Source organism: Jaculus jaculus, chromosome X (assembly GCF_020740685.1).
Source record: "Jaculus jaculus isolate mJacJac1 chromosome X, mJacJac1.mat.Y.cur, whole genome shotgun sequence".
NCBI classification, from domain to species: Eukaryota; Metazoa; Chordata; class Mammalia; order Rodentia; family Dipodidae; genus Jaculus; species Jaculus jaculus.
In genome coordinates, this window is record NC_059125.1 from 72,075,192 (window position 1) to 72,147,280 (window position 72,089).

Below are 72,089 nucleotides of genomic sequence, written 5' to 3' on the forward strand. Positions count from 1 at the left end.
AAGTCAAAGGCCCTATATATCTGAAAGCATCAAAGGCTACAATATTCATCCCACAAATGCAGCTTACTTAAAATGGTAAAGCCAACCAAGAATATGTAACCCATAATCTTCCAGACACGTGCGCCCCCCCCTTTTTTTAATAATTTTATTTATTTATTTGAGAGTGACAGACACAGAGAGAAAGACAGATAAGAGGGAGAGAGAGAATGGGCGCGCCAGGGCTTCCAGCCTCTGCAAACGATCTCCAGACACGTGCGCCCCCTTGTGCATCTGGCTAACGTGGGACCTAGGGAACCGAGCCTGGAACCGGGGTCCTTAGGCTTCACAGGCAAGCGCTTAACCGCTAAGCCATCTCTCCAGCCCAATCTTCCCTGACACGGAAAGAGAGAGTCGCTCTTCCAATGTAGGTCTATGTACTTTTTTTTTTTTTGTCAGTCGTCCTTGTTAACTTTTGGGGTGGCTTCTAATCTCACCAATGCTGAATGCCCACCTTGATACCTCTGTGTTGTGCTGTGTGAATGTGTTTTGATCAGCAGTGCTGGATGCCCTGCCATTTGGGGCTCAATGCTGGAGGTTTGAGGTTCTGATATTTGGGGGATGGAGAGTGCAGAAAACCTATATTGCTCACACAGTCCCATCTGTATCCCTTTCAGTAGTCTCTTGGTTGATCTCAGTGATATTTCCTTCAGAATTTTTGACTTTCCAAGGAGGCTGATGATGTTAGAAAATCCCCTTCTTTGATTTCTGCTGCTGCCGTCACTTGGTGCACCTGGTGGGCAGTGCCGCGCACATGCGTGGATCCTTGGGTCAGCTTTCAGAATATTGACCATGTTGTTTTGTTACTTGAATGGAAAGTACATCTATTCATTTATTATTGTATTATTCAAACTACTCCTATATAGTCTATTTCTCTCTCTCTACACACACACACACACACACACACACACACACACACACACACACACACATTTGGGGTATGTAATCATCCAGGAACCAGACTCATCCAATTTTGTCTTTGCCACTATCCTCAATACCTGATATTTCCCTTTTTCATAGTAATAAAAATGCTTGTTTCCCAGATAACATGACTACACATTATAGAATTTCAAGAAGAAGGAGAGTCAGGGCAAAAGACATCTTTCAAATAAGAAAAATAATTCTGTTTACAAAAGCATAAATAAACATTTGAAGATGAAGGTGAGGAAATATGTATAAAATAGTACAAAAAGATAGGGAAATTTGAAATAAAAATTGGATGACTAGTTCATGAAATTCAATTCAAAAATTCTTACAAATAAGAATTTCAGAAAGATAATATATAAAAAATGGATGACCAGATCAATAGATTAATTTGAGATAACTAATTTGTTCTCAAAGAAATTACTTGCTAGTTCACAAGGAATAATTAGGAGTGGAACACAATGCTTTGAATATGATTTAGTAAAATCCCCTAAGGCCCCATTATATTGAAGACTTGGCCTGCAAGGTAGCTCTGTTGGGAAATAGAGCCAAATCAGAAGTGCTTAGGTCACTGGAGGCATGAGGTAGTACAAGTGTGACCTTTTGAGCTCCTGTAGTAGGAATACTATAAAAGTAGGATGACCGCACCCATCTTACTTATATGTGTGCTTTGGTTTGATGTATGCCTACTCAGTGCAACATGCACTCATGACATTGTCATCTACCATTTGCTATGAAATTCTCACCAAAGCTGAATCAACGAAGGTACTATACCCTTTAACTTCCAAACCTGTTAGCTAAATATATATTTTTCTATGGAATTAGTTGCTTCAGGTATTTTATTCAAGTAATGCAAAGCTGAGACAGGATGTTATATAGTCCAAGCTTGCTCACAGCTTGCTATGTAGCCAGAGTTAACCTTGAACCTTAGATCTTCTTGTATCCACCTCCCAGGTTCTGGCATAATAGTATGCACCATGATGCCAAGTGGCTTAATAATTTTAAATAATTTTTTTTAATATCATGTTATTAATTTAAGGGAAAATGTATTTTTTTCACTTTGCAGGAATGTCCATGACATGTAACATTCATGATATTCACCATGAAATAACAGTAATATTATAGTCATTGTGACTATAAGAAAAACCACCCTCATAATTTCCTAAACATATTCTGGGAGCTGCATTGCACATCTTCCCTCCACCCTCAATGATGCAATTCTGGTTAACTTTCTGGGGCTGTTCTGCCACCTGAAAATGTTAGGTTTTGTTAACAAGAGGAAGGGAGGATGGATATATCCAAAAGTGAATCACAATGTTGGCCATCAGTTGATTATTGAGTATAAAGCTCTGTCTTTATATCATCTGAATTTTCTTTGCTTTGTATCAGGTGAATCAAATATATCATAAAAATCACATTTTTTGATGTGTGACTTTGATGCTGCACAGAAAAAACATCTAATCATTCAAACTTTTAACTAGATTCATTGCATATTGTTGCCTCTTGGATGAGTAATACATATTATGTAAATACACATTCCATTTGGTATCTCCCAGGTGGGGAACAATATAAGCCTATATACACATGAATTTTGGTTATATGTAAATCTGATTTTCTGTAAAATAAGAGGAACGAAAAACCAGATCTAGGCCTAATGAGGCTGATGCTAATTTAATTTACTAAACCTGTGTGTTTATTTATTCATTGCTTTCACTTTCCCCCAGGAATATCTCTGAGCTCAAGATCCCTTCCTTATTTAATCTGTGAAGGTTGCAAATTGTCCTAGCGTATTTTGAAAAATAAAGACTTTATTCTTTAAGCCCTCATTTACCTGATAAGATTATGTACCTAATGTTGCAAAGTGAATGCAAGCATAGGAATATTTTCATTTTTCACAAGTAAGATTTTTTTCTGTATGCAATGTTTGCAAATGAAACTTCTTTAACAAGACCCAATAACCAGATTTCATATAATCCTTTGCTTAGGTGAATACCTCATTGCATGTTTAAAAGAAACCTTAAGATTATAGAATATTCTAAAAACATTTTCTTTGAGAGCGGGGAAGAGAGAGAGGAAGAAGCAGAGAGAGAGAGAGAGAGAGAGGGGGGGGGAATGAGAACAGGCATGCGAGGACTTCCAGCCACAGCAAACTCCAGACGCATGTGCCACCTTGTGCATTTGCCTTATATGGGTCCTGAATAATTGAGTTGTGTCATTAGGATTTGCAGACAAGCACCTTAACTGCTATGCCATTCCTCTAGCCCAAATTTATAGAATATTAACCTACACTATACCTTAAAGGTAACCTATTGCATTCCCCTCATTTCCATGTGAAGAAACTGAAGTCTAGAAGGGTTATTTGAGTAGCTTTAAGGTACTAAGCCACAACAGGAATCTTAACTTTATGTTTCTGGGGATGTACTTTAATAATATCATGTGACTACAAAAATTACTATGTAAAGTTACAATTTCTATGGAAGGCATGGTGTCAGCTAGCCAAGATTTTAACCTTTTTAAATTTTGTCATACAATTATTTTTTTTTATTATTGACAACTTCCATAATTATAGACAATAAACCATGATAATTCCCTCCTCCCCCTCACTTTCCCCTTCACAACTCCACTCTCCTTGTATACCCTCCCTCTCTCAATCAGTCTCTCTTTTATTTTGATGTCATCATCTTTTCCTCCTATTATACTGGTTTTGTGTAGGTAGTACCAGGCTCTGTGAGATCATGGATATCCAGGCCACTTTGTGTCTGCAAGAGTGCGTTGTAAGGAGTCCAACCCTTCCTTTGATTCTTGCATTCTTTCCATCACTCTTCCACAATGGACCCTGACCCTCAGAAGCTGTGATAAAGGTGTTCCAGTGCTGAACATGCCTCTGTCACCTCTTAGCACTATGGTGCCTTTTTAGTCATCCCATTGGTCACCACCATCTGAAAAGAGAAGTTTCTCTGTCCAAAGGTGAGAGTAGCATTAATATATGGGTGTGAACTTTAAGAAAAGTGTTCACCGGGCAATTTGGTGAGCATAATATATGCATTTAGCCACACACCAGCAGGCATTACACCCTAAGAGCTCATGACTTCCCCCATCGTAGGCTTTCAGTATCAGACATGTACACCCTGCTGTGGAGCAGGCTGCCAATCCACTCCATGTGATTTCCCCCATAACAGATATGCCACTATTTCACCCATTGGCTCATTTGGCTCAACTTAAGGCTTACAGTATCCACTTTTGTTTACCTCCTCTGATGACTTCTCTCTCTCCCATGGAGATGTATGCAGCATAGCTTCTTCCAGTTTTCTGTCAGTTGGTATAAATAGAGGAGGTTTTCACCTTAGCTCTAGCAAGATTTCTCAGTGAACTTGCAGCCCAAGAACACTGTCATACAATTTTTTTTCCAAGGTAGAGTCTCACTCTGGTCCAGGCTGACCTGGAATTCACTATGTAGAGTCAGGGTAGCCTCAAACTCATGGCGATCCTCCTACTTCTGCCTCCCAAGTGCTGGGATTAAAGGTGTGTGCCACCACGCCTGGAAGTCACACAATTTAAAAAAAGATATTTTATTTTTATTTATTTATTTGACTGAGAAAGGGGGTGGTGGAGAGAGAGAGCGGATGGGCAGGCCAGGGTCCTCAGCCACTGAAAACAAACTCCAGACGCATGTGCCCCTTTGTGCATCTGGCTAACGTGAGCCCTGGGGAACTGAGCCTGGTCCTTTAGCTTTGGAGGCAAAAGCCATAACTGCTAAGCCATCCCTCCAACCCTGTCACACAAATTTTGAAGTACTTAAAATTATTTATTTGAAAGAGAGAGAGAGACTATGCAAAAGATTCTTGTGCAAAAAAGCTCCAAATGCATGAGCTACTTTGTCCATCTGGCCTTATGTGGTTACTAAGGAATCAAACCAGAGTTGTCAGGCTTTACAAGCAAGAATCTTAACCATAGTCATTAGGCTTTACAGACAAATGCCTTAACCACTGATCCATCTCTTCTAGTGGTCAATTATTAATATACAGAAAGTCATACAACTTCACAGGTAGTAAAGTTAATTAAAATGAAAGTCAAAAAGTACGTGATTTTTCTTGTGACAAACTAACAGAAATGTCAAGAAACTGACAACACACATTTTCCATATTAAAAAATTCCCTCAATTTTACAAAAGAAATACGATCATCTTATACAATTGTTTAAGAGTTCAAGGATGTGGAAAATCTCTTGGGTTATGTAGATGGCTCGGGGTTTAAAGACTTACTTACAAAGCCTTCTGACCTGGGCTATTTTCCCCCAGTACCCACTTAAATCCAGGTGACCAAAGTGGTACATGTATTTGGAGTCTAATACAGTGACAAGAGGTCCTGGTGTTACCATTTTTTCTTCTCCCACATACACAGATAAATATTTTTTTAAGTGTGGAAAATCTCACATCCTCATACAATATCATTTACACTTATACTTCCTTAAATCTTTCTTTTCTTTGGAAGTAATTGGATCATACTTATAATAATTAAAAAATTTCTTATATCATTGGATTTACCCATCCCATTGTAGAGACTATACCCTATAGAAATAACCTCTCCAATATGTAAGAAGATAAACAGAAGGATGGTTGGTGGAGTTCTGTTTCTAATATGAATGTTTAAGGAGTAAATGAAAACACTAAGATGGGGATAGAGAGAGGGCTTAGCTGTTAAGGTACTGGTCTGCAAAGCCAAAACACCCAAGTTCAATTCCCCGGGACCCACATAAAACCAGATGCATAGGTGGCACATGCATCTGGACTTTGTTTACAGCAGCTAGAAGTCCTGGCATGCCCATTCTCTCTATATATATGCATTTCTCTTTCTTTTAAATAAATAAATAACAAAATATTTTTTAAAACATTGCAGTGTTAATTAGCAAGGGAAAATAAATAAAACTACATTTCTATAGCACATTATATAATACTGTGAATTTAAAATACTGTTTTCATCAATTTATTTATTTATTTATTTTAATTTTGGGGGGTTTTTTGAGGTAGGTTAAACTTGAATTCACTCTGTATTCTCTGGGTGACCTCAAACTCATGGTAATCCTCCTACCTTGGTCTCCCAAGTGCTGGGATTTGTGCCACCATACCTAGCTTTATTTATTTCGTTTTATTTTGTTTTCTCTCTCTCTCTCTCTCTCTCTCTCTCTCTCTCTCTGTCTCTCTCTCTCTCTCTCTTTTTCTGAGGTAGGGACTTGCTCTAGCCAAGGCTGACCTGGAATTCACTATGTAGTTTCAGGGTGGCCTTGAACTCATGGCAATCCTCCTACCTCTGTCTCCCAAGTGCTGGGATTAAAGGTGTGAACCACGATGCATGGCTTACTTTCTTTTATTTTTGTTTAACTTTCTTTTTAATTTAATTTATTTATTCATTAGAGAGAGAGAAAGAAGCTCACACACACACACACACATGCACACGCACAGAGAATTAGCATGCCTGGGTCTCCAGCCACTGCAAAAATTTCCACACGCATGGGCTACCTTGTGCATCTGGCTTTACATGGGTCTTGACGAATAGAACCGGTCATTAGGCTTTGCAGGCAAGCACCTTAACTGCCGAGCCATCTCTCCAGCCCTATTGATTTAACTTTAATAGCACACAAGGAATTAGGTTTCATTGCAGAATTTTTCAATTTTTGTTTTTTACTTTCCATTCCTCTTTTTACCCTTTTTCACCTATCTCCTGGTGCCCCCCCTCCATCATAGCTTCTTTTGTATTTTCCTTCTACATGTTTTCTTTATCCCCCCTTTACTCACCAAATGTCGTTCTCCTCTCATGATCTCAAGTGTTTGGGGCTTGTCCTCAAATGCATTTGATCTATACTCATTATCACATGTTTTATGTACATATGTACAAGCATAGAATCCACATATGAGAGAAAATATATAGTATTTTTCTATTTCTGGGCCTGGGTTTCCTCACTTAGTCTAACTTTTTCCAGTTCTATCCATGTTGCTGAAATTTTCCTGACTCATTTAACTTTACAGCTGAGTCAAATTATAATGTACATGCTTTTGTAAAATATATATAATATATATAAACAGTTTTATTATCCAGTCATCAGTTAATGGATATTTAGGTTGATTACATTCTTTAATTATTTGACTAGAGCAACAATGAGCATGGGTGTACATGTGTTTATGTGATAGGTTATAAAGCCCTTTTGGTGAGGCATAATTTACTGTTTATATGAACTGAGAAATATGACAGTTGTCTACAACTTACTATTAGGTAAGTTGAATGAATTATAGAATAATTAAATAAAATCATCAATTTTTGTAAAACTAAGGGATAATTCTGTGAATATGCTAAAAAAATTCTTTTTTTTTTGTTGTTGTTTGTTTTTGGTTTTGGTTTTGGTTTTCCAAGGTCGGCTTTCGCTATAGTCCAGGCTGACCTGGAATTCACTATGAAGTCTCAAATTCACAGTCCACCTACCTCTGCCTTCCTAATGCTGGAATTAATGGTGTGCACCACAATGCCCAGCTAGAGAAATTCTTTCTTTCTTTATTTATTATTTTATTTTTAATTTATTTTTTATTAGTTTTCTATCCAGCAAGTACAGGCAGTTTGGTACCATTATTAGGCTCATCCATGACCTACCCCCTCCCCATTGGCCCCTCCTTGTTGAAGTATATGGGTCATGCCTTGTGGTGTTAGCCCACAGTTATTGGTAGGATAAATGTCTCTGCATATCCTGACCCACATGTGGCTCTGACATTCTTTCTGCCCCCTCTTCCACAAAATTTCCCTTAGCCATGTTGGGTTTATTTTTGGTCTGCTTCAGTGATGAGGTGTTGGGGGCCTCTGAGGCTCTGGCTCTCTGATTTGGTAGGTGTTGATTTTTCTCTGTGTTGGTCTCCTTCCCCCTTGTGCTGGTATCTGGTTCATCAGGAAAACAGTACCTTGCTTGTTTCGCTAATTTTCCTTAGTTTCAGCTGGGGCCCTTTTGAGGTATGATGGGGTGGCTCACTCCTTAGGATCTGCATCTATCTGACAAAGAGAAGCAGATTCTCCCACAGAGAGTAAGTTAGTTCCAGGACAAATGAAATAATCCTTACTTTTTAAATAGAGACTTTAATAGGTGTAGGCCCTCTTGTAGCCCATGATTGATGGTAGCTTGATATTGGAGAGACGGTTTATGTTTGGATATGATTCTGACTTGTTTCCCAGCTCCAGCTATGGGTCCTGTACCACTGAGGGGATCAGTTAGCCAAATCAAGAGCAGTTGGTTCCCCACCATGGCTGTGTGCCACTATTGCACTTGCCAGCTAGAGAAATTCTTAATCCCATAAAACATAATTGTGTTACATCTGCAGATCAAAATATATTGTAATAATGAAACATTATTAGATTTTTTTTAATTGTACACACTGATACAAATTATGATGAGTTGATTGTGTTATCTAACTGGAAGCAAAAAAAAGAAGAAAGAAAGAAAGAAAAGAAGGAAAGATTATATAAATTTTAGAAACTTATAATACATAATTCCACATGTTAAAAGGTATTAAGAGCCACCCAATCCATTTCCTTAGATTATTGTACATTCCTCTTGTGTACACCACTGTTCCTCAGGATTAATTGCATGATAACAGAAAATTATACAAAGACTTTATTTTTTTCCACAAATCATGAAAATGTTGGTGAATCATTCTGTAAATCCTTTTCAGACATTTTTGTGAGAAAATGACAGTCAGACTTTGCATGTATCCACATGTCAGAAATATGGCTGCTATCTGTATTTCAAAAAATGTCTGATTTTGTGTGATGGAAAACTGTTTATGTGATAATGTGCCCTTCTCCATAATTCAGAACACTACCACACATCTGAGGACAAGAAATTTTAGCTATAGCCATTGTGAGACTTTTCAGGAAATAAAGATCACAAAATCTTGACCATTGATCACTTAATCACTTGTTAATATACCAACTAGATCTGGAGTAAGTGAATTTGCAATTTTAAGATGTGGGCTGGAGAGATGGCTTAGCAGTTAAGCGTTTGCCTGTGAAACCTAAGGACCCCGGTTCGAGGCTCGGTTCCCCAGGTCTCACGTTAGCCAGATGCACAAGGGGGCACACGCATCTGGAGTTCGTTTGCAGTGGCTGGAAGCCCTGGCTCGCCCATTCTCTCTCTCTCCCTCTATCTGTCTTTCTCTCTGTGTCTGTCACTTTCAAATAAATAAATAAAAAATGAACAAAAAATATTAAAAGATGCAGTATCATCATAAATAATACTTGGTATGTAAACTTACTGACATTTATAAGCTGTAGAAAAGTATTAATATAACATATTAGATCACCATATGTCTAGAGAAGACTTCAGAACTTACCTATTGTGATACTTCTGTTTTTAAAAACATATTTTTATTTTTATTTATTTATTAGAGAGAGAGAGAGAGAAAAGAGGCAGATAGAGAGAATGGGTGCATCAGGGCCTCTAGCCACTGCAAATGAACTTTAGATGCATATGCTACCTTGTGTATCTGGCTTACATGTGTCCTGGAGTATTGAATCTGGGTCCTTAGACTTTGCAGGCAAGCACCTTAACCACTAAGCTTCTCTCCAGCCCTGACACTTCTGTTTTGTACTTAAGCAATCTCAGACTTAGTTAAGGACAGAAACTGGTTGTGCCCAGAAGTAGCACAAGAGCATGGAATTTGTCATAATATGTTTTTTTTTTGGGGGGGGGTTGATGTAGGTCTTCATTCTAGCCCAGGCTGACCTGGAATTCACTATGCAGTCTCAGGGTAGCCTCAAACTCATAGACTTATTTCGTCGATGATTTGGGGAAAATAACTTTAAATTATGGTTTAAATTTTTACTTGATTATTGAATAACTGTTAGGGGTTTTTCCTCACATGCATTTTTATCCTTTGGAATGTGGTGACATTATCTTGTGCTTGGCTCTTTAAAAAAGTATTATTGTCAGGTGTGGCGGTGCACACCTTTAATTCCAGCACTCAGGAGACCGAGGTAGAAGGATCGCTGTGAGTTTGAGGCCAGCCTAGGACTACATAGTGAATTCCAGATCAGCCTGTGAAAAAGTGTGTGTGTGTGTGTGTGTGTGTGTGCGCATGCCAGGGCCTGTTGCAATTGCCAGTGAAAGCCACATGCTAGCACCACTTTTTGTGTCTAGCTTTCCTGGGCATCTTGGAAATTAAACCCAGGACATCAGGCTTTGTAAAGAAAATCCTTTAACTACTGAGCCATCTTCCCAAACTTCTTTTACTAAAAAGATCACTTTGCTGGGCATGGTGGTATATGCCATTAATCCCATCACTAGAGAGGCTGGAGTAGGAAGATTGCTGTGAGTTCGAGGACACCCTCAGTTCCATATCAGCCTGGGCTACATCAAGACCCTACCTTGACAAACTAAAATAATAAAATCACTTTATTGAAGTAGGATTTACATGCAAAAAGTTGGACATACTTAATTTATACAATAGGGTGAATTTGGATCTAAGATATACTTCTGAAACCATCACTACCATATCATGCTCATCATCTCCAAAACTTTTCAGCTGCCCTCTCTATTCATTATGATTACTGTTAGTTTATTGTGATAAGAATTCTTACCATAAGATTTATTTTCTTGGAGTTATGTTGGAGAGATGTCTTGGCAGTTGGGAGTGATTGTTTGCAAAGCCTGATAACATAGGTATGATTCCCAGTACTCACATAAAGCCAGATGCACAAAGTGACACATGTGTTTGGAGTTCATTTCCAGTGGCAAGAGGCTCTGGTGTTCCCATAATACTCTTTTTCTGTCTCCCTCTTTCACTCTCTTTTGAATAAATAAATAAATAATATACACATATACACATATGATTCATTTAAAAAGATATACTTTCTTAGTAAGCCTTTAAGTATGTAATATATGTATTTCATTCTAAGCAATATGCTGTAGAGTTGATGACACAACCATTATTTAAGCTGTCCCAGTGGGACTTGTTTCTTATAAGGGAAGAACATCAAATCAAAATTATAATAAATTTCTAAAGAGAAAATTTTATATGTGTTTGTCTTCCATAGTTGGCAAACTTTAAGGATGATGTGATTTTTCACTTTCTTGTAAATCATGCAAATTATTTTAGATACCAGATTTGAAATCTATTTGCATTTTAATTTAGTGCATTTACATCTCCTAAGGGCACATATTTCTATAGTGCCAGTTCGCATTTTGTTTTGCTTCTATTTAATTCAAGGTAAAATCTGTTGATTTTATGCAATTTACAGATTCTATACTATGTGAAAAATGAAATAAAACATGCCATTAACATCATTTGTATTTGCTAATCTGTTCTATGAAATTTAACTTCTTTTTTTTTTCTTGATATAGGGTATCTCTCTAGGCCTGGTTGACCTGGAATTTACTATGTCATTTCAGTCTGGCCTTGAAATCACAGCAATCATCCTACCTCTGCCTCTTGAGTGCTGGGATTAAAGGCTTGTGCCACCATGCCCAGATGGAATTTAGTTTCAATCCTCATCTGTATTATATATTTTTCTTCAATATATTTTTGGGTCAGGTCTGTCAGATGAAAATAATGTCAGAGAACTGAAATGGTGATGGTTAAGATACATAAACAAAAGTGATATATTAATAATTGAAGTTATCTTGATCTTAAAACTTAAACATTGTAAGGTTTTCACTCAGTACGTGCAATGGAGATAATTTCTTATGTTATTGACTTTTACATAGTAATTTATCTTCCAAATAATGTGAGTGTAAATTTAAAAAAGTTCCAATGCCAGATGTGGTATACCTCCAAGTGAGTTGTTGGTTAGAGAGAACCCTGATGACCCAAACAATACAATAATAATAATTATTATTATTATCATCATTATTATTATCATGTACTAAATACTAATCTGTGAATAAATTGAACTTAGTTCAGTCCTCAGTGTCAAATCAGTGAAGGAAATTAAACAGATAAATAAATGCCTGACCTTTATGATAGTGTTTAGCCACATTTTTTGCCATGTCTCTTTCAGGTGTCACTGTGACCTTGACAGTTTAGTTTCTTTTGTAGCTCAATTACTAATAGCCAAGTCCCTGTCATTTCTTTTCTTTTCTTTTCTTTTCTTTTTTTTAGAGAGAGAGAGAGAGACAGACAGACAGACAGACACACACACACACACACACACACACACACACACACACACACACACACAGGCAGACAGAGAATTGGCACATCAGTTCCTCAGCCATAGCAATGTAACTCCAGATGCTTGTGCTACCTAGTGGGCATGCCTGACCTTGTGCTTGCCTCACCTTTTGTGCCTCTGGCTTATGTGGAATCTCAAGAGTTGAACGTGGGTCCTTCGGCTTCGCAGGCAAGTGCCTTAATTACTAAGCCATCTGTCCACCCCTCAGTCATTCTTTTTTATTTTCTTTCTTTTTTTTTTGTTGTTTTTGTTTTTTCAAGGTAAGGTCTCACTCTAGCTCAGGCTGACTTGGAATTCACTATGTAATCCCAGGATGGAATCGAACTCATGGCAACCCTTCTACCTCTGCCTCCTGAGTACTGGGACTAAAGGTGTGCACCAGTACTCCCGGCACCTCTGTCATTTCTTAATGAGCATCTTTGATGACAACCTGACTGCTGAATGTCTTCCATTGCTTACAAGGGTAGCCTATTTAGTTACAATAGGCTTCTATAGGCCATGATGTAATATTGCTTCTTACTATAGTTTTATTAGATATTGTTACAAAGCAACTGTCTTGAGAGGGAGTTACAAATAACTTTAGCAGATTCAGAATTATGGCAAATGTCATGCAATTTTCAGGACAAAATTCTCAGAACTGTCATTCCAGGAAGAGTTACAATATGCAACAAAACTTCATTAACATACACATGAGTGAAACAGATAACATGAGCAACAATGAGATGGAATTTATCCTTGATTAGGTGCTAAACTCTTTATATAAAATATCTCATAAAATTAGCACAATACTGTGGGTTAAATACCATAATAGCAATATTTATTCATAACTATTCCCACTTTGAGATTAGAAAATTTCCTCAACAAAGGTTAAGTGGCTGGCAAGTCTTTTTTTTTTTTTTTCCTTTTGAAGCAGGAACTCAATTTATTGTTACAGGTGGGTGTTTATATAATGTTGGGAAGGAAGACGGAGACTTTAGGGGTGGGGTGAGATGTAAGGGCCAATAGCATACCAAGACCTCTGAGATGATTGGTTCTAAGCAGGCACCAGTGGGGACTCTAACTTCCTGTGCGGAAGTGGCAGGCCAGAGGCCATTTAGCCCCCTGCTGAGTTCTAAGTGCCAATGGGAAGGAATTCTAATTTCCTGTGTGGAAGTAGCAGGCCAGAGGCCATTTGGCCTCCTGCTGAGTCATAGCTGGGCTGAGGCAGTTAGGCCCAGGAAGTTCCACTAGGACTCACCTCTGGGCCTCGCAAGGCACAACATCTCCCCCTTTTGTTTTTGTAAGAGCATTAGTCACCATGGCCCCTGTCTTAGGTTGTCCCCCTCTGGGGATCTTACCCGTCATTGGGTACCAGGCTGGCAAGTCTTTGTAGCTAGTAGGCAGTGGATCTAGAATAGGAAACTATTATATGTTAGGTTTTAATTTTTTTTTAAATTATTTATTTATTTATTTGTGTGTGAGTGGGGAGGTAGAGAGAGAGAGACAGAGGAGAGAAAGAGAGAAGAGAGAGAGAGAATGGGCATGTCAGGGCCTCCAGTCACTACAAAGGATTTCCAGATGCATGTGCCACCTTGTGCATGCATCTGGCTTACATGAGTCATGGAGTATTGAACCTGGGTTCTTTGGCTTTGAAGGCAAGTACCTTAAACATTAAGCCATCTCTCCAGCCCACATGTGAAGTTTTGAAATTATTATATTGAAGTATTCTAACTACAAGATTTGGGACCACCATGCCACCAGTTCTCAAAGCTGTTGAGTTTATTATTTATTTACTTACTTATTTTAGTTAGCCATCTAAGATATTTTCAGTAGTCTGCGAGGATTTTTTATTTATTTTAAATTTTAGTTGTTTATATGAGAGAGTGGTAAGCAGATTGAGAGAGAGAGAGTGGCCATACTAGGGTCTCCTGCCACTGCAAACAAACTCCAGTTGCATGTGCCAGCTTGTCTGGTTTTACATGGGCACTGGGGAATCGAAGCTGGGTCCTTTGGTTTTGCTGGTAAATGGCTTAACTGTTAAGCCATTTCTTCAGCCCATCTGAGAATTTATTTTTTTAATGAATCCTTAGATTTCCCCTCTTTGACCTGTGGGAGTTTATTCTGTTTGGATTCTCAATCCTTTTGAAACATCTCCCAGTAGACTCCCCATACCTTAGGTTTGTTATGACAAGATGGTGCAGGCTCATTTTTAAGTTTCTTGCCCAAGACCTTGATTTTCACTAAATATCCCCATCAAATTTTGCTGGTTTTTTGAGGTAGGGTCTCACTCTAGTCCAGGCTGACCTGGAACTCACTAGGTAGTCTCAGAGTGGTCTCGAACTCATTGTGATCCTCCTCCCTCCGCCTCCCGAGTGCTGGGATTAAGGCGTGTGCCACCACGCCCAGCATGTTTTGTTTTTGAGATAGGGTATCACTCTATTCCCGTCTGTCCTTGAACTCAAACAATTCTCCTCTCTTTACCTCCTAAATACTGGGATTAAAGGTACTTACCTTTAAAATGATACCCAGTCCATATCATTTTAAAGAGAATTTTTTCAAGATCATAATCAAGTACTAGGAGTGCTCCTTGTTCTTTTAGTGACCATTATTTTTAAGTATTTTCAGCAAAGTGAGCTGGGAATCTATTTTAAGTTCATACTGATACTTCCAGTTCAAACACCATAACACAAGTTGTAAATTAAACTCTTTGATCCTGCATCTGTATCTGTTTTCTACAATGTTGGGAATCACTGTTTAAGTCACCAGAGATGATAGAAGTAAGAAATATTTGCATAATTTAGTTTATTTTTTACAGTTTATTTTAAGAATAGTTGATCACTTATCTACAAAAAATTATGTTTATATATTAGAAAGGTTAAACCTTTTTTGGTGGTATAGACTGAATTTTTGGCCAAATGTAATTTTTTCCTTTGCTGTTGGAACACTTATCATGTAGAATTTTAAACACAAAAGGATATTTATCTGTTGTTTCCTTTACAACTTCTGGATTCCAAGTCCTAATTAGAAAACTTGTACACACTCCAAAACTGCAATGTAATTATCCCATATTTCTCTTAATATATGGTTTTATTTTTACATTTTAATATATAATACATGGAAACTTTGTCTTATTGTATAGTTTGAGAAATAGAGCCATTTTTTTTCTTTTTTCCATGCAGCTTTTCAGTTACCCATTTGCCAATTATGAAGAAGACTAGTGGGTGTGCTGGTTTATATGTGTAATCCCAGCACTTGGGAGGTGGAATAAGGATGATCAAGAGTTCAAAGTTGAGCCAACCCAGGCGTTCCTGCCAGGGCTGCTCGGCGGGAGGGAGGCACCCTCCTGAGGCCACCACTGCCCATGTGGACCACCTAGCTCTCCAGCTTCTGATGTCATGAGTAACACAACAGTGCCCAATACCCCCCAGGCCAGCAGCGACTCCATGGGCAGACAGGCTCCAGCACCACCTGCTCCCCATGTACAGCTATGACCCTGCAGAAGAGCTCCACGAGGCGGAGCAGGAGCTGCTGGCCGACGTGGGAGACCCCAAGGTGGTATCTGGCTGGCAGAGTGGCTACCAGCACAAGTGGATGCCATTGCTGGATGTGAAGACATAACTTGATTCCCCACTTTCAAGCCTTGGTGCCCTGCAGCCTGCCCATCCCTCCCTAACTGCCACCCATCTAACTGGGAGCAGAGCCATCATCTTTGCCCGTGGATGCCTGGGGACACCTTCAGCTGGCTCTGGGCCAAGCCTGCTAGGTACTATGGGGGTCTTTGGGAATTGTTTTTGGTGGAGGTCTAGGTGGCAGTTTTGCTTTTCCCAGCCCACCTGGATTTGGCCTAATCCCAACGAGTGGTTTCCATGGTAAAAAGCCCAGTTGTATAGAACTCAGTGTGTGTATATATATATACATATTTTGTAAATAAAGTTTTATGACTTCAAAAAAAAAAAAAGAGTTCAAAGTTATCTTCAGGTAAATAGCCATTTTAAAGTTAACCTAGGCTACATGAGACTGTCTCAAAAGAAGTATATATTTTCTTCCTGACTTTTAGCCACTTCCTGAAGTAAAAGCCATAGGTAAACTATCAGAATCTACTATGCACACATGTGTCAGGCTAGAAGAAACAGAGAATTAACACCTGTGGTGATGACTTAAAATCAAAAGAAAGTTCTGGGTACACAGAAAGCAAACTTGTTTGACAGCAAACACATTATGGGCTGCGTATTCTTTTTTGTTGTTTCGAGGTAGGGTCTCGCTCTAGCCCAGTCTGACCTGGAATTCTCTATGTAGTCACAGGCTAGCTTTGAACTCACAGCGATCCTCTTACTATAGCCTCCCAATTGCTGGGATTAAAGGCAGGCATGGGCCACCAAGCCTGGCAAGGCTGTGTATTCATTTCTCTTTCCCACTTGCTTTGGTTTTACCTTGAATCACTGTGCAAATCTTTGCCTCAAGATCTCCGTTTGGGAGAAGACAAACTAAGACAATTCTGTCATGACCAAGTTTACATAGTGTAATTGGATTTTCTACTCTATTTTACTGATCTGTGAATTCATGCCTCAATACTATAGTATTTTAATTGTCATGGTTTTATGGTGAGTTACACAGCATGAAAGTCCCTCTCCTACTTTTTTTTTTTTTTTTTTGGTTTTTCGAGGTAGGGTCTCAGTCTGGCAGGCTGACCTGGAATTCACTACATATTCTCAGGGTGGCCTCGGACTCACAGAGAGTCTCTTCCCTTTGCCTCCCTAGTGCTGGGATTACAGGCGTGCACCACCACGCCCGGCTATCTCCTAAATTTTATTCTTAGAATTTCCCTAGCTATACTTGATGGGGATTCTGTATGAACTTTGTAATGATTTTGTCTAGCTGCATGGAAGGTATGACATTTTATTAAGATTTTATTAAATTAATTATTTAATTGTATGGTTTACATTTTGGACATGTATATTAGTCTACTCTGGAGGCTTATAGAAATACAATGGATTGACTGTGGTAAATAACAGACATTTAATTCTCATAATTTTTGTGGCTTAGCAGTTCCAAATCAAAGTTCTGGCTGATTTTTGTTCTTAGTGAGAGCCCGCTTCCTGGTTTTCAGATGATCACCTCCCATTTTGTTCTCACATGACAGAGAAATATAATTTCTCCCTTTACTTACAGTGCCACTGATCTTATTACAAGGGTACTACCATGAACTCACTAGTTACCTTCCTGAAGGCATCTTATCTCCAAACATCTTCACACTAGAACTTGAAACTGCAGCATATAAATCTTGGTGGAACAGAATTCTGTACACAACATTTTGCTTCTGGTACCCATTTCCTTCTTACATAAAAGGTACATTCCTTCCACTCCTAGATCATCATAAATTGTAATTTATTCCAGCATTAACTTTAAAGTCTACATTCCAAATTGTTATGGAAATATCATCCAAGGCAGACATGAGTAAAACTAAAGGTATTCACTTTGAGACAAAATTTCTCTCCTCTGTGAACATGTAAAACTGGGCAAAATATGTGCTTTCAAAATATAGTAGTGTTAGGGACTGGAGAGATGGCTTAGTGGTTAAGCGCTTGCCTGTGAAGCCTAAGGACCCTGGTTCAAGGCTCGATTCCCCAGGACCCACGTTAGCCAGATGCACAAGGGGGCCACACGCATCTGGAGTTCGTTTGCAGTGGCTGGAGGCCCTGGTGCGCCCATTCTCTCTCTCCCTCCCTCCCTCTCTGACTCTTTCTCGCTCTGTCTGTCACTCTCACTCTCCAATAAATAAATAAACAAACAAAACTTAAAAAAACAACAAAACCAAAATATAGTAGTGTTACAGGCAACATTTAAAATAATTTTCATTGTTAGTATTTCACTTCCTAGCTTAGGTTTTATTCCTAGGGTTTTAAAATAAATTTATCTATTTATTAGAGAGAAAGAAAGAGGGAGGGAGAGAGAATAGGTAAGCTAGAGCCTACTGCCTCTGCAAACAAACTCCAGACATATGTACCACTTTGTGGATCTGGCTTTAGGCAGATACTGGGGAATCAAACAGGTTGTCAGGCTCCGAAAGCAAGTGCCTTCAACCACTATGCAATTTCCCCAGCCCCTCCTAGCATTTTTAGGTTATTTTAAATTGGATTGCTTTCCTGATTTTTTTCTGTTTTGTGGACATATTTTTTATTTATTTGAGAGACAGAAAGAGGGAGAGAGAGAGAGAGAGAGGTTGAGAGAGTGGGATAACGAGCATGCCAGGGCCTCTAGCCGCTGCAAACAAAGTCTAGACACATGTGCAACCTTATGCATCTGGCTTAGATGGGTTCTGGAGAATTGAACCTGGGTCCTTAGGCTTGGCAGGCAAGTGTGTTAACCACTAATCATCTCTCCATCCCTGCTTTCCTGATTTCTTACTCAGCACATTCATTGTTGGTACATATAAAAGCTACTGCTTTTTCATGTTGATTTTGTTTCCTGCTACTTTGTTGAAAGTATCTATCAGATTTAAGAGTTTTTTTGGTGACGTTATTGGGGTATCTAAAGAATGTGATGGTGTCAGCTACAAATAGGAATACTATGATTTCTTTCCCCATTTGTGTCACTTTTATTTCACTCTTCTGTCATTTCTCTTTAGAATTCTAGCACTATGGTAAATAGGAATGAAGATCCTTGCACCTTTTTTTTTTTTTTTTTGCTTTAGGAGAAATATTTTAGTTTTTTGCCATTTTAGTATAATATTGGGTATAGGTTTGGCCTGTGTAGTCTTATTGTGCTCAATTATTCTTCTCATGAAGTTTATTCTTTAGAGATACCTCCTGTTTTTCTTCTGTATGTAGAATTTTTTTCTAAAAAATTTACTTATGAGAGAGAGGGGGAGGAGAGAGAGAGAGAGAGAATGGGCATGCTAGGACCTCTAGCCACTGCAAGTGAACTCCAGATGCATGTATCACTTTGTGTATCTGGCTTTATGTAGGTACTGGGGAGTTGAACCTTAGCTGGCAGGCATTGCAAGAAGTGGCTTTACAGTGAACGACTTCTCCAGTTCTGGTATGTAGAATTTCATTAAATAACTTCTGCAATGTTGGCTTTATGACAATGAACAACTGTTCAAGAATGTTTTTTCTATATATTTTTTAATTTAATTTTTATTAACATTTTCCATGATTATAAAAAATTATCCTATGGTAATACTCTCCCTCCCCCCACACCCCTTTGAAATTACATCAAGTATGTTTTGACATGGAATTTTTTCCCATCAGTTTTCAAACCCTGGTTGGCAGATATTTGTTCTCATGTCCTAGTGTATATAATTTCATAATTTCCAGGATTTTTTTTTTTTTTTGGTTTTTCGAGGTAGGGTCTCACTCTGGTCCAGGCTGACCTGGAATTAACTCTGTAGTCTCAGGGTGGCCTTGAACTCACGGCGATCCTCCTACATCTGCCTCCCGAGTGCTGGGATTAAAGGCATGCGCCACCACGCCCGGCTTAGGATTTTTTTTTTTTAGTATTTTTACTAAGAAGTCTGTAGCAGACAGCTTCAGGTTCGCTGAGATGAACTTCTAGACCAGGCACAGTTATGGCGGAAGGGATTTATTGAAGTTTACAGATCCATGGGAAGTTCCATAATGGCAGAAGAAGCTGGCCTGCCATCACAGGACCAAGCAGCGAGAGAAGCACAAGCCAAAAAGCCAAAAGCCACAGCACACTTCAGGAACTCCTGCTAGGCACACTTTGCATATCTTTAGATTGAAATCTGAAACCCACCACCACACCTAAAGATCCACCCAGTGACATTGCCTCCAGCCAGGTGGCTACAAATAAATAAACAACTGAATATATTGGGGGCCATCTATTCTATTCAAAATACCACATAGTCTGATGCTATTCTAATGGATTTACCTTTATGAGTTGTGATACTTATATTGTAGTTTTGATTATTGTTTCTTTGTTCTACATTCTTACTACTTTAACTATCACATGACACAGAGAGAGGTTCTTTTCTAGCTGTGTCTGTTAGTTCTAAATGCCTCTAGTAAGTCTGTGTCCATCAGTTTTCCTTGGTTGGGGGAATTTCTGTTATAATATCATTATAAAGACTTTTCTTAACCTTTAGTTTGAAAGTAACTTTTTCTACCCTATAGGTTCTTAGATTTGAACTCCTTATTATGACACAGAGTTACAGAAATTCATGATCATTCTTCTTCTTCATTACTATGTAAACATAATAATTCCTTGACTGTCTTCAATTCCTGATATTTTTCCTTATACTTGACCTATTCTATTGGGGCTTTTCCCATTGTTTTTATTTGATTAATTAAGTTTTAAAAAATCATTTATGTATTTTCAAGGGGAAAGAGAGAGAGAGAGAGAGAGAGAGAGAGAGAGAGAGAGAGAGAGAATATGAAAGAGAATGGGTATGCCAGGGCCTCTAGCTATGGCAAATGAACTCCAAATGCATGTGTCACTTTGTGCATAAGGATTTATGTGGGTACTGGGGAACTGAATTCAGATCATTAGGATCTGTAGGCAAGCGCCTTAACTGCTGAGCCATCTGTCCAGCCCCAATTAAGTTTCCCACTTCCAGAATTTTTTGTTTGTTTTCTTATTTCAGAATTTCAATTACCTTGCTTTAGTTTTCATCCAAATTGTTAACTTTTAAAAAATAAATGCTACAGATTCTATTATCCAGGTCTTGAAGTTACCTCCTTGCTTCATTTACTTGTTCTTTTGAAATTTCCTTGTAGTTATTAATCATTTAAAAATAGCCTTTTGAATTTTTTTTCTGGTATTTCAACCATTTTAGCATCTCCTGTTTCAGCTATTGATAAGTTATTTTCTTCTCTTATTTCTCTCTCTCTTTCTTCCTTTCTTCCTTCCTTTCTCTCTCTCTTTCTTTCTCCCCCCCTCTTCCTCCCTCCCTCCCTTCCTCCCTCCCTCCCTCCTTCTCTCTTTCTTTCTTTCTTTCTTTCTTTCTTTCTTTCTTTCTTTCTTTCTTTCTTTCTTTCTTTCTTCTTTCTCTCTTTTTTTCAAGGTAGGGTCTTACTCTAGCCCAGGCTGACCTGGAATTCACTATGTAGTGTCAGGGTGGCTTCGAATTCATGGTGAACCTCCTACCTCTGCCTCCCAAGTGCTGGGATTAAAGGCTTGTGCCACCACACCCAAGTTAGAAGTTAACTTTTCAAGGATACCATACTGGATTTTTTCATATTTCTCATGTTTTTTATGTTGTGATAGCCACATTATAATCTGGCACCTGTGAGGTAGCTAGTCACTCACTGGATTAACCTAGATAAACAGTTTTCTTTCCATATTCCCCATCTCTACCACAGTGTGTTTGTGTGTGTGTGTGTGTGTGTGTACTTATACACATGCACAATCAAGAGAATAAATTCTTGCCTCTTCTCTGCCTGATTACCCAGGTTGTCAGGTTATAATCATATAGTCATTGGAGGCATGGGAGGATCATCCTAGAAGCACATACCTGATGGTTTGTTTCAAGTTGGTGGAGACTAAGAATTGTGCTGAATATTCCTAATCTGCAACTTCTCAGCTCTTTTTTTGTAGTTTCTGTTCTATTAAAATTGTGGCTGTATTATTGTATTCACAAAAAATAATAGTAACATCTGCTAAAGGATTATTATGGATTTTATTTATATCACAAAGTTTCATTTTCCTTTTTGAAATATTTGGTTCTAAATTTTAACATTAAATACTAGAACTATGAGTCTCACTTTTTCATTATTTTATTTATATTTACCTGCTATAAATTCATCTACTCTTTGTCTTTGCTTCACATGCTTTCTTGACTTGACTCATTATGGTATCCCAATTATGGATATTTTAGAATGATTGAAAAATTGGTATAGATCACGGATATTTTGTTTGTTTATAAATTATTTCTGTTTCATTTTTCATATTTTCTATAGGTATGAAATTTAGTGAATCAATAGGTTTTTATTCCTTGAAGTAAAATTTGAAACATTCTGCAGGGTACATCCTGAGAATTAAATAAATATATTTATTTATGAGAGACAGAAAGAGAGAGGGGAGAGAGTGAGAGAGAAAGATTGAGAGAGGGGGGGCAGATAGAAAGAATGAGCTGCACCAGGGCCTTCATTCACTGTAAATTCCAGACTCATACACCACCATGTGCTTCTGGCTTAAGTAGGACCTAGAGAATTGAACCTTGCTGCTTTAGCTTTGCAGGCAAGTGCCTTAACTGCTAAGCCATCTTTCCAGCTCATCCTGGGAATGTTTTTAAAATTTTCTTTGTTTATTTTTATTTTATTTTTTTTATTTGAGAGCAACAGACAGAGAGAAAGAGGCAGTGAGAGGGAGAGAGAGAGAAAGAGAGAGAGAGAGAGAGAGAGAGAGAGAGAGAGAGAGAGAGAAAATGGGTGCACCAGGGCATCCAGCCATTAGAAACAAACTCCAGATGCATATACCCCCTTGTGCATTTGGCTAATATGGCTTCTGAGGAATAGAGCCTCAAACCAGGGTCATTAGGCTTCACAGGCAAGCACTTAACCGCTAAGCCACCTCTCCAGCCCCCATCCTGTGATTTTTTTTTGTTGTTGTTTGTTTGTTTTTTGGTTTTTTGAGGTAGGGTCTCACTCTAGCTCATGCCGACCTGGAATTCACTCTGTAGTCTTAGGGTGGCCTCGAACTCACAGCAATCCTCCTACCTCTCCCTCCCTAGTGCTGGGATTAAAGGCGTGTGCCACCACGCCCAGCTAGGAATTTTTATTTAAGGATATTATGCCTTTTATTTATTAGCTTACATTATTCTTTTTTTAATCTTTTTTCAAAATTTTTTTTATTAGTTTTCTATTCTGCAAGTACAGGCAGTTTGGTACCATTGTTAGGCTCATCCATGACCTACCCCCTCCTTGTTGAGGTATATGGGTCGTGCATTGTGGAGTTAGCCCACAGTTATTGGTACAATAAATGTCTCTGCATATCCTGACCCAACATGTGGCTCTGACATTCTTTCCGCCCACCTCTTCCACAAAATTTCCCTGAGCCATGTTGGGTTCATTTTTGTCTGCTTCAGTGATGAGGTGTTGGGGACCTTTGGGGCTCTGGCTCTCTGATTTGGTAGGTGTTGATTTTTCTCTGTGTTGGTCTCCTTGCCCCTTGTGCTGGTATCCGGTTCATCAGGAAAACAGCACCCTTGCTTGATTCGCTAATTTCCCTTAGTTTCAGCCAGGGCCCTTTTGGGGTATGATGGGGTGGTCATCTCCTAAGGATCTGCATCTATCTGAAAAAGAGAAGCAGATTCTCCAACAGAGAGTAAGTTAGCACTAGGACAAATTAGATAGCCCTTACTTTTTTTTTTAACAGAGAGTTTGATAGGTGTAGGCCCTCTTATAGCCCATGATTGATGGTAGCTTGATATTGGAGAGTGGGCTTATGTTTGGATATGGTTCTGACTTGTTTTCTAGCTCCAGCTATGGGTCCCGTACCACTGAGGGGATCAGTTAGCCGAATCAAGAGCAGTTGGTTCCCCATCATGGCTGTGTGCCACTATTGCACTTGTGTGGGCATCACAACAGGTTATTTGCTGCTAAGTAGGTTGGACCATGAGTTGCTTGGACAGATATTGGTCCTTTCCCACAGTTGTCCATGTAGCACCTTCTGACACTAGACACAGTGACTATCTGGGGACTGACTCTCTCCTGGCATCCAGCCATGCCATTCCATTGTATGTGTCAGCTGCATATGGTGTCTTCAGCAATAGGGTCTTACCACTAACCTTTGGTGGGTCATCAAATACTCTGACAGAAATCTATCATTCTTTTAGGAAACCTTGTAGGTTTCTCTGATCAAAAGCTCATTGTGGGTGATAGCCCCATGCTGGTACTGGTAGTTACAGGTCAGTGTCCCCTAAGAAAATTAGGAAAAATGGTAACTAATATATAGGAGTTAGAGAGGAGAGAGAGAGGGGTAGGGAGAGGGTAGGAGGGAAGATGTAGAGGATTTAGGTTAAACTTGATCCTACCCTCTCCAGTGTCTTGTGGTTCAGGTGTTTCCTGTAGGGGCCTGGTGAAGGTTCAGTCATTTGGTCTGCCTTTTAGGAAGTAGAATTTTATGGTACCATTGCCATTTGGGTCTAGATTAGTGTTTCCCACCCTTTCGATGCCCTCCTCTCCTTCCCCGTCTGTCCTAGTGTCTAGTCCATGAGATGCTTGCTGGGTATGTAAGGTATCTTGGGTAGATTCAGGTTAGGTGCTGTAGATGAGTGAGACTATGTGGTGATTTTTTTTCTGTGATTGGGTAAGTTCTCTAAGAATGATCTGTTCCTGGTTCAACCATTTTTCCTTAAATTTCTTTGTGTCATTTTTTTCTTATTCCACCTAGGAATTTTTGAGTCATTTCATTTTTTTTCCTTTTCCGCAATGATCACTATCTATTGTTGTGTGTTGCCCCAAATCTTAGAAACAATTGTGTTAAGTTTTTTTGTTTGTTTGTTTTGTTTTTTGTTTTTCAAGGTAGGGTCTCACTATAACCAAGGCTGACCTGGAATTCATTATGTAGTCTTAGGGTGACCTCAGACTCACAGTGATCTTCCTACCTCTGCCTTCCAAGTGCTGAGATTAAAGGCATGTACCAGTATGTCTGGCAAATTTATTGTTATTATTATTTTTGGTTTTTTGAAGTAGGGTCTCACTGTAGCCCAGGCTGACCTGAAATTCACTAAGGAGTGTCAGGGTGGCCTCAAACTCATGGTGATCCTCCTACCTCTGCCTCCCGAGTGCTGGGATTAAAGGCGTGCGCCACCATGCCTGGCAAATTTATTATTTTTATTTGCAAGCAAGGAGAGAGAGAGAGAGAGAGAGAGAGAGAGAGAGAGAGAGAGAGAGAGAGGAAGAGAGAATGGGAATGGGTGTATCAGTGCCTCTTTCTACTACGAACAAATTCCAGATGCATGCACAACTTTGTGCATCTGGTTTTATGTGGGTACTGGGGATTAAAACCTGGGCAGTCTGGCTTGCAAACAAGTACCTTAAACACTAAACCATCTCTCCAGCCCTGAAATATTTTTATAGTTGATTGAGCTGTGGTATTTACATAATTCTCTTCCTTTGTCAAAACTCACAGAAGGGGGTTAGGATTAGCTTAGACATAGATCCCTTTCCTAACATATGAGGCACTGTGTTCAATTCCTCTACTCAACCAAAAAGAAAAAAGGTCATTGAGCCAGGTATGGTAGCATATGTCTTTAATCTCAGCACTTGGAAGGCAGAGGTAGGAGGATCACTGTGAGTTTGAGGCTAGCCTGGGGGTACAGAGTGAGTGCCAGGTCAGCCTGGGCTAGAGTGAGACCATATCTCAAAAAAAAAAAATTAAAAAAAGTCATAGAACTGTACATCAAAAGGAAATAGTTTTTCTGTGTGAAAAAAAAAATCCCTGTGTTTTAGGAAATAATCCAGTTAGGTTTAGACTGTAAATCGTCTCTTCCCTTATGGGTCACTTCTCCCTTATGGGTCACTTCTCTGAGTTGATATCTCTGATCCATCTGCCTCACTGCCATTATCTTCTTGTAGTTGTTCTTGGTTGTTATTAGTTATGAGTATTAGGAAAATATATGAAAATCTTGACAAATTTATATTTTTCATTTATATATATATATATATATATATATATATATATATATAAATTTGGTATCTTTTCTACTATACCCAAAGATTTTACTCTAACTTTTAAATTTAGTAACTAAATTAGTAAATTTCTGTCATATTGAGACTTCTCCCAAGCTTATGGTGTGCCCTTTCAATATAGTCATGGGCTACATAATGATGGTTTGGTCAGCAAATAACTGAATATACAAGATTGATTAGCAGATTATATCAAACAATGACATCATAGCTATCTAAATTGTGTAAGTATACTTTATGATGGCTACACAATAAAAAATCACCTAATTACACATTTTTCAGGAAGTATCATTACTGTTATGCTTTTTATCCTGATTTTGCATTTATTTCTGAATTTTTAAATTAACATCTATATTTCTTGAATTATTTTATCACATTTTCTGAGTGGTCAATTCCATTTGTGGTGTTTCATATTTTCCATCATTATCTTCACTTATCTTATTTTTGAAATACTAGGTTGTAATTTTTATCTGTTTTTTGGAGTACTTTTTGTTCTATAAAAATTCTTAATGTCCCTCTCTCTCTCTCTCTTTTGTGAGAGACAGTATTACTATGTAGTTCAGGCTTCTCTGGATCTCACCATAAAGCCGAGGCTGGTTTCAAATTCTCAGCCATCCTGCCTTTGCTTTAGATTACAAGCATGTACCATACCATACTTTATTCTCTCATAGTTTCATATGGGCCAAAATCATTGCATTTTCCTTGTATTAATTTAAATGTCATTACTTTTCTAAGTGTTTGGTAGCAAAGATGAGTAAAGAGAGCTTTTCTAGTAATGTCTGAGTAACACCTTCTGTTGTTTTCTCAAAGCACCAAAGAAAAGTATGATCTATCTGAGATCCCATTTCTTTTCCTCAACTAAACTTTCATCTGTATTTTTTCTCACTCTTACTGAATTTTTAGACTCTACATTCTTTTAAAAAGTCCCCCCTGCTCACTTTGGGGGTTTTGTTTAACATCAGGCTTTGTTCCAAAAGGGAGTTTCAGATGGTTACTTTCATAAGGTCATAAGGAACACAATGTTCCAACCCCTTCAACCTTTGTTTGGATCCCTTTATGTTCTCTGAATGTTTAGAACCATGCCCACTTTCAGTTGTAGTCCATATGTGTGTGTCCATATGTTTGTGGGAGCATATGTGTGTGAAGGTGCACATGTATATGTGTACATATGTGGAGGCCAGAGTTCCACATCAGATGTCTTCTTCAATCACTCTCCATTTTACTCTTTGAGACAGGGTTTCTTGCTGAATTTAGAACTTACCAATTGGGTGACCAGCTTGCCAGTGAGCACCACGGATTTCCTATCTCTGTGTCCCCTGTGCTAGGATTACAGGCATGTGCAACCACTGTTCAGCATTGTTATGTGAGTAGTGGTAATTCAAACTCTGCTCCTTATGCTTTCATAGTAAGCTCTTTATCCACTGTGCCATCATTTTAGCATAATATAATGCAGTTGCCAGTGAATAAATATTTGCATTCAAGTTCTGACACATATTAAATATCCTGCCAATTCTCTCCTCACACATGGTGATACTTTATGCATGTATATACCTGTTGGGGGTCTTGAACTTTGGTATTTGTTAAAGATATGTGTTTTATTTTATACTTCATTTATTTATTTATTTGCAAGAGGCAGGGGGAGAAAGTAGCAGATAGAGAGAATGGGCATGCCAGGGCCTCTAGCCACTGCAAACAAACTCCTGATGCTTCTACCCCTTGTACATCTAGCTTACATGGGTGCTAGGGAATCGAACCGTGGTCCTTAAGGTTTTGCAGGCAAATGCCTTAACCACTAAGCCATCTCTCCAGCCTGTGTTTTCTTTCAAATATTGTGTATAATTTGTTTGCTTACTATTGTAATCATTCTAATATTTATGGTGTATGTGTGTGTGTTCTAGGGGTTCACCCTATTGCCATACACATGCGAGGAAAGCATTCTACCAATGACCTCCAACCTCAGACATTGGCTTTCTGAGGCATAGTCTTGCTATGTATTGCAGATTAGAATTAAATTCACTGTGTAGCTGGCCTCAAACTGTGATCCTCCTGCATCAGTCTCTCAAGTGCTAGGCTAGCAGGCATGTGTCTCATTGTAAACTGTAGATTTTGTTTTGAAATCTAATTTAAATCAAGAAGTGTGGTATTCCAAATGCGGTTTATCTTTCTCAGAATTATGCTATTTTTTCCAAATATTTTATTTACTTATTTTATTTGAGAAGGAGAGAAAGGAAGATAGAGAAAGAAAGAGAATGAGCACACCAGGGCCTCTAGCCCCTGAAAATAACCTCCAGATGCATACACCAGCTTGTGCATCTGGCTTTATGTGGCTACTGGAAAATTGAACCTGGGCCTTTAGGTAAATGCCTTAAAATACAAATCTTTCACAATCAGTAAAACTGTTAAGTATTTCACTTCATTACTTTGGAGTATATTGCAAGTGAAATTTTTCCTTTCTTTTGCTCTTATTTATACTTTGTGCATAAAATTAGTGATTGCATTATAGTGCCATGAGGATTAAATGACATGATACATATAAATCACTAATATAGTCCTCGGCCCATAGGAAGTACTTAATAGTAAGTTTTTGTTTGTTTGTTTTTGTTTTTCAAGATAGGGTCTCGCTCTAGCCTAGGCTGACCTGAAATTCACTCTGTAGTCTCAGGGTGGCCTCAAACTCACGGTGATCCTCCTACCTCTGCCTCCCGAGTACTGGGATTAAAGGCATGCGCCACGACACCTGGCAATAGTAACTTTTTACTTGCAAAAAATGGTATTTAAGATTGAGACTATGGACCGGGGGAGGTGGTACATGCCGTTAATCCCAGCACAGGGGAGGCAGAGGTAAGAGGATCACCGTGAGTTTGAGGCCACCCTGAGACTACAGAGTAAAGTCCATGTCAGCCTGGGCTAGAGCAAGACCCTAGCTTGAAAAACAACAACAAAAAAACAAAACAACAACAAAAAAACAGTGTGATTGAGATTATGACCAATACAATATGGGATGAATTGAAGGCTCAGAGATGAGTTAGAGGCTTACAATGAGGTAAGAACAGGTAAGTGGTAATGTAAACAGGAAAAGATACTGAAGTTAATGGAAATTACCAAAATAAACTTTTAAGATGTAATTATAAATAGAATTTAGATATTTTACTCTGTATATTTTAAAATTATGAAGTTTTCTTTTTCATTGTTTTTTTCCTTATTATTATTTTGGAGAGGCTTTTGAGGAAGGGTCTCACTCTAGCCCATGCTAATTTTAGTCCCATAGCACCTATATAAATTTGGCATTACTCTTAGTAGTTTTCTAATAAATAAATTTTGAGATTGAGATGTTAAATGTACGTCTACTATATTCATCTGTAGAGGAAAAAATGGATAGAATAAATAGTTACTACAAAGGAAATTTATTAGATTGGCTTACATGATATGGACTTCCTTAGGCTGGTGAGGCTGAGATCCTAGTACCTGCTCAGTTTATGAGGCTAGGTGCCTTATCAGTCTCAACTTGGCTCTGAAGACACAGAGGGTTACTAAAACACTGCTGCTCTTCAATCCACATTTAAAAGCTAAAGAACCTGGGTTTCAGTGTCAACGAAGGATGGCAATAAGAGGGTAGATGAACTCACCAGCAAGCAATAAGTATAGACTGGTAAAAAGGGACATTTGTTTTCCTGGAACCTCTTTTTGTGTATAGGCTATTGACAGATTTTTTTCCCTGATTTTTTAAAAGATTTATAGAAAGAATACATTTCTAATTTTGCATTTGTACTCTTTCATATAATAAAATCAAATAATGGTGTTACAGTAAAGTGAGGCACACAGAACCAGCACCAGAGGCTGAGTGGAGAATCAGAATGTTTATTGTCATGCCAGTGTTGGCCCAGGGGAATCTCTTCCAAAGCCTGGACCCTGGTTCTCAGTGGTTTAGAGCTTATATATCTTAACTATTCTTATTATTGTTGAATTGTAGTGTTCAGAGCCCTGGTCTAGTGCCAGAGACCTTGAGTATGTTATAAGCAAGTTTTAAAGAAGACAGAATAAAAATGGTTAATTAGCAGACAGATGTCTGCAGCTGTGCTATGGAGATAAAAAGATGTTTTTTAGTACAGGTCAGAAGATGCAATACAAATCATGGCCTTTAAACAATTAAAAAAGACCACAGTGTTAGGACAAAAGACTGTACAGTATAGCATAACCAATATAAAAGTCTATACACTATAGTACATAACTTTGAGCTTTCTGGCTTAAAGCACCTTACCACAATTTCTATCTCAATGGGATGGGCCACGCATATAACTCAGTTGGTAAATTGTTTGCCTAATATGCATGAAGCACTATTTTTTAAACTTTTTAAAAATGGTTTTTATTTACTTGTTCACTTGAGAGAAACCAGAAGAAGGAGAGAGGGGAAAGGGAGGAGAGAGAGACATCATGGACACACCAGGGCCTCTAGCCACTGCAAAGGAACTCCAGATGCCATCTGGCTTATGTGGATACTAGGAATTGAACCTGTGTACTTAGGATTTGCAGCAAGTGTCTTAACTGCTAAACCATCTCTCTAGCCCTAATCCCTGGTTTTAATCCCATGCATCACATACAACAAGTCTGGTAGCAAATTTCTGTTACCCCAGCACTTGGAAGGTGGAGGCAGAAAGATCAGGAGTTCAAGACCACTTGTATTTACATAGTTCATGGCTAGCCTGGGATATTCAAGACCCTGTCTCAAAAAAAGCAAGCCAACTGGGCATAGTAGCTCACACCATTAATCCCAGCACTCAGGAGGTAGAGGTTGGAGGATTGCTGTGAGTATGAAGTCAGTCTAAGACTACATAGTGAATTTTAGGCCATCCTGGGCTACAGCAAGACCCTACTTCAAAAAAAGCAAGCAAAGGCTAGAGAGATGGCTTAGCAGTTGATGTGCTTGCTTGCGAAGCCTAAGGACCCAGGTCCTATTCCCCAGTAACCATGTAAGGCGGATGCACAAGATGGCACATGTGTCTGGTGTTCATTCACAGTGGCTGGAGGCCTTGGCACACCCATTCTCTCTCTGTCTCTCCCTCCATCATAAATAAATAAATTATATATATATATATATATATATATATATATATATATATATATATATATGTATGTATGTTTGGTTTTTCGAGATAGGGTCTCACTCTGGCCCAGGCTGACCTAGAATTCACTATGTAGTCTCAGGTGGCCTCAAACTCACTGTGATCCTCCTACCTCTGCCTCACAAGTATTGGGATTAAAAGCGTGTGCCACCACACCCAGCAAATAAAATACTTTTAAAAGTTTTTTTTCAAAAGCAAGTAAATACATTCCACATTTATTATCATATGCTACACATCCCATCTGTGGAAAATATACTGCAATTTATAATCACCATACACTTAACATTTTTCTGCCATAGTTTAGCATACACACTATACATTTATTCTCAGGAGGATAAAAATGAAACATAAAAATAGAAATGGGACTAGTTGGAAATAAGAAGAGCTTTAATATAAGCAGGTGGGCTAGGGAGGACCAAATAATGTAATGGGAGGGGGCTATGATCAAACTGCATTTACGTCCATGTATGAAAATTGTCAAAAAAGTTTTTTAATGACAAAAATAATGTAGAGTGTTATATTAAGTTAAGAAACATTTGGGTTGGAGAAATGGCTAAGCAGTGAAGGTGCTTGCCTACAAAGCCTGATGACTTGGGTTTGATTCCCCAGTACCCACATAAATCCCGATGCACAAAGTGGCAAATGCATCTGGAGTTCATTTGTGGTGGCTAGATGCCCATGTGTGCCCATTTGTCTTCATCTCTCTTCTCTGTGCTTCCAAATAAGGAAGAAAGAAAAGGAAAGATAGAACAATTTAAGGTGAATGTGTGAATGTGATTAAGGGTGAAGTAGGGAAAGGATAACATAAAAAGAAATAATAGCTCTGGGCATGATGTCCTAACCTGTGGCTCTTACAATCTCTCTGCCCTCTCTTCCACAAAATTCCCTGAGCCTTAGTGGGTGTATTTAAAATCTACTTCAGTGATGACCTCTTAGGAGCCTCTGGATTTCTGCTTTGGTGCATTTTGAGTATCCTCAGTGTCTGTTTCCTTCACCCTGGAGCTGATTGTCAGGCTCACCATGGAAGTAGCGCTCTTTGTCATCTTCCCTTGTCCTCTGTGGTTTCACCTGGACCTTGACTGAAATGATAGGATGGTTTACCTCTTCAGGAGTCTCACATTGCCTCCCCCCATAACTGACTGCTGCACCAATAACTCCATGGGGAATAACAGTAACTCTACAGAGGAGGGCACCCTGTGGAATGTGGGCATATGAAGGAGGGGAAAGGATAGTACCAACACATGATGTACCTATAAAAATATGTTCTTAATAAAAAAAGAAATAATATTAAATTAAAAGACAGATAAAGAAGAACAGGAGTGTAAAATAATGTTATAAAGAGAAAAGAGCAAGGAACTAGAAAAAATATAGGAATAAAAGATTTGTAAATGGAAAAAATCATATCCAAAATTAGATAAATATAAGAAGATAGGTTAAAAACATAAAAATCCTTAAAGAAAACAAGAAGATGAAGCCAAAGTATTACTAAAAATGTAAATGGAATGATAAAAGGGGAAAACAGGGCAAAAAAGCATAAAGATACAAAGACCCAATAATGAAAACATACAAAATGCAATTTTGATAAAAATGATGAGATTAATAGACTATTAAGTGTATGTTTAAAAGGAAAAAAAAGGAAACACCCAGAGCCAAAACAAAAACAAGAATAAAAGTGATGAGTTATGGGAAGGATATTCTGGGCCCTTAAAAATTACAGCTGGGCATGGTGGCACACACCTTTAATCCCAGCCCTCGGGAGGCAGAGGTAGGAGAATTGCTGAGAGTTTGAGGCCACCCTGACACTACATAATGAATTCTAGGTCAGCCTGACCTAGAGTGAGACTCTACCTTGAAAAATCAAAAAAATAGATAAAAAATAAATAAAAATCGAGGTTTCAGGTCTGAGTTCCTTGCACAGTCAGTGTGTGTGTAGGTGCAGTAGTCTGGAATGACTAGGCCAGACCCATTTCTGCGCTCCTCCCACCTCCTCTTGGGTCTGAGTTCCTTGTGAGGTCAGTGCATGGGCAGGTGCAGCAGTCTGGAGTGAGGAGGCCAGACCTATATCTATATTCCTCCCACTGCCCAGTTCTGAGTTCCTTGAGTAGTCAGTGTGTGAGTGGCTGTGACAATAGGCCATCTGGACTGAGTAGACCAGACCCTTGTATTTGGGCTCTTCCCACCTCCCCAGTCTAGGTATCCTGCACTGGTCTATGTCCTGGAGGCTCATCATGAAGTAGGCCAGATCCCTGTTCACTTATTCCTCCTAATACCCGGGTCCTGGTAGGTCCCATTGTGCCTTGTTTGGGGAGGCCTGGCACCTGTGTGAGCTGTGGAATCAAGCCTTTTGCTCTGGTATCTTGACTGGTGAATAGGTACCAACATCCCTGTTCACCTACATCAGAGGATGCATGAGACAAAGGACAAAAACTTGCTCCCTCCTCAATAAAATAAAGTCTTCCTAAAATGGGTAGACAACAATGCAAAAAAAAAAAAAAAAAAACTAACAGAAAGTCAGAAAACAGAGATCTCCACCAAGGATGCCTAGTGCTACTGAAGAAGCCTCCAATGAAATCACAGGGAAATCAACAGAAATTCATTCCCAAAATGAAAACATAACAACCAATGAGACCCTGAATTAAAAAAGAAAAAATGCTGAACTTGAAGCAAACTATCAAAAAGCCAACAATCATACCAATGAAATTAAACAGAATTGTCTCCTAGAGCATTCAGGTTTTTTTAAATTTTTTTAAATTTTTTAATATTTTTTATTTATTTATTTATTTATTTATTTGAGAGTGGCAGACACAGAGAGAAAGAACAGATAGAGGGAGAGAATGGGTGCGCCAGGGCTTCCAGCCTCTGCAAACGAACTCCAGACGCGTGCGCCCCCTTGTGCATCTGGCTAACGTGGGACCTGGGGAACCGAGCCTCAAACCGGGGTCCTTAGGCTTCACAGGCAAGCGCTTAAGCGCTAAGCCATCTCTCCAGCCCAGCATTCAGCTTTTGAAAGTAGGCTTAACTTGATTGAAGAAAGTGTTAGAACCCTCCAAAGAGATATGAATTGAAGGTAAGTGAAGAACTGGAAAACCTCAATTACCAGTAGATTAATCTGAAAGAAGACTTGATCAAATGCAAGAATGAACTACAGGAAGCATCAAGAAATCGGAATTTGAATTGAAATCATACCTCAAAAAGGAGATGGACATTATACAAAACAACCCAACAGAAAACAAAAATCAAATAGAATTTATAAAAACCTCTCTAGAACCACTCACCAACAGAGTTACTCATGTATAAGACAGAACCTCTGACCTGGAAGATAAGACAGAATAAATTAATCAGGAGGCCAAGAACTTTGCTAAGTTCAAAAAATCAAGTGAAGAGAATATGAGGGTACTGTGGGACACTCTAAAACGACCAAACATCTGGATCATGGGTACAACAGAAGGAGAGGAAATCCAGACCAGAGGCATAGAAAACGTGCTCAACAAAATTATTGAAGAAAATTTTCTGAATCTAGCAAAAGAGAGGCCCATCCAGATACAAGAAGCCCACAGAACAACAAACAAGCAGAACCAAATAAGAAACTCTCCAAGACACATCATAGTTAAAACTTTTAACAATGAGAGAGTTTTAAAAGCAGCAAGAGAGAAGCAATTCACAACATACAAGGGTAATCCTATTAGAATAACATCAGATTTCTCAATGAAAATCCTGAAAGCCAGAAGGGCCTGTAATGGAACACTTCAAAGTATGAGAAACTATGGTTTCCAACCCAAGCTACTTTACCCAGCAAAAGTATCACTAAAAATAGATGCTGAAAGAAAAAAAAAAACTTTCCATTAAAAAACTCACCTCTATAATTACATGAACACAAAGTCAACCCTACAGAGAATACTTCAGGGAATATTCCACACAGAACAGTCAGACAATGAACCTCAAAAGCCAATAAGAAGATCACAATAACCAAAATAAACCAGGTTCAAAACAGTACATAACACAAGTAAGCACCTAACCCCATAAAACACCTCATCATGACAGGAATAAATTCAAACCTCACAGTAATAACCTTAAATATTAATGGTCTTAACTCACCCATCAAAAGACAGGCTATCGGGATGGATCAAAAATTGAACCCTTCTATCTTCTGTCTTCAAGAAACCCACCTAACCACTAAAGATAGACACTTCCTCAGGGTGAAAGGTTGGAAAATGATATTCCAAGCAAATGGAAATAAAAAAACAAGCAGGTGTTTCTATATCAATATCTGATAAAATAGACTTCAAGCACAAAGTAATCAAACAGGACAAAGAAGGCCACTTTTTACTTATCAAGGGAATGATCCCACATGAGTACATCACAATCATAAATATATATGCCCTAAACACAGGGGCATCACAGTTCATAAAAGAAAACCCACTTGAAAATAAAACAGAAATAAACATCAACACCATTGGAGACTTAAATATTCCACTATCATCAATAGACAGACTATCCAAGCAGAAAATCAACAGGGAAATAACAGAACTCAACAAGATCATAGATCAACTAGACCTAAAGGATATCTATAGAACTTTTCACCTCAACTCTACAGAATACACTTTATTCTTAGCAGCCCACAGAACCTTCTCAAAAATTGACCATATATTAGGCCATAAAACAAGCCTTCATAAAGTCAGGAGAATTGAAGTAACTTCCTATATCATGTCAGATCACAGTGCTACAAAGCTAGAAATTAACAAGAGACACATCAAGAACTCCACCAACTCTAGGAGACTAAACAACACACTTTTAAACAATGCATGGGTTATGGAAGAAATTGTAAAATTCCTAGATTTGAATGATAATGAAAAAATAACCTAGCAAAACTTATGGGACTCAATGAAGGCAGTCATAAGGGGAAAATTCATAGCTCTAAATACCATCATTACAAAGACAGAGATATCGCAAATCAATAAGATGACTATCCATCTAAAGGCACTGGAAAAACAAGAAGTATCCAACCCAAACAGCTCCAGATGGAAAGAAATAATCAAGACTAGAGCAGAAAATAGCCAGGTGTGGTGGCACATACCTTTAAATCCAGCACTTGGAAGGCAGAGGTAAGAGGAGCCCCATGAGTTCGAGGCCACCCTGAGAATGCATAGTGAATTCCAGGTCAGCCTGGGCTACAGTGAGACCCTACATAGAAGAAAAAAAATCAATTAGAGCAAAAATTATTGAATTGGAAACTAAGAAAAAATTTAAACATCAATGAAATGAAGAGCTGGTTCTTTGAAAAACAATAAACAATATTGACAAACCCCTGGCCAAAGTGATCAAGCAAAAAAACAAAAGTCTCAAATTAACAAAATCAGAAATGAAAAAGGAGAGATTACTACAGACATCAATGAAACTCGAAGAAACATCAGGGCATATTTCCAAAACCTCCACTCCACAAAATTAAATAATCTGGAAAAAATTGGATGAACTCCTAGACACATACTACATACCAAAACTAAATTCAGAGCAGAATAATCTCGTAAATGAACCTTTCATATTCATGGAGATTGAAAAGGTAATCAAAAACCTCTCCAAAAAGAAAAGCCCAGGACTGAATGGATTCTCAGCTGAATTCTATCAAACCTTCATAGAAGAACTGAAAGCAATTTTTCTCAAAATATTCTGCATAATCAGAGACCAGGGAATCCTTCCCAACTCCTTTTATGAAGCTAGAATCACTCTAATACCAAAATGAGACAGATGCAACAAGGAAAGAAAATTATAGACCTATATTCCTAATGAACTTAGATACAAAGATCCTGTGTAAATTTTTTGCAAACTGAAATCAACAACATATCAAAAGCTTTATCCATCTTGATCAAGTAGAATTCATTCCAGGGATTCAGGGATGGTTGAACATATGGAAATTGGTCAACGTAATATACCACATGAATAAACTGAACCATAAGAACCACATGATAATCTCAATTGATGCAGAGAAGGCCTTTGACAAAATACAACAGCACTTTATGATCAAAACAATGGAAAGAATAGGCATTGAGGGTTTGTAATTTAACACAATAAAGGCTACATATAAAGTTCTTAAAGCCCAAATAATACTTAATGTGCAAAAGAACTCAAGGGATTCCCGCTGATATTGGAAACATGACAGTGGTGCCCACTGTCACAACTACTCTTAAACATAGTAGTAGAAGTGCTAGTCCAAGCAATAAGACAGGAGAAAGAAATAAAAGGGATTCAACTGTAAAGGAAGAAGTCAAGTTATCCTATTTACAGATGACATGATCCTATATATAAGAACGCAAAATTCTCCATCCCCAAAGTACTAAAGGTGATAAATTCCTTCATCAAACTGACAGGATACAAAATCAATGCAAAAAAAAAAAATCAGTAGCTTTTCCATATGCAGGGGTCAAATATCCGGAGAAAGAAGTCAGTGAGGCTGTCACATTTTCAATAGCAACAAAAATTAAATACCTTGGAATAACACTAACAAAGGATTAGAAGGAACTATGTAATGAAAGCATAAAAACCCTCAAGGAAGATATAGAGGAGGATTTAAGAAGATGGAAGGACCTCCCAAGTTCCTGGATAGGTAGAGTTCTTATTGTGATAATGGCAGTTCTACCCAAAGCAATAAACAGATTTAATGCAATACCAATAAAAATACTAGCATCATTCTTCACTGATACTGAAAAAATGATCTCAAAATTCATATGGATTGGCAGAAGGCCTTGGATATCCAAACATATCCTCAGAAAAAGAAACACCTTTGGCGGTATCACCATACCTGAACTAAAGCTATATTACAAAGCCATAATGACAAAAACAGCGTGGTACTAGAATAAAAACAGAAGCAGACCAATGGAACAGAATTAAAGACCCAGACTTTAGGGCAAGAAACTACAGCTGCTTGGTCTTTGACAAAGGTGCCAGTAATGTAGACTGGAGAAAAGACAACATCTTCAACAAATGGTGTTGGACAATTTGGATGACCATATGTAGAAAAATGAAACTAGACCCACTCATTTCATCATACACAAAAATCAAGTCCAAATGGATTAAAGACCTCAATATAAGACCAAAACTCTTCAATTAATGGAAGAAAAAAAAATAGGAGGCACTCTCCATGATATAAGACTGTGAAAAGTCTTCCTGAACAAAACCCCAGTAGCCAAGGAAATTAAACAAGCATTCAACCAAGGGGATCTTATGATGCTAAAAAAGCTTTTGCACAGACAAGCATACCATAAGCAGAGCCAATAGATTATGCACTGAATGGGAGAAAATCTTTTCCAGCTATACCACTGACAGAAGCCTAATATCTATAATCTACAAAGCCCTCAAAAATTAAACAATAAATATCAAACAACCCACACTTAAATGGGGAGTTCTCAGAGGAAGAATTACAAATGGTTAACCCGCACTTTTAAGAGAATGTTCAACATCCCTAACCATTACGGAATTGCAAGTTAAAACAACTGTGAGATTCCACCTTACCCCAGTAGTATAGCAAACATTAAAAAAAAATCAAATAAAAGGAAATGTTAGCAAGGCTGTAGAGAAATAGGAATGCTCATTCACTGTTGGTGGGAATGTAAGCTGGTGCAACCACTGAGGAAATCAATTTGGAGACTCCCGAAAAGGATGAATATAGAGCTACCAGAAGACCCTGTTATTCCTTTACTGGGCATTTATGCTAAAAGATTCACATCTCAGTTCAGAAATATTTGCTTAACCATGTTTATAACTGCTCAATCCATAATAGCTTAACACTGGAATCAACCCAGGTGCCCATCATTGGATGAACGGATAACCAAGATGTGGTATATCTACACAATGGAATTTTACTCAGCAGCAAGAAAAAAATGACACAATGAAATCTGAATAAAAATGTTCAAACTTGGAACAGATCATTTTAAGTGAACTCACACAATCACAGAAAGACAACTGTCACATGATCTCACTCATTTGCAATTCCTAACCTGGATCAGCCCAAGTTGCTGATATAACTGAATAGCATTTTGAGGTTTGGACAATAGGGAGGGTAGAGCTTTGAGGTAGAAAAGAGTGGGGGAGACTCACAAAATCTGAACCCAAATTGAACTGGTACCATGGAATCCTATATCCTGAAAATCAGACTAAAAGATGGGACCCTCAAATAGACCTTAGAGGGATAACCTGAATCGAAGGGCCCTAGAGAGAGTGAGACAAAAAACCTAACCTCAAATTTTGCCTGTTTCTCTTTCTTCTCTTGTTTTTTCTTCCCCCCTTGGTACTGGCCTGTAATTCCTTGTACCAGGATGTGGTCTACATCCACAATGAGATGTTGATCAGAGATACTAGATCTCCCAAATCAAACAAGATATACTTCTGTCAGAGCACTTGATTACCCACCAGAGTTCAATGGTAAGACCCTGCTGCTAAAAACACAAAATGCAGTCAGCACGGACCATGGAGAGAACTGGTTGGAATCTGGAGGAGAGTCAGTCCCCAGATAATTAGCTTCCAGCACTAGATGAGCTACCAGGGGAAAGTGGCCAACATCTGTCCAATCAACTCAAAGTTTAAGCAACTTAGAAGCAAACAACATTGGATGATGCTCACACAAGTGCAATAGTGGCACACAGCCATGGTGGATAGCTAACTGCTATTGGCTTGGCTAACAGATCTGCTTAGTGGGATGGAAACAATATCTGGATCTGAAAAACAAGTCACAATCATATCCAGATAATGATTCTGCTTTCCAGTATCAAGCTCCTACTAACCTTAGACTATAAAAGTGTCTAAAGCTTTTTAATACTCTCTGAATTAATAATGGTTAATCCATTTAACTGGTGCTGACTTCACTCTCTGTTGGAGAATCTGCTTCTCTTTTTCAGATGGGAACTGGACTTGAGGTGATAAATGACACAGTACATTCCACACTGGCCCCAGATGGAACCACAAAGGAATTTGGGAAATGAGCAAGAATACTGCTCTCTCAGTTAAGCTGATATCAGCACAAGGGTGATAGAGAAAGATACTGAGAACACTCAACATCTACCAAACCAGAGATGAAGATGCTCCCAAGTGCCCAATACTGAAGTAGACATAAAATGCTCCCAGCATGGCTCAGGGAATTTTGCAGAAGGGGCGGAAAGATTGTTAGAGCCACAAGTTGAGACATTTTGCACAGAGACATTGCCTCTCTCCAGTACCTGACTGCTGTCCCCATAGTTCATGAACCACAATCCCCATGGGATTGACCTACATCCCCAGTGAGGAAGGCCTCTTCAGAAAGGGGCAGGGAGGAGGGAAAGGATGGTACCAACATGTGATGTTTATATACAAAATATATCCAAATCTAATAATAAAAAAAGAAAAGAATAAAACTATCTGGCCAGGTTAGACATATATTTGCTCTTCTAAAAAGATAAAAGGGGTTTAGTGAGATGGCTCAGTAGTTAAGGTATTTGCCTGAAAACCTAAGGTCCTAGATTCAACTCCCCAGCACCCACATAAAGCCAGATTATGCATCTGGTGGCATATGCATCTCCAGTTCGTTTGCAGTGGCTGGATGCCCTGGCACTCCTGTTCTGTCTGTCCTCTGTCTCTCTTCTCTATGTTTCTCTCTCTGCGTGCAAATAAATAAGTAAAAAAACATTAGAGATTTCGGCCAGGTATGGTGGCACAAGCCTTTAGTCTCAGCTCTCGGGAGGCAAAGGTAGGATGATCACCACGAGTTCAAGGACACTCTGAGACTACATAGTGAATTCCAGGTCAGCCTGAGCTAGAGTGAAATCCTACCTTGAAAAACAAAACAAACAAACAAAAACAAACAAACAAACAAACAAAAAACAACGAATTAAAACATAGAGGTTTCCAGCTAGGATCATTTGAACTTGTGTACTCTTTCATATGATTTGTGCTGGTGCTGGCTATCAATTGGACAAGAATCTGATGTCCACCAGATCAGTCTTCACATTAATAGCTTCCCTTTTTTGCATGCCATGTGCCCTTATTTGTCACACTCAACTTTGCATCTGAACAGGTTCTCCCATCCTCCTGAAACTGTCTAGTTCATACACCCTGAGGTCACTAATGTTCTAGCTTAAGGGTTTCTCCCAAGGGTTGGGGAATATAAGAAGCATCCATTGACATCTGTACAGATATATCTGTCTTTATACTTTCAGAATCTGCTAAGCATTAATCACCCTATTGGAGGGATGCCCCTGAGAATGTCAGATATTCTGCCAGAGTTTTAGAGTGCTTTTGCTTAAAGTAGTGAGTTTCAACAGGAAGATGGCCCTGATTTCAGGTTCAGAGCTATCAAAATTCAGAGTAATTCTTAGTAGATGAATTCTACTCCCTACCACCAAGGCATGGCAGCACTTCCATATGCAATTACTTATTTGCTTATTTGGGCAGAGCCTCTTGCCACCTATACTTCTAGGATCATTTGTATCTGGCCCACTCTTTTTCTTTCTTTTTTTTTATTTTTTATTTTTTTAATTTTTATTAACATTTTCCATGATTATAAAAAAATATCTCATGGTAATTCCCTCCATCCCCACCCTCACACTTTCCCTTTTGAAATTCTGGCCCACTCTTTTTCGTTAACTGCCTTCCAGTCCTTCTTTCACCTTGGAGCTATGGTAGGTTGAATTCAGGTCATCTGGCTTGTGACTAGTTCCTGTTCTTAGGCTTCTAGGGCATCTCAGTTTTACAGAATAGATTCTGGCTCATGATAGTGTCCTGTCACAGCCCCCTAAGTTGGGGTACTCCTTTCAATTGTTGATACATTTGTGGGAGAAGGCACTGCTTCACCAATACCTTTAGTTGGACTTGAGGCTTATGAGAGATTTGGACTTGTTTTGTGAATAGCACTGCCATTCTCTTTTCACCAGGAATTTCTGACTTACTATTTGGATGAAGTATCTACTTCCCTTCTTCCCACTGGTAAGCCATACAGCTGTAGCTCTGTTTGGTTTGGCTTACCAATCTATCTGTTTCTCCCCATTTTTAACATCTTACCCTATCACACCTTTTGTATTTCTCAAGCTCTTCCTTCCTTTCTTTTTGGAATAGAATGTGATTTTTCTTCTCCTGACAGGTCTCCATTAGCTGGTCACATGAAAGCAACTTCTAGTTCCCCACCGAAGTTAGGTGAAACATAGTAGATGTGGAGTTCAAGCAATTAAAAGTCTGAGCCAAATTCGAACTTTTACTTTACAAGGCATGATGCATTAAAGAAGAGATTAATGGACCATAACTTGAAATCATTGTCTTTCAATGCCATTTCTTTTAGTCATTTTCACACAATGTACATGATAAAATAATATCTAGTTCTCCAATTGTTTTTTGATACTGGAGAAAACCAGAGCCTTGTATATTCAAGGCAAGTACTCTCAGTGGGCTATATCATCAGATTAGTTTCCCCAAGGGTTACAATTCCAGCCCCACAAGTCATCTGCCTTTAAAAAAAATTGTTTATTTTTATTTTTATTTGAGAGTGACAGACACAGAGAGAAAGAAGGAGAGAGAGAGCGAGAGGGAGAGCGGGAGTGGACACAACATGGCTTCCAGCCACTTCAAACGAACTCCAGACGCGTGCTCCCCCTTGTGCGTCTGGCTAACGTGTATATGGGGAATCGAGCCTCGAACTGGGACCCTTAGGCTTCACAGGCAAGCGCTTAACTGCTAAACCATCTCTCCAGCCATCTTCTGCAGTTTTTAAAAGCATTGTGATACTTTTGTTTCAACCAGTGTGGTAAGAAGTATTTTCCAAAGGGTTTGGTAGAGAGAGTGTCATTGCATTTACTTTTAGAATTATCACCAAAAACATGGCATAATACAACAATATCTTACAGTTGTATATATTTTGATTCAGATAATATGTTCTAAGAGATTTAATTCCACCATTATTTTAATTAATATTCATGGCAATATACACAGTATGACCATGTTCAAGATGTGTATATAACAACTATTATATATAATATTTTATATATTATATAGAGACAGGGAGAGAGAGAGAGAGAGAGAGAGAGAGAGAAGAGAGACAGAGGGAGAGAGAGAGAGGGAGAGAGAGAATAGACAAGTCAGGGCTTCCAGCCACAGCAAATGAACTCCAGATGCATGTGCCACCTTCTGTATTTGGCTTACATCAGTACTGAGGAATTGAACCTGGGTCCTTAGGCTTTGCAGGCAAGGACCTTAACCACTAAGTTATCTCTCCAGCTCAATTGTATATTTTTATTGGATTATCTTGTTTTGAAAAAGTTGTATATAACTTATTTTTCCACATAAAATAATAATTCTACATAAGACTATCTCAAAAAGCAAAATTAAATACATATATATGGATAGTTTTCTAGTAACAATCTATGGGTCCCATGTATTCCATTGTAGATCCTAGCTACAAATGATTGGACTTCTGTGTGAGTAGGAAGAAAACTCAGTAGCAGAGGCCAGTAATCTAGGAAGAAGATGTAAAAGGAATAGAAATGGAAGGAGGGAGAACTTAATAGGATGGTATTGTATATATGTAGAAGAACGGGTTAATGGGGGTGAAAAGACCTAAGTGAGGTCAGGGGAAGAGATTGAGTAAAGGAAAGATGGAGGGAGGGCTAATAAAAATCTAAGAGGACATAAATAAGTCTTTTGGAAACCTACTTTTTCAGACAATGGAACACACAGGAGTCATAGATTCTTACTAGAAAACTTTCAGTGCCAGGGATGGGATACCTTCCAATGAGTTGTTGGCCAGGGCGGTTCCTGATACCCCCAAAACATGACAGGCCATTTCCAAGGCCCTTGGTTTCCCACCAGGAATAGATGATGGGACCCTATTGATGATGACTCCAAATACTTGGGCTGCAAGGTCACTGAGAAATCCTGCTGGAGCTGAGCTGAAAACCTCCTCCATGGAGCCAGCTGACAGAAAGCTGGAAAAAGGCCTTCACCATGCAGTTCAATGGGAGAGAGAGAAATCACCAGTGAAGATACCAAGCAGTGGACACTGCAAGCCTTATATTTGGCCAGCAGGCCAAATGAGCCAACAGGTGCAATAGTGGCACATCTGTCATGGTGGAAACCAACTGCCCTCTAATTTGACTGGAGGCCTGCCCCATGGGAGGGAATACACCCCCGATACTGAAAACCTATGACAGGGGTAGTCATGAGCCCTACAGGTGTATTACTTATTTATTTATTTATTTTACTTTACACTGAATTGTCTTTTATCTCATCAGAGCTCATAACAAATCATGACTTTTTGTGACACAGTACTAAGTAATTCTCTCTGGAAGGAAACATAATCTACACTAAAAGACTTAGAGAGCTTTTGGAAAGACTTACTTTATCAAATTATAAAGCTGAAGCCCTGAGGCTAGAGAGATGGTTCAGTGGTTAAAGGTACTTGCTTGCAAAACCTAATGGCCTGTGTTAATTCCCACTACCCACATAAAGCCAGATGCACAAAATGGCACATGTATCTTGAGTTCATTCTGGTACACCTATGCTTCTATCTTTCTCTCTCACATTTTGCAAGTAAATAAATAAACATATATTTTTAAAGATGAAGTCTTAATAAGCACTCATCTGCTAAAATGTCTGATATGGACTGAATGAGGGTCCCTGAGAGTACCCAACCATGCTAGTACCTGGTCTAACACAGACTCATTCATTGACTAGATGCTATGTTCCAAACATTAAAATAGACATTGCGAATAAAAAAATAATTAATACAACTGCTTTCATCAACCTTACATTTTGCCAGAGTAGAAATCCAAAACAAGAAAGGAAATCAGTTTGTATAATAATTGAAAATGAGCTTGGAATGTAGGACAGTTTGTATAATGCTTGCCTAGCTTGCAGAAACCCTGGGTTTGATCTCTAATACCACAGAGAACTGGGCATGATGACACAAGTCTATAATCTCAGCATTCTGAAGGTAGAGACAAGAGGATGTATTGTTGAAAGTCATCCTCATCTATGTAGAGAGTTGAAAGACACCCTGGGCTATATGAGACTCTGTCTTTAAAAATTACAAAGAAAGGAACAACAACAAATAAAAAGAGTTAAAGGTCATGCAAAACTGGTGAGGCATAGCTTGATCAGAATAATCTAGGAAGACCTGACAAGCTGATCTGTCGGAATGGAATCAAATTTGAGGCTAGATTAGGATTCCAGGAACAGCAAGTACAGAGAGGCCCTGGAGAGGTAGAAGGCAGAAGGTTTTTTATTTTATTTATTTATTTTTTTCAGTTTTTGAAAATTTACGAGAGAGAGAGAGAGAGAGAGAGAGAGAGAGGTAAAGTAAAAGAGAAAGAAAGAAAGAAAGAAAGAAAGAAAGAAAGAAAGAAAGAAAGAAAGAAAGAAAGAAAGAAAAGCAAGCAAGCAGATAGAAAGAGAATGGACATGCCAGGGCCTCCACCCACTGCAAACAAACTTCAGATACATCTGGCTTACGTGAGTACTGGGGAATTAAATCTGGGTCCTCAGGCTTAGCAGCCATGTGCCTTAACACCTAAGCCATCTCTCCAGTCCCCCCTTTTATCTGGTTTCACTAAAGAAAATGAAAGGAGTATCACTAGAGAAGGAAGAGAAGTATATTGGATCCCTTGCAAAAGTAATAGTTGTATTCTTTATAGTCTACAAAGTGTCACCATGCTTGTTGTATTATATGATTATCACTCTAATCATATTATATCCTATAAGGCCTACATCATATGGCCCTTATCACTTGACAGTAGGTTCTCCACCTGACAGTCACTAAAAGCTTTATAAAACATTATTCATAAACTTTTCTCTTCTGCTTGAAATTCTTCAACACTTTTTTCATCCTACTTATAATGTACCTCTTTGGTTACTTGTTTACTAGCAATAAAAGTTTATGAAATAGGTACTTTTCTGATGTTCCTCAATATTCCAAATGGGAGAAGGTAAGGATTCAACAAATATTTTATGAATGAATGAAGAAATGATCTTTCAGAGTTGAAGACACGCAATTGCTTTTATTTTTGACAACAAAGTTAGCTTCATAAAGAGGTTAGTGTTTGCTAAATTTTACTCCTCTTAGATATATTTTTAATAATATATTTATTTATTTGAGAGACAGAGAGAAAAAGAGAGAGAGAAAGAGAGACAGAATGGGTGCATCAGTGCCTCTAGTCACTGCAAATGAAGTCCACATTCATGGACTACCTTGTGCATCTGGCTTTATATGAGTAGTACTGGGTAATTAAACCTGGGTCCTTAAGCTTTTCGGATAAAGTCACTTAACCATTCAGCAGTCTCTTCAGCCCCTTAGATAGCTTTCTTAAATTGGAAACACATTACAGTGGTAGTGAATAATGGGTTTTGAGGACCTAGGCTGTACCAGAAACTGTTCTAAGTGATTTATATGAATGGCCCCATTTTATTCTCACAGAGCACTATGGGTGAAGGAAGATACTTTGTCTTTAGAACTTATACTCATAGCTACTACCCTGTTGCCTCCAGTAGGAAATGTGATAATGCCGCCTGATAAGCAAGTTCACTCTAGAGCCAAACAGAACTAGACTGAAATTTCAACTATGACACTTATCAGTTGTGTGGCCTCAGGCTATTTAAACTCCTTGTGACTCAGTACTCATGGAAAACAGGGATAATAACATGTTTTGTAAGTTTGTTTTGAAGATAATGTGGACAAAATATCTGAATAATAATAGTGAAAAAATAAAAGCTCTTCTTTCTGACTGAATTGGGGAGTCATTAGTTCTCTTGATTTGTGGGGAGATGATAGTGCATAGAGAGCTCAGCACTAATTTTTACTGTGGATCAGACCTGTCCAGGATATCTGGGAGAACAGCAAAAGTGCCCGAGACTTGCGACAGTCTTGTTTTACAGGTTTTCTTGTTGTTGGTCAGGGATCCATAAAGCTTTGTGCTTTAGTTTGTTGTTTTTTTTTTAATTACTGTTTTAATTTGCTGTTTTTGTTAGCACTGAAGCTAAGAAAGGTTTGGGTTAGACAAAACTCTTTTAGATAAAGTAACAAAAATACAAATCCCAAGCTGGGCATGGTGGCATATGCCTTTAATCCCAGCACTTTGGAGGCAGAGGTAGGTGGATCTCCATCAGTTCGAAGCCACCCTGAGACTACATAGTGAATTCCAGATCAGCCTGCGCTAGAGTGAGACCCTACCTTCAAAAACCAAAACAAGCAAACAAATAAAGAAACAAACAAACCTCAAAAACAAATCCCAACACTCTGGAGGCAGAGGAAAGAAGACAGCAGTGTGAATTCAAGGCCAGCCTGAGACTACATAATGAATTCCAGGTCAGCGTGGGCTAGAGTGAGAACGTACCTTGAAAAAAAAAAAAAAACACAAATGACAGAAGAAAAAAAAAGAAAGAAATTTAGGGCTGGAGAGATGGCTTAGCAGTTAAGTGCTTGTCTGTGAAGCCTAAGGACCCTGGCTCAAGGCTTGATTCCCCAGGACCCACGTTAGCTAGATGCACAAGGTGGCGCACATCTCTGGAGTTCATTTGCAGTGGTTGGAATCCCTGACACACCCATTCTCTCTCTCTTTCTCTCTGCCTCTTTCTCTTTCTGTCATTCTCAAATAAATAAATAAAAATTTTAAAAAAATTAAAAAAGAAAAAACTGAAATTTGGTTATAATCAGAATGGAAACTTTTGTGCATAAAAAGTCACAATGATACAGTGATAACAGAGGTCAGGGAATTGCAGAAAATATTCATGAATCATATGTCTGATAAGGGACTTATATCTATAATTAGTAAAGAATTCTTATGGCACAACAATTCACAAACACTAACTTAATTTTAAAATGGTCCTATAATTTGAATACATTTTTTTTCCAAAGGAAAAAAATGGTTGCAATAAGCACATTAAAATGTGCATAGCAGTCATTGAAGAAAGTCTAATGAAATGTTGCTTCACAGCTACTAGTATGAATATCATATTTAAATTTTTTATTTATTTTAATTTTTAACTAACTTTTATTTATTTATTTTTTGAGGTGGGGTTTCATTCTAGCCCCAGTTAACCTAGAACTCACTCTCTCCACACCTGGCTTAACTAATTAGTTTTTTAATTGTTATACATTATAAATTTAATAGACCGCAAAAATAACAAATTTTGGTGAGGATGAGGAGAAATTTGAATCCATATAGACTTTGGTGGGAATATAAGATGGATCAGGTATTGAGGTAAGCCATTTAGATTTTTTTCACAATGTTAAACTGAATTACCATGTGACCTAACAAACTAATGTGTGTGTGTGTGTGTGTGTGTATTTAAAATGCATTCATAAAAAGGCATATACTGATATCCATAGAATTATTACTCATAATAGCCAAAAGTTGTAAAAATAAATAAACCCACAAGTGCCTAGCAACTGATAAATGAATAAGCAATTGTGGTATATCTATATAATAGAATATAATTTGACTGTAGCAATGTAATGAATGAACCTTGAAAACATTATGCTGAGTGATTGGAGCTGGTCACAAAAGAACACATATTTCATATTTCCATTTGTATAGAATGTGCAGAATATGCAAATTTATAATGACAGAAAATAGATTAGTAGTTGTCTAGGGTTCAGCACAGTAGTTTGAGAGTAATGAGGAGTGACTGCTAATGAGCTCTGGGGTTTGTTTTGTGAGTGGTAAAAAAGATTCAAATTTCTTTTTTCTTATTTGCTTGTTTGAGATAGGGTCTTGTTATGCAGCTCTGACTGGCCTGGCACTCACTTGATCAATATACCGGGCCTAAAAATGATCCCAGGAGTCAAACTGAGGACATTTTTATTCTATTTATTTATTTATTTATGGGTTTTTTTTTTGAGGTATGGTCTCACTCTAGCCCAGGTTGGCCTGGAACTCACTCTGTAGTCCTAGGCTAGCCTTGAACACACAGTGATCCTCCTTCCTCTGCTCCTGAGTGCTGGGATTAAAGGCATGTGCCACCATGCCTGGTTAATCTTTTATTTATTTAAGTAATTATTTTTTAAAAAAAATTTTTGTTGTTCATTTTTATTTATTTATTTCAAAGCGATAGACAGAGAGAAAGAGGCAGATAGAGAGGGAATGGGCGCGCCAGGGCCTCCAGCCACTGCAAATGAGCTCCAGATGCGTGCACCCCCTTGTGCATCTGGCTAACGTGGGTCCTGGGGAATCGAGCCTCGAACCAGGGTCCTTAGGCTTCACAGGCAAGCACTTAACTGCTAAGCCATCTCTCCAGCCCAATCTTTTATTTATTTATGTATTTACCTATGAGAGAGAGAGAAAGAGAGAGAACATGGGCAATCTAGGGCCTCTAGTCAGTGCAAAGGAACTCCAGACTCATTCACCACCTATTGCATCTGGCTTTACATGGGTACAGGGGAATTAAACCTGGGTCCTCAGGCTTTGCAAGCAAGTACCCCAACTGTTGAGCCATATCTCCAGCCCTACTTTTATTTTTAAATCCTGTGTTTATTCTACTATGCTCAGAATATGTTAACTTTTGATAGACTCACCCAAATAAAAACTGTCATTACAACTAAATATAAGTGGATGGTTGAGCTGTAGAGTTGGCTCACCAGTTAAAGGCTCTTGCTTGCAAACCTGAAGGCTCAGGATTGATTCTTCAGTACCTACAAAAAACCCATTCTCTATCTCACTCTTTTCTTTCTCTTCTCTGTCTCTGATTGCAAATAAATGAATAAATAATAGAATTTTTATTTATGTTATTTTCTTTCTTTTTTGTTTATTTTTATTTATTTATTTGAGAGTGACAGGCAGAGAGAGAAAGATGCAGATACAGAGAGAGAGAGAGAGACAGAGAGAGAAAGAGAGAGAGGGAGGGAGAGAATGGGTGCACCAGGGCCTCCAGCCACTGCAAATGAATTCCAGATGTGTACGCCCCCTTGTGCATCTGGCTAACGTGGGTCCTGGGGGATTGAGCCTTGAACTGGGGTCCTTAAGCTTCACAGGCCAGCGCTTCACTGCTAAGCCATCTCTCCAGCCCAAATAATAGAATTTTTAAAAGTGGATGGTTAAGCCAATTGTTAAATTATTTTAAAAGAACATGTTTGAGCCAGGTGGTGCAGCCCTATAACCACAAGTGTTCAGGAAGTTGAGGCAGGAAGATTACAAGTTCAAGGCAAGCCTGGGAAGTTTAGTGAGACCTGGTCTACAAACTAAAAAGTAAAAAGAAGGCTAGAGAGATGGCTCAGCAGTTAAAAGCACTTTCTTTCAAAGCATGATGGCCTGGTTTCAATTACCCAGTTCCCACATAGAAACAGATGCACAAAGTTGTGCATGTGTCTGGAGTTTAGTTGTAGTGGCAAGAGGCCCTGGCACACCCACACTTGTGGTGGAGATTTCAGTCAAAATAAAGCCCTTTTCTTCTTTTCTGTGCTGAGTTTTTCAAATAAATCAGATACTAAGGTGAAACCCAGCACAACTGTATCACTGAGTCCCATGCTGCGTCAGTCAGATATTTTACAAGACCAAGCCATGGGTAGAAACACCCCTGAACAAACAGATTTCTGTTTTATCACTGACTGGTTGCTAAGGAATTTTTTTGTGCCCCCAAATCATGTAAACTTGTAACCCACCGAAAATGTAAAGTATTCAAGGTGATGTTAGTCTGCCTGCCATACTGTCTACAAAACCCCTGAGCTGTCATAGCTCAATATTCAGACTTTAGAAGTTATTCCTGAGTCCATGTTGACATGAATAAATTTTCTGATTCTCCTCTCTATCTCTGGAGCCATCTCTGTGTGACTCAGTTTCCCATAACATACTCACAGGCAGTCTCTTTCTGTCTCTTAAATAAATAAATAAAAACATTAAATTTTTTGGTTCATTTTTATTTATGTATTTGAGAGCGACAGACAGAGAAAGAGGCAGATAGACAGAGAGGATGGGCGCACCAGGGCCTGCAGCCACTTCAAACGAACTCCAGATGCATGCACCCCCTTCTACATCTGGCTAAAGTGGGTCCTTGGGAATTGAGCCTCGAACCGGGGTCCTTAGGCTTCACAGGCAAGCGCTTAACTGCTAAGCCATCTCTCCAGGCCAATATAAACATTTTTTAAAAAAGTAAAAAGAGACCTGGAGATATAGCTCAGTTATAGCATGTTTGTCTATTGAATGTAAGGCCCTGGGGTCAATATCTGTACTGAATAATAATAATAATAATAATTAATAATGACAACATAAAAGGAAACTTCTTTTGCTTTTACAGCAGGTTCTATTTCATTGAATTATTTAGTTAAATTCCCTTAAAAGCAATATTTTAGAGTAAATAGCAAATCATAATAGGAAAGAATATAAAAAGATTACATAAATTGGGTGTGGTGTTGCACGCCTTTAATCCCAGCACTCGGGAGGCAGAGGTAGGAAGATCACCATGAGTTCGAGGCCACCCTGAGACTACATAGTGAATTCCAAGTCAGCCTGAACAAGCATGAGACCCTACCTCGAAAAAACAAACAAACAAACAAACAAAAATGAATACATAAATCTAGAGCATGCAGTTGGCAACACACATATTATCATTGCAGTGATTCTCTGCCTGATGTGTACATTTTAATTACTGTTTGGCACTTCCAAAATAATTGTGTCCATTTCCACTACAAGTGAATAAAATTTGGAACTGATATGGGGAGCATGATATAGGTAGTTTTAAAATTTTCCAGGTAATTGTTATATGAAACCAGAGCTGGTATGCCTTGGTTAGTCCAACTGCTTCACTTAGCAAAATATAACAACCTCTAACCAGAAACGTGCTTCATATTGAATGTAGTACTTTTTTTTTTTCAAGGTAGGGTCTCACTACAGTGCCCAGGCTGACCTGGAACTCAGTCGGAGATCCCAGGCTGGCCTTGAACTTAGGATGATCCTCTTACCTCTGTCTCCCAAGTGCTGGAATTAAAGATGTGCACCACCATGCATGGCTAAATATAACATTTTTCATCTCTAAATTAATTTATAATATATGTATTTGAACAGAGGTATAGATTCAGATTCCAATATGGGTTGTTTAACATGAAATGAAAATATCTAGGGTGAAATTTTTCTTAGGTATTTTTTTTTTTTGTCTTTTAAAAGTGAAGGCTGGGGGCTGGAGAGATAGCTCAGCAGTTAAAGTGCTTGCAAAACCTAAGGAACTGGATTCAGTTCCCCAGTACCCACATCAAACCACATGCACAAGATGGCACATGAATCTGGAGTTCCTTTGAGGTGGTTACAGGCCATGGCATGCCCATTCTCATTTTCTCTGCCTCATAAATAAATGAATAAAATATTTTTAAAGTGAAAACTAGGTCTGGGGAGATGGTTTAATGTTTAAGGTGGTTGCCTTTGAAGTAGTAGGACCTAGGCTCAATTCCCCAGATCCCATGAAAGCCAGATGTACATGGTAGCACATACATCTGGAATTTGTTTGCAGTGGCTAGAAGTCCTAGCATGCCCATTCTCTCTCTCTAATAAATAGATAAAAATAAAATAAAAAGTAATAGTTAATAAAGTGGAGACTGATTATTTGTTCTCAATGTAAATGTAAAACAGAAAACAAATAGACCATGGCTAACAGGAGATCTTAATATAAGGAAGGATATTTGAAGCCGGGCTTGGTGGCGCACGCCATTAATCCCAGCACTTGGGAGGCAGAGGTAGGAGGATTGCCGTGAGTTCAAGGCCACCCTGAGACTCCATAGTGAATTCCAGGTCAGCCTGGGCTAGAGTGAGACCCTACCTCGAAAAACCAAAAAAAGAAAAAAAGAAAAAAGAACCCACAAAAAAAGGAAGGTTATTTGAGGTAGAGGTTGAATATTTTCTCCATGTGAGATATAAGGTAGTGAAACGTATTTTGTTATACCCAGAATGTGAAATAAAATTAAATTCCATCCCATCTTGCCCCAGCAGAAACAATGTGACCAAGAGCAAAGATGGAAATTTAAAAGGATATAGGAAATTATCTTTTCTTGGGTACTCAAGTGATTACAGTTGAAGGTGGTGGTGGTGCAGTTATTTCATTAAAGATATTGTTCAAAACTCTGCACTCAGGCTTTATTGACAATATTATCTATATTGATTAAATATTGGATTTACATAGGGGTTCATATTTTCATACCCCAGTAGAGATTAGCCACACCTTTGGAATACACACACACACACACACACACACACACACACACACACACACACATTGCTCTGAGTGTAGTGTGTAGTGTATTCATGTGTGTGTGCAGATACAACTGTTTTGTGCTCATGCATGTGGAAGCCAGAGAAGAACATCAGGTGTTCTCTTTTTACTCAACTAATTGTTTCCTTAAGACAAGAGACTGTCTTAGGGCTGTCCTCAAAGTAATGAGGATCGTCCTACCTCTGCCTCCTGAGTACTGGAATTAAAGATGTGTGCCACCACACCTGGCTAAAACAATTTTTGAGTCAGTGTCTCATATTTCCCAAGCTGGCTTTGAACTTGCTGTGTAGCCAGGATGAACTTGAACTTCTGATCATCCTTTTTCCAACCCCCATGTATGGAGGGTTATAGGATTTTCCCACTACACACAGTTTATGAGGTGATGTGGATCAAACCCAAGCCTTTATGCATGTTAGGTAAGCACTATACCAATACTCTAAAACATTTTTAAATTTAAATTTATTTACTTTTGACAATTTTGTACATGTATATAATGTATTTTGATCATATTCATTACCCATCACCTTCTCTTATACCCGACCCACTACTTCTGAACCCCTTCCTTTTTTCAACTAGTTCTTTTCTACTTCCATGGAATTTCAAGGGGGTAACCTTATGAGTTTAATTGAGATTGCTTACGTGAGCATGAGTGGGGGTAATTTACCAGAGTACACGCAACTCACCAGTGGCTACACCAATGAAGAAAATCTCTCCTTCCTTACCAGAGCCACCGTGAGCTCATGAGTGCAATGGCCATGCCATGTCTGAAGTACATTTTCTACATTACTCCTTCCCATCCTCCACCCTCTTACATTCTTTCCATTCTCTCTTCAATGATGTTCCTTGAGCCTCAGAAGGAGTGCTATAGTTGTCCTTTTTAGGGCTAAACACTCAACAGCCATTTATACTCAGCATTTTGACCAGTTATGAATCTCTGCATTAACCACTGCTCACTGCATAGACAAGCCTCTTTGGCCAAAGTGGAGAGTAGCACTAATCTATGGGCATAAAAATAACAATTTAGATGACAATTAGAACATATCCATTTAGTAAAATAACAGTAGTGGCTTTCTTCCTATGGCCTATGAGTTCCTCAGTCATGAGCTTTTGACTAGATTTACAGTACAGGTATAAATCCCTCCCCATGGAGTGGGCCTCAAATTCAATCATAAGAAAGGTTGGTTATCCACATGACATTAATGCCACTACTATACCAGTGAGCACATCTTGCCTAGCAGATCAGTAGCATAACCAAGATCCACAGCTGACTGAGACTGTTGATAATTTTTCTCCTGTGTAGCAACTTTTGGCACTATGAAATCTAGAAATCAAGGAGGAATCTCCCCATATAAATCTAGGTTGATTATGCCATTTTCTGCAACAAACATGTGTGATGCCTTTTAGCAATAGGATATTATAATCTGTTTCTGGTGGTCAACTAAGATCAGTAGCAATAGCCTTTATTGTTTTAGGGTCTTAGGGGACTTTCTTGTTAACAACTCCTTGGGAGGTATCCCAAGTCTGGAAAGGGACTTTCCTTTAAAAACCTATGGCTGGACATTTCAGGGATGCTGCCTGGGAGGGGAAAAGGCAGTGTCAGCTATGAGCAGGGCTGATCACCCCTGGGAGACTGGGCTAAGCGAGGAGGTTACTTACCAGGACTAAACACCATTCCATGGAAGTTGCTGGGGGGCTAGCAGAAGGTCAGCTCCCAGCAGGGTCACACACCATTTATGCTCCACAGCTAGATGATATTCCAGGGTAGATGCCAGGGATGGGAAAAACTAGTGGAAAGTCAGTGGCCTGCGGCCTGCCAACTTGCCTTCTACTTTTCACATCCACCTTGCAAGCCCCCCCATCACCAAAAAATACTATCAGAAGAAGGGCTGGAACAGAAGGAAACTTTGTACCACCCTAAGCCCCCAGTAGAAGCTTGTAGTTGCTCTCACTCCAAAAAGCCATACAGTGAAAAGGACTGGAATAAAAGTGCCCAGCTTGGATACCAGGAAAGCCAGGCTTCCCAGGGTCTAACCCAGATTTTCCAGGAGATGGTTCATACAAAGTAGATCCTGCTCAGGTTCAAATGCATCCATCCCAACTAGTGGATAAACGTCAAACCCATGCTCACCTTAATCAATATAGACCAGGACACACAATACAGGATGTATAAGAGCTGTTATTGCTCATCCTCAATGACACTACTGATCTCAAGATGACAGACCATGATGCCAAACAAGTAACACACGACACTCAGCAAAGGAGCTCCATCAAAATTACATAGTCCCATAATGGAAGCCTCCTTCAATGAAAACATAGAGGAAGCCTATGACATAGAAGCCCAAAATGAAATTTCAATCATAATATTATACAAATTTAATGAGACCATGAACAAATGGATGATTGAATGGGAAGAAACAGGACAAAGAGCAATAAAACAGGAATTCCAGGAATGGCTAAAGGAAATGGAATAAAATTGGCAAAGAGAATTTAAATTACAAACCAAAGGTTGGCTCAATTAATTTGAAGGAAGGCAACAAAAAAGAGCTCAAAGGATGGATGTATAAAATGGTAGATAATCAACAAGGACAACTCAATTGGTGCCTGAAGGAAACTAAAGAGAATCAGGAAAGAGTACTCTATAGACAACTTAATGAAATCCAAGAAAATCAAAAAGAGTTCAATAGACAGCTAGAGGAATTTGATGAGTATCAATGGATAAATGAGCTCATAGGCCAACAGAATAAACTTAACATGTACATATCCAAATTCAGGAATGAACTCCAAGAGACAATAAAAGGTCAAATCAAGAAATGAAAATGGAATTCAAGTAAGCTACAGAATTGCTGAAGAAAAATGTAAGAGCAAACAGAAATGAAATAACCTCCTTGGAAAGTCTACCCAAAACATCACCAACAAAATAGACCACATGGAGGATGGAATTTCAGAACTCCAGGACAAAACAGAAGAATTAGACCAGAACTCCAAAAACATTGTCAATATAAGTACTGCACACTAACTGATTGCACCACTGGATCTTCACTGTTGTTGGAAATGTAAGCTGGTTCAACCATTGTGGAAATCAATATGGAGACTCCTGAAAAGGATAAATACAGAGTTACCAATAGACCCAGTTATTCCCTTACAGGGCATTTACCTTAAAAGCTCCATGCCTTAGTTCAGAGAGATTTGCTCAACCATGTTTTTTTTTTTTATTTTAAACTTTTTTGTTCATTTTTATTTATTTAATTGAGTGTGACAGAGAGAGAGAGAGAGAGAGAGAGAGAGAGAGAGAGAGAGAGAGAGAGAGAGAATGGGTGTGCCAGGGCTTCCAGCCACTGCTAACGAACTCCAGACGCGTGTGCCCCCTTGTGCATCTGGCTAATGTGGGTCCTTGGGAATCGAGCCTCGAACCGGGGTCCTTAGGCTTCATAGGCAAGCACTTAACCGCTAAGCCATTTCTCCAGCCCTCAACCATGTTTTTAACTGCTCAATTCATAGTAGCTAAACACTGGAATCAACCCAGGCGCCCACATCTTGGATAACCAAGATGTGGTAGATCTACACAATGGAATTCTGCTCAGCACTAAGAATAAATGACACACTGAAATTTGTAGAAAAATGGTAGAATTTGGAATAGATCATCTTAAGTAAACGCACACAATCATTGAAACAATTGTCGCATGATCTCACCCATCTGCTGTTCCTAACCTGGATCAGCCCAAGTTTCTGACATATGTGAATAGCATGTTGAGGCTTGGAAAATAGGGCTTGGGGAAAGGAAAGGGTGGAGGAGACACAAAAATAACCTAAGTTGAACTGGTACCATAGAATCCTATATCCTGTAAGTCAGACTAAAAGGTGAACCCCTCAAGCAGACCTTAGAGGGATCACCTGAATCAAAGGGCCCTAGAGAGAGGGTGAGGCAAAACCTAATGTCAAGTTTCTCCTGTTTCTCTTTATTCTCTGGATTTTGCTTGTTTCTTGTCCCTTGGCACTGGACTACAATTCCCTGTACCAGGATGTGGTCTATATACATAATGAGCTGTTGATCAGAGAGACCTACAAGATCTCCCAAAACAAACAAGACAGACTTCTGTTAGAACACTTGATTACCCACCAGAGGTTAATGGTAAGACCCTACTGTTGAAGATACCAAATGCTATTGGCATGGACCATGGAGAGACCTGGTTGGAATCTGGAGGAGAGACAGTCTCCAGACAATGATCCCATCTAGTGCTGGAAGCACTATATGAGCTACCAGGAGAAAGTGACCAACATCTGTTCAAGCAATTCAAAGTAAAAAAAAAAAAAAATTCAAAGTGTAAGCGGCTCAGAAGCAAACAACCTGACATGAAGCTCACACAAGTGCAATAGTGGCACACAGCCATGGTGTGTAACCAGCTGCTCTTGGATTGGCTAACAGATCTGCTCAGTGGAAAGGAAACCATAGCTGGAACTGGAAAACAAGTCAAAATCATATCCAGATAATGATTCTACTTTCCATTTTCAAGCTCCCACTAACAGATTATATGAGTTTCTACAACCTTTAAATTAATTCTCTCTAAATTAATCATGGTTATCCCATTTAACCAGTGCTGACTTCACTTTCCATTGGAGTATCTTATTCTTTTTTTTCAGATGGGATCTGTACCTGAGGAGATAAATGACTCAGTGCACTCCATCCTGGCCCCAGCTGAAAGCGCAGAAGAATTGGAGAAATGAGCAAGAGTGCTGATTTCTTAGCACAAAGTTGATGGAGATAGATACTGAGACAGCTCAACAACTACCAAACCAGAGCTCCAGAGGCTCCTAAGTACCCATCACTGAAGTCGATTTAAAAAGCTCCCAATATGGCTCAGGGAATTTTGTAGAATAGGGGGCAGAAAGATTGTTAGAGCCACAAGTTGGGACATTTTACACAGAGACATTGACTCTATCCCCCATAATACATAACCCCAACCCTATGGGGTTGACCTGCGTCCTCATTGAAGAAGGCCTCTTCAGAAAAGGGGCAGGGAAGAGGAAAAGGATGGTACCAATATGCATTGTTTACATACAAAATATGTCCATCTCTAAATAAAAAAAAAAACATTGTCAAGTTGTCAAGTTCAAAAAATGTGTGAAGAGAACATAAGGGAACTTTGTGACACTTTAAAAAGAACAAATATTTGGATCATAGGCACATCATTCTTCCCATATATGAATGGGAAGAAATAAAGGCCAAGGGCATAGAGAATATCTTTAACAAAATTATTAGAAATAAAGAAAACAATTTCAAAAATTGATGAAATTAAGAGCTAGTTCTTCACAAAAATAAAGGGATTAATAGACCACTGGCTAAACTGATCAAAAGAAAAAAAAAACATAAGACTCAAATCAACAAGATTAGAAATGAAAATAGACATCACAGCTGATACCAATGAAATTGGAAGAATTATCAAGGAATATTTCAAAATCTCTCATTCCACAAGATTGGAAAACTTTGAAGAAATGGATGAATTCCTTGACTCATTTAATCTTCCAAAAATAAAGCCAAAAAGACAGACTGCCTAAACAAACCTATTACTTCTTAAAAAAATTAAAAAGCTCCCAACAAAAAATATCTTGATTCATATGAATTCACTGTTGAGTTCTATGAAACCTTCATTCAAGATCCAAAACCACTTCTCTTAATTATTTTGCACAATTGCCAAAGAGGAAATGCTCCCAAACTTCTTCTTTGCAGCCAACATAACTCTAATACCTAAACCAGACAAAGACCAAGTAACAATAGACAATTATAGAATGATATCCCTAACAAACTTAGATGCAAAATTTCTCAATAAAATTCTCAAAAGCCAAATTAAGAACACATCAAAGCATCATCCACCTTTATCAAGTAGGTTTCATCCCAGGGATGTAGGGATGGTTCAATATACAGAAATTGATAAATGTAATTTACCACATAAATAAACTTAAACACAAGAATCACATGATTATTTCAATAGATGTAGAAAAGGCCTTTGGAAAAATATAACACTGCTTTATGATTAAAACACTAGAGAGACTAGGGATGTATGGACTATACCTCAACATAATAAAGACTATAATGTACCCAAGGCCCATATCACACTAAATTGGGAAAAACTTGAAGTATTCCCATTAAGGTCTGCAACAAGACAGGATTGTGCACTCTCACCTTTGCTTTTAAACATAGCACTTCAAGTTTTAGCTCAAGCAATAAGACAAGAGAAACAAATAAAAGGGATACAAATTGGTAAGAAAGAACTCAAAGCAGCCCTATTTGAGGATGACATGATTTTATATATAAGTGACTGTATTAGTCAGGGCTCTCTAGAGGAACAGAACCAATAGAATGAATTATATTAAAAGGGAATTTATTGGATTACCTCACAGCAGTCCAATAGCAGTTGTAGGCCTGAGAATCAAGGAAACCTGTAGCTGGTCAGTCCACATGGCTAGATGGCACAGCAGTCCCAATCCAGCACTGAAGGTCTGGAGGCTTCCTGAGGAGCCACTGGTCTTCAATCTATGCTGGTCTTTAGTCTTTGCTGGTTTTCAGTCCATGCCGGAAGACAGCAAACTGCTCTGGCAGCCAAGTGGAAGAAAGGAAGGGGTTCTTTTCACCCAGAGCTACTTTATATAAAGTTCCCCTCTGAGTGGGGCCACTCACTCTGGTGGAGGGCTCAACCTGGGGGAAGGACTTTCTACTTCAGTTAATCCTTCCTAGAAGCAATCTCAGGGATTCACCCAAAAGGGATGTCTGTGGATTGCTAAACAGATCAAGTTGACAATAACTTAACCATCACAGTGACCCAAAAGACTCCACCAAAAAAAAAAAAAAACTTATAAAGGGGATAAATTCTTTCAATAAAGTGACAGGATGCAAAATCAGTACACAAAACCAGTAGCCTTCCAATACACCAAAGATAAACATATGGAGAAATAAATAAGTGTTACTGTCCCATTTTCAACAGCCACCACAAATTAAATACCTTGGAATATCACTAACCAAGGAAGTGAAAGACCTATACAAAGAAAATATAAAAACACTGAAGAAAGAAATTGAGGAGGATATGAGAAGATAGAAAGACTTCCCATGCTCATGGATTGGAATAATTAATATTGTCAAAATGGCCATCCTACCAAAAGCATTATGCAGATTGAATGCAATTCCAGTAAAAATTCAGCAATGTTTTTCACAGAGACAGAAAAATAGTCTCAAAATTCATATGGAAGAACAGAAGGCATTGGATAGCCAAAAAAATCCTCAACAAAAGAAATATGTCTGGAGGTATCACCATACCTGATTATAAGATATACTACCAAGTCACAGTAACTAAAGCAGCATGGTACTGACTGGTACAGAAACAGACACACAGATCAATGGAAGACCCATCTCTACCATATTCATCTGGCTTATGTGGGTTCTTGGGAATAGAACCTGGGTCATTAGGTTTCACAGATAAGCACCTTAGCCATTCAGCCATCTCTGCAGTCTACTAGAAGACCAATCTCTAAATCCACGCAACTACACCTACCACATTTTTTTTTTTTTTTTTGCTCTTTGGGGTAGGGTCTCACTCTAGGCTAGGCTGCCCTGGAATTCACTATGTGGCCTCAGAGTAGCCTTGAACTCACAGCAATCCTCCTAACTGTGCCTCCCAGGTTCTGGGATTAAAGGCGTGTGCCATCATGACCTACCTCATTTTTGACAAAGGAGCCAAATATAAACACTGGTGAAAAGATAACATCTTCAACAAATGGTCCAGGAGAAATTGTATAACCACACATAGAAGTAGGTGGATTAAGGACCTCAATATAAGACCTGAAAAAAATCTAAAACATCTAGAAGAATAAAACAGAACACTTGATTAAATAGGCAAAGGAAAGACTGCCTGAATAAGACCCTGGTAGCACAGGAAATTAGGTTAACACTCCGCCCCTGGGACCACATAAAACCAAAAAGCAAACCATCAACAGAGTCAATATACATTTTACGGAATTGGAGAAAATCTTCACCAGCAATACCTCTGACAAAGGTCTAAAATCTAGAATCTAAGAAGAGCTTAAAAATCTAAATAATAAAAAAATCAAGCAACCCAATAAAAATTGGGGTATTGAACAGAATTGTCAGTGGAAGAAATACAAGTGGACATTACACACTTAAGGAGAAGTTCAACATCTTTAGTCATTACAGGAAGAAAAATCAAAGCAACTCTGAGTTTTTACCTCACTACAGTCAGGATATCATTCATGAAAAATTCAAATGAAGAGTGAGTATTACTGGTGGCATATGCCTTTAATCCTCGTACCCAGGAAGCAGAGGTAGGTGGATCTCTGCGAGTTTGAGGCCAGCCTGCAACTACATAGTGAATTACAGTGAGACCCTACCTCAAAAAAACAAATTAAATGAATAAATAAATAATATAATGACAACAAATGCTGGTGAGGCTGAGGGAAAGAAGAACCCTTACCCACTGCTGGTGGGAGAGCAAACTTTTACAATCACTATTGAAATCAGAATGAAGTCTCCTGAAAAAGACGAAAATAGATCTACCATTTGATCCAGCTATAGCACTCTTGGGCATATACCCTAAATAACCCACTCTTTACTACAGAGATACCTGTTCAGCCATGTTTGTGGCTGCTCTATTCACAATAGCTAGGAACTTGAATCAGCCCAGATGCTCATCAAGCCATGAATGGATAATGAAGATATGGTACATATACACAATGGAATTCTACTTGGTGGTAAGGATAAATGAAATAATAAGATTTTTCAGGAAAATTGTTGGAGTTAAAAAAATCATTCTAAGAATGGTCACACGGGCACAGAAAAATAAACAATGCGTGTATGCTCTCATTTATAGTTTATAACTGGGATCAGGTAGAGATGAGTGAAAATGGTAGAAAGTACCAAGAATATTGACATAAAACTAGAATGAGACCAATAAAGAATAGGGAGAGCCAGGCGTGGTGGTGCACGCCTTTAATCTCAGCACTCGGGACGCAGAGGTAGGAGATTGCTATGAGTTCGAGGCCACCCTGAGACTCCATCGTGAATTCCAGGTCAGCCTGGGCTGGAGTGAGATCCTACCTCGAAAAACACCACCAAAGAAAAGTCTAGGGTGAGAGGAGAGGAGGAGTTACCTATCAGATTAGGGGAGGGTCAGAATATTGGGGGAGGGAGGGCCATGGAGATGTAGGGGGTAGTGAGGGAGGGTGGAGACGGTATTCCACAAAAGTTAAGACAACATGAATCAATTCCATAGAAACACTCATTTTGGCCAGAGGGAGGGGAACAGTCTGGGCAGAAGATGGAAAAAGCTTAACTTTAAAACCATGGACTCTGGTTGGTAAATCCCAGTCACAGATTTGTGCCACCCTCCCACAGTGATCAATTGGCTAGGTAGACCCATGAGGTCCCCAAAACAATGTAGGCCTTTGCCAAAACACTTGATTACCCGACAGAGCTAAAATGTAAGACCTAATTGCTGAAGACACCACAGGCTATAGTCACAGTACATCTAATACCATGCTAGAAACAAAAGGGAAATTAGCACCCTCCTGGCTAGCCCTCATAGTGCTGGAAGCCCCATGGGAGCTGATAGAAGACAATAGTCACCAATAGCATGAATAAGCAGGGGACCCTATAGTCTATGAAATTAACCAGCCAGACAAGAAGTACACACTTATGCAATGGTGGCATGCAACTTCTGCAGGTAACCAGTTATTCTCTGATTATGCATGGGTCCCAATCAGTGGGAGAGAATACATATATGGTACTAGAAAGCAAGTAACAATGCCATGTTCAGGAAACCAATCCTTCAGAGAGAAGCCCAGACTGCTCTCTGAGGAAGAAGAGTGGGCTTATATACCAAACATCTCTCAAGTAACTTTGCATACCCCCTTTAACCTAAGGTGCTCTCCAATTGAGTGGAGAATATTTTATTTTACAGATGGCTGAGAAAATGGAGGGGATCCAAGATCCATTGATAAGATAAATAGATTGCTGACTGCCCACCATGAGACTTTCCACCTCTACCACATTTGCTGGTGCCCAGGAGAAATTTCATAGGAAGCTGTGATATGAATACTCATCCTCCTGCTAGCCTGACAACCAGGTGCAGAGTGATGGTGACAGACATGGTGGTCAATCAAAACATCAAAGCAAAGTCCAGAGGCTACAAAGAACTCAGCACTAAATAAGACTGCTGACAGGCCTGCCACGTCTCAGAGAACATTACATAAGTGGGGACAGAAAGATTGTAAGAGCCACAGAGTAGGTTGGAATACCCTGAGGCATGGTTCAGTTGCTACCCCATAGGGACTGACTGAAGCTTTCATGACCCTACAGTGAACACCAGAACCCCCTGAGGAGGGCCTCAGGGTAACATGAGCTTGGGTGAGGGGACATAAGGATATATCTTATTGTAATTATATATAAACTTTTTAAAAAGTAGAAGAAAGGCTAGTTGGAAAGAAGAGATTCAGGGGAGGGGGTGCTTGGGAGTGGGAAAGGGAGGGTGGTGGGAGGGGATTATGATAATTTTATATTTATGGAGCTTGTCAATAAAAAGTTATAAAAAACACAACTATGTCTTGTAGAAGCAGCATTATCTACCCATGAAAGGTAACTTTATTCAGACACTTTTTTAAAAAAAAGTCTTCATTTATTTATTTGCAAGCAGAGAGAGAGAGAGAGGAAGAGAGAGAGAGAGAGAGAGAGAGAGAGAGAGAGAGAGAGAGAGAGAGAGAGGGAGGGAGAGAGGGAGAGGGAGAGAAGGAATATGAAAGGGCATACCAGGGCCTCTAGCCACTGTAAAAAAAAAAATGAAAACAAAAACCTCCAGATGCATGTGCATCTGACTTTACATGGGTGCAGGGGAATCTAACCTGGGTCCTTGGGCTTTGCAGGAAAGCAGCTTAATTGCAAAGCAATATCTGAAGCCCTATACTCTTTTCTTAATGGTATTTTAATTTGTTCTTTTGAGGTAGGTTTTTGCTCTAATCCAGGCTGACCTGGAATTCACTCTGTAGTCTCAGGGTGGTCTGGAACTCAGGGGGATCCCCTTACCTCTGCCTCTATAGTGAATGCAATAATTAAAAGCATGTACCACCCCACCCAGCCTTTAATAATATTTTTAATTAGCTTTTGAAGTAGTAGGTTTCTGTATTTCTTTTCAAACTTCCTTAGTTTTGGTTAACCTTCTTTCCACCCATGCTTCTCCCTCATTTCCCCTACCCCAATCCTCACTTAAACCATTCCATCCATAATTTTCATTTCTTTATTTCTAATCCTTTTTGTGGTATTCAAAATACAAGAAGATTTTACTTGGAAATGATCAATTGAGACCTGAGGCGGTTTGCTGGCATACACAAACACTCAATATATTACAATTACAGAAACCAAGAAAATTCAGTGAGGGCAAAATGTGGGAACACTTTAGCAGTTACATTATTTTGAAAGAAAAGCTGTGATATTGTAGGTTTTAACTTTAGTGTAAAGTTATATTTAGCAAGATTGAAAGTTTCAAATTTTAATTAATTTAAATCAGTGTTAAACTTAAGCATGCTCCTACTGATGAATTGCTGCTTAGAAATTCACTGATATTCTGGCCAATTTTCCTCCCAGAGAAATTAATGAATGATTTTGCTTTTAACCTTAAATTCAGAATCCAAGCACAGTTCAATATGGAAATTATTATTATTATTTTAAGTATTTTTTCTTATTCATTTATTTGAGAGAAAGAGGGAGAGACCAACACAGACAGAGTGAGAGATTGGGTGCAACAGGGCTTCCAGCCATTGCAAATGAACTCCAGACGTGTGCACCATCTGTGCGTCTGACTTACATGGATATTGGGGAATCAAACTTGGGTCCGTAGACTTCCCAGGTAAGTGCCTAAAACCACTAAGACATCTCTCCAGCCTGAATATAAAAATTATTGAATAACCAAACATTAATGCATATTTGAATTAAGTTACAGTTTGTATAGAATTGTTATTTCTTAAGACTGTTTACACATGGACTTTAGAGCATAGTGGGGCCATAAATTTCAGTATCATGTAACAGAGGACAGTTATCTAAATTAAAGCAAATATTTGACCACAACTCATGAAATAAAAACTAAAACAAGAAATAAAAATTGGGAGAGGGCTGCAGAGATGGCTTAACAGTCAAGGCACTTGCCTACAAAGATAAAGGACCAAGGTTTGATTCCCTGGGACACATGTAAGCCAGATGCACAAAGTGGCACATTTATCTGGAGATTTTTGCAGCAGCTGGAGGCCCTGGTGTGCTCATTCTACAGCAATCACCTTAACTGCTAAGCCATCCCTCTAGCCCGCATGCCCATATTTTTTCTCTGTCTCTCTCTCAAACAAATAAATGAAATACATACATACATACATACATATATATATATACATATATATATATATGTGTGTGTGTGTGTGTGTGTGTGTGTGTGTGTGTGTATGTATGTATGTATGTATATAAATTGGAGAGCCAGGTATGGTGGAACATGCCTTTAATCCGATCACTCAGGAGGCTGGAGTAGGAGGATTGCTGTGCGTTTGAGGTCACCCTGGGACTGTGGAGTGAGTTTCCAGTAAGTTTTGGCTAGACTGAGAGACCACCTCAAAAAAACAAACAAGCCCGGGCCCTTTTGAGGTATGATGGAGTGGCTCTCTCGTTAGGATCTACATCTATCTGAAAAAGAGAAGCAGATTCTCCAATGGAGAGTAAGTTAGCACAGATTCTCCAATGGAGAGTAAGTTAGCACCAGACAAATGAGATTACCCTTACTTTTTTATAGAGAATTTAATAGGTGTAGGCCCTCTTGTAGCCCACGATTGGTGGTAGCGTGATAATGGAACGCGGGCTTATGTTTGGATATGGTTCTGACTTGTTTCCCAGCTCCAGCTATGTGTCCGGTACCACTGAGGGGTTCAGTTAGCTGAATCAAGAGCAGCTGGTTACCCACCATGAAACTAAGAAAAATTTGGCAAAACAAGCAAGGGTGCTGTTTTCCTGATGAACCAGATACCAGCACAAGGGTGAAGGAGACCAACACAGAGAAAAATCAACTCCTACCAAATCAGAGATCCAGAGACCCAGAGGCCACAAGCACCTCATCACTGAAGCAGACCAAAAATGAACCCAACATGGCTCAGGGAAATTTTGTGGAAGAGGGGGCGGAAGCAATGTCAGAGCCACATGCTGGGTCATGATATGCAGAGACATTTATCATACCCATAACTGTGGCCTACCGCCACAATGCATGACCCATATACCTCAACAAGGAGGGGCCAAGGGGAGGGGGTAGGTCACGGATGAGCCTAATAATGGTACCAAACTGTATTTGCTGAATACAAAACTAATTAATAAAATATTAAAAAACAAGCAAACAGAACTTCCGGTTAAGATGGCGGTGTAGGTACCACGCCACAGCAGCCTAGGGGGGAAAAAGACCAAAAAAAACTCAGCAAAATACACACTTTTACTAAAAAGTGAGGTGTATAGGAAATTGAGGCAGCAGCGGAGAAGTAGAAGAGTTATAGAGCATCCAGAGCCTGCACAGGCGGGAAAAGCGGCTCCAGCGGCTCAGGCAGCTCGGCCAACCGCCGCAGCCGCGGCGCAGCAGAAAGCCGCCAGACTCTCGGCTCGAGCCGCAGGAAAAGCCAGGTGCAGGATTTTCCCCTCACACCGCGCTCTCCGCAACTCGGGAAACATGAGGGGAGAGCGGCAGCGAGCAGCGGAGGAGAAGACAGCGAGGTAGAAGAACACGTGGAACAGCGAGACAACCAGAGCAGCCGCGGCTCCCTCCCCTCCCCCAACGCCTGAACCCAGCTCCAGCGAACACAGCAGCGGCCCGGGACCCAGCCACGCCAACTTGGGCTGACAGCGGGACCCATGCAGGAGCAGAGTTCGGCAGCAACTTCAGTGGCTCCAGCACCGGTACCAGCGGCCCCAGCAGCAGCGGACCCAGGAGCGGCAGCGGCGGCAGATCCCGCAGCAGCGGCTTCAGGGGGAGCAGCGGCGGTGGACACGGCAGCGGCAGCGGCAGCTTCAGCAGCGGTGGTGGCTCCGGTGGTGGCAGCTATGGCAGCAGCAGAGGCAGCAGCAGCGACTCGGTTTGCCCCGTAGGAAAAGCAAGTGCCCAGCTTCAGAAATCAGAACAGCAGCCCGACGACCCAGGCAGCAACTTGACTGAGACCAAAATCACCCAAGGTAACTGGGATTGCACCAGGGAAGGGTCTCACTTGGTCACAAGCTGACTTGGATCCCTCAACAGACCAGAAATCTAAACCTATTTGTTGATAGAGGATCTGGTCATTATAATAACTACTCTTTCATACATACTCGGGGCTGTTTTTGATTGATTGTGTACATGTTTAGTTAAATTTTAGAATCTACCTGTATTTTATTCCACTCAGCCTGCTTGAATACTCCTAAAGCAGGGAAACTCAACCCCTAAGAACATCTTTGTAGATACTCTGAGAGCCTTAAGAGCCACACCTAATACCTTAAGGTCCTACCCTGAAAATATATTACATCAAATCAATTGATACAGCTAAGAATACACAGCTAGCTAGAAAATCCAAGCATTAACTTAATCCAAGATGCAAAAATATATACATTATAACACAAGAAACACTAAAAAGCAAGACGATATAAATCCACCTAAAAGTATTAATGCATCAGAAATGTCCTCCAGTGAGAAAGAGTTAGAGGAAATGCCTGAGAAAGAGTTCAAAAGAATAATTATAAATATGTTCAAAGAGGTCAAAGAACACATGAAAACAATCAAAGAAGAAATCAAAGAGGAAATCAAAGGAATCAAAGAAGAGGCAGGACACCAATTTAATGAAATAAAGAAGGCGATACAAGACATAAATAGGGAAATAGAAATAATAAAAAAAAACCAGTCAGAATTACTAGCAATGAAGAACACAGTTAATGAAATAAAAAACTCTGTAGAAAATCTCACCAGTAGGATGGATGAGGGAGAGGACAGAATATCTAAGCTAGAAGACCAGGTGGCAGACCTAATGCAGTCCAACAAAGAGAAAGACAAACTTATAGAAAAGTATGAGTGGGAATTTCAAGATATTCGGGACACTATGAAAAGATCCAATATAAGAATTCAGGGGATAGTAGAAGGAGAAGAACTCCACTCCAGAGGCATAGTAGGCATCTTCAACAAAATCATAGAGGAAAATTTCCCCCAAATTGGGAAAGAGGTGCCAATACAGATACAGGAAGCCTTTAGAACCCCAGCCAGACAAAACCCAGAAAGAACCTCTCCTTGCCATATTATAATCAAACTTCCAAACACACAAACCAAAGAAAAAATATTGAAAGCAGTTAGAGAGAAAAATCAAGTTACCTACAAAAGCAAGCCCATCAGAATTACAGCAGATTATTCAACACAAACTTTTAAAGCCAGAAGGGCTTGGAGTGATATATTCCAAGTTCTGAAAGATAACAACTGTCAACCAAGGTTACTTTATCCTGCAAAGTTATCCATTCAAATAGATGGAGAAATAAAGACATTCCACGACAAAAGCAGGTTAAAGGAGTATTTGAAGACAAAACCAGCTCTACAGAAAATACTTGATAGAATCCTCCATGCTGAACAAAAGGAAAAGCACACATATAAGGAACCTAGAAAAAACAAGCTATACTCAAATACCAGTTAACAGAAGAGAGCACAGGAAGAACCAGTAACACACACACACACACACACACACACACAAATGGCAAACATAAATACACACCTTTCAATAATATCTCTTAATATCAACGGTCTCAATGCCCCAACGAAAAGACATAGATTTGCAGACTGGGTTAAAAAGCAGGATCCTACAATTTGTTGTCTCCAAGAAACTCACCTTTCTACAAAGGATAGACATTAACTTAGGGTGAAAGGTTGGAAGACGGTGTTTCAAGCAAATGGGCCTAGAAAACAAGCAGGGGTTGCTATCCTAATATCAGACAGGGTAGACTTTAGTCCGACGTTAGTCAAGAAAGATAAGGAAGGTCACTTTATATTGATTAAGGGCACACTCCAACAGGAGGACTTTACAATCCTAAACATATATGCACCTAACATGGGAGCTCCCAAATTCGTCAAACAAACACTATTAGAACTAAGGTCACAGATAACACCAAACACAGTGGTGGTGGGTGACTTTAACACCCCACTCTCATCAACTGACAGGTCATCCAGGGAAAGAATAAACAGAGAGGCATCTGGACTAAATGAGGTCATAGAAGGAATGGACCTAACAGATATATACAGGACATTTCATCCAAAGGCTGCAGAATATACATTCTTTTCAGCAGCACATGGAACATTCTCTAAAATAGACCATATATTAGGACACAAAACAAATCTTAACAAATTCAGGAAAATTGAAATAATTCCTTGCATTCTATCTGACCACAATGGAATTAAACTACAAATCAGTAGCAAGAAAGGCTATAGAGCATACACAAAATCATGGAAACTAAACAATACACTACTAAATGATGAGTGGGTCAATGAAGAAATCAAAAAGGAAATCAAAAAATTTATAGAGTCAAATGATAATGAGAACACAACATACCAAAATCTCTGGGACACAATGAAGGCAGTTCTAGGAGGTAAATTTATAGCCTTAAGTGCCTATATTAAGAAATTAGAAAGGTCGCAAGTAAACGACCTAATGCTTCGCCTTAAAGCCTTGGAAAAAGAAGAACAAGGCAAACCAAAAATTAGTAGACGGGAAGAAATAATAAAGATTAGGGCAGAAATTAATGAGATAGAAACAAAAAGAACCATCCAAAGAATTAATGAAACAAAGAGTTGGTTCTTTGAAAGGATAAACAAGATTGATAAACCCTTAGCAAATCTGACCAAAAGAATGACAGAAGAGACACAAATTAATAAAATCAGAGATGAACAAGTTAACATCACAACAGATTCCAGAGAAATTCAAAAAATCATAGGGACATACTATAAAAGCATATACTCCACAAAGTATGAAAATCTGAAAGAAATGGATGATTTCCTTGATCTACATGACCTACCTAAATTAAATCAAAATGAGATTAATCACTTAAATAGACCTATAACAAACATGGAGATCCGAACAGTTATCAATAATCTCCCAACTAAAAAAAGCCCAGGCCCAGATGGATTCACTGCTGAATTTTACCAGACTTTTAAGGAAGAGCTAACACCATTGCTTCTTAAGCTTTTCCAGGAAATAGAAAAAGAAGGAATTCTACCAAACTCCTTCTATGAGGCCAGCATCACCCTGATACCAAAACCAGGCAAAGATAGAACAAAAAAAGAAAATTACAGACCAATCTCCCTCATGAACATAGATGCAAAAATTCTCAACAAAATATTGGCAAACAGAATACAAGAGTATATCAAAAGGATCATTCACCCTGACCAAGTAGGCTTTATCCCAGAGATGCAGGGATGGTTCAACATAGGCAAATCTATAAATGTATTACATTACATAAACGGGTTGAAGGACAAAAATCACATGATCATCTCATTAGATGCAGAGAAAGCATTTGACAAAATCCAACATCCCTTCATGATAAAAGTCCTACAGAGACTGGGAATAGAAGGAACATGTCTCAATATAATAAAGGCTATTTATGACAAGCCTACAGCCAACATATTACTAAATGGGGAAAAACTGGAAGCTTTTCCACTAAAATCAGGAACAAGACAAGGGTGTCCACTGTCCCCACTTCTATTTAATATAGTTTTGGAAGTCTTGGCCATAGCAATAAGGCAAGAGACACACATAAAAGGGATACAAATTGGAAAGGAAGAAATCAAGTTATCATTATTTGCAGATGACATGATTCTATACATAAAGGACCCTAAAGAGTCTACTAGCAAGCTGTTAGAGCTGATCAAAACCTACAGCAATGTAGCAGGATACAAAATAAATACACAGAAATCAGTAGCCTTCATATATGCTAACAACAAACACACAGAGGATGAAATCAGAGAATCACTCCCATTCACAATTGTATCAAAAAAAATAAAATACCTTGGAATAAACCTAACCAAGGAAGTAAAGAATCTCTACAATGAGAACTTTAAAACACTCAAGCGAGAAATTGCAGAAGACACTAGAAAGTGGAGAAACATCCCTTGTTCCTGGATTGGAAGAATCAATATCGTGAAAATGGCAATCTTACCTAAAGCAATCTACACATTTAATGCAATCCCTATCAAAATTCCAAAGGCTTTCTTCATGGAAATAGAAAAAACAATCCAAAACTTCATTTGGAATCACAAAAAACCTAGAATATCTAAAATAATACTGAGCAACAAAAAAGAGGCTGGTGGTATCACCATACCTGATTTTACCCTATACTACAGAGCCATAGTAACAAAAACAGCATGGTACTGGCACAAAAACAGACATGTAGATCAGTGGAACAGAATAGAGGACCCAGATGTAAGCCCAAGTACCTATAGCCACCTGATATTCGATAAAAATGCCAAAAATACTCATTGGAGAAGAGACAGCCTCTTCAGCAAGTGGTGTTTTGAAAACTGGATAAATATCTGCAGAAGGATGAAAATAGATTCTTCTCTCTCGCCATGCACAAGAATTAAGTCCAAATGGATTAAAGACCTTAACATCAGACCAGAAACTTTGAAACTGCTAGAGGAAAAAGTAGGGGAAACCCTTCAACATATTGGTCTTGGCAAAGACTTTCTGAATACAACCCCAATTGCTCAGGCAATAAAACCACAGATTAACCACTGGGACCTAATGAAATTACAAAGATTTTGCACCGCAAAGGACACAGTGGAAAAAACAAAGAGGCAACCTACAGAATGGGAAAAAATCTTCGCCAGCTATATATCTGATAGAGGATTAATATCTAGGATATACAAAGAACTCAAAAAGTTAAATAATAAGGAATCAAACAAGCCAATCAAAAAATGGGC

General features: G+C 38.9%; 1 pseudogene; it reads left to right on the plus strand.

Annotated features, from left to right (window-relative positions):
• The first annotated feature begins 15,452 nt into the window (after positions 1–15,452).
• LOC123456743 lies at positions 15,453–15,835 on the plus strand (annotated as a pseudogene).
• Positions 15,836–72,089: the final 56,254 nt, after the last annotated feature.